Here is a 72,089-nt window from a genome sequence, read left to right on the forward strand (position 1 = left end):
AGCATAATAAAAACATAAACTTTCTTTTCATGAGCCTGTAAGACGGCTAATTTTTGAGAAAAAGTTGCAAATGCAAGTAACAGGCCCAGTCACTCCACATTTTACTCAGGTTATGCCAGTGGCACCATGGCTGCCCAGCTCAGCACCACACAAAGACAGGCTTCCCACACACCCTGGAGAAATCCTGCCCAGGCCTAAGCCTCATGCCCTCCCTGAGCACAGCTGCTCTCATAGGGGCACCCGGGCTCACATCCTCCTCCTCCCCACAGCAGCTCCCAAGGAAATGAGGCAGAGTCATTGACCTCAACCCAGCACGGCACCCTGCCTCCCCATCACCAGCCCCACAGCAGCACTGCCATATGCTGGGGCAGGAGGAGACCCCAGCACGCCCCTGCCCAGGCACCCACCACCAGCTGTGCCACTCCAACAGGGCTTATCTCATCTTACTTGACAGCCCTACCTCCCTCACAAAGCCTTCATGCTTTAGCGTAGATTCACTTCATATCGTAAACACCTATTAGATAAATAACATTCTCATTTTACAGGGATTTCTAGTAAATCCCTATAAATTGCTCTGATTTAGCATGATTTCCAGTGTGAAATGCCCATCTTGAAATGTTTCCCTCAGGTGTCAGGCACAGTAGGCCATCAGGAGGGGCAGGAACGCAAACAAGTGTCACCTCACATAGGGATTTTTGTCCCTTTTTACTTTTTTTCCAGAGTTAAGACAAAAATCATCTTGCAGGCAGACTAAAAGCCTAGGTAAGGACCAGGGCAATGAAGGAGATCTTGTGGAGAAGGCCATAGCACCACGTGTTCCCACTGCATGTCCCGGCTGCTCTCTGGCACTGCAGAGGCACATTGCAAAACAGCTGTTGAGAGAACAAGCAACATCTGCTTCATGCACCTTGAATGTGGCAAAGATTGAACAATCACCCACCTAGCATGCCACACCAAGACCCCAGTGCTAAACTTGCAGTTCCTCCTTAGTGAGAGAGGGCAGGTGTGTTCCTGGAAATACACCAGGGAAGGGGGAAAGCAAGCAGCACTGTCCCCACTCAAGTTTCCTAAGAGGTCTCTGTCCAGGGAATGGAGTCTATCTCCCTCTACTAAGAGGTTTGTGGATTTTTCCCCCAGGTACACAGAAGCAGCATTTTCATTTTCTGGTACTTCCAGTATCTCTGCAAATACTCCTCTGTACTGCCTGTACTCCTCAGCACTGGGAAATGGATATCCTGCAGGACGGAGAAAATGTGAAACTCACTGCAAGCAGAAGATGGACTTTATTCACCCTTTGATACAATACAGATCTCTGTTGTTGACTTAGACTTCCTTATCCTGATATGGTGCATGCTTCAGGCATCACTGCGCCGGTACTGAAATCAGAGAAGTTAACACAAAATCCAAAAGGGATAAAACCGTAACAAAAACAGAGAAGGGGTAGTTAAAAACCTGAAAGTGGCACTACAGGGACTTAACGCCTGCAGTACAGATGCTAAAGGACTGATTTGGGCAATCAAGGCACCTCTGGCTGCACAATCTTGAGGGCCCCACTGAACTTTTTGATATAAATTGCACTGCGAAAGCGGCATACTAGATGTTAACACAGAGGTGAGTTCACAAGATCTGGGCCTAAACATTCAGGCAGCGTTCCCCAGCCTCTGTCAGGAAGCTGCCCTTTCTCCTACGGCCCTGCTGCTTCTTATATGGTGAAATCAGAAATTATTTTAATTATTTTCCTTCCTGTTGTTGCCCACACATTTGTAAAGCATTACTGAGGTAATGAGAAAAGATCCGTCACCGACAAAGGAGGCAAAAGAGGGAGGTGTTGTCACCCTTCAGCTGTAGTGATCGCACCAGTCAGTGTTTACTTGCGCTCCGTATTAAACAACACGGTATAAAATAACCCCTATTTCCTGCGAGTTCTCACTCCCCAGCAGCTCTTACCAGGAACACGTTTTTTACTGCGCCCTGACAGGCTGCTCTGAACACGCCAAACCCACAAGCCTCAGTGGGGCCGTGTCCCTGAAGCCAAACACACCCGTGCCCAAGCTGCCACTGCGCGCCCCCCGCCGTCGCTCGCGGTGGGACCAGCCCGAGCCACTTTCCAGGGCGCTGAGTGCCCCTTCTCCAGCGGGCCCACGCTGCCGCCACGGCTGCATAATTTTTCCCTTCGCTTTTGTCTTCCTCCCTCAGGAGCGCCGCCAAGTCCCAAAAAAGCCCGCTTTCCCTCCCAAAAAGCTGTGTGCTCCAGGTGAGGCTCGAACTCACAACCTCGGCATTGCTCGGCTTTGTACTGCTGTATAAGTACCGCGCGCTAACCGATTGCGCCACTGGAGCCCTGACACCATCGCCTCCCGAACGCTTTATCAAGGGCTCGCTCGGCCCCGGCGGGGGAAGGGCGCACATGGGCTTGTACCCTGTTCTGGGGGGCGGCCTTGGGCCACCCCTCTGCCCTGCCCGGGCTGCGCTCCTGTCCTTAGGGGCCGTACAGCGGCGGGGAAAGCTGAGCAGGGACCGACGGGCGCTGCGCCGCTCGAGCGCCCCCGAGCACGACAGGAAGGAGACAAGCTGCAACTCCGGAACAGCCCCGCCGCCCCCGGGCTCCCCACTGGGCGGACAGGGCGGCCCCAGGGCCGGCGGGCATAGCCCGGCCCCCTGCGCCGCGCGGGCGGGGCCGCCGGGCGGGGCGGGGAGCGCGGTCGTGGCGGGGAGCGCGGTCGCCTCCGGCGGGGGCGGTGCGGCCCGGGCGGCAGCAGGTGTCGTGTGGGCAGCGGCAGTGATCTGGCCGACCCCTGCCAGCCCCGGGCTGCTGCAGGCTGGAGCGGCCCACGCAGTGCCGCGCTCCGGAGGCGATGCAGACAGGCCGCTGCCCCGGGTCGTGCGAGTCCGAGCCGCCGGACGCCCTTGGGCAAAAGGCATTGGCCGCTGGGTCAGCCCAGTTCAGCCTCGCGTTCATCTGCAGCCGTGGGGAGAACGTGCACCGTCTGTCGTGCTGAGGCCCAGGCAGCTGAGAAAAACATCCGGCTACTGCCAGGGAACTAAATGGCGATGTGTGTAGCATCGCTGCTTGCGCGCCCCGGGGCTCTGCAGCCTGCGTGTTGTGTGCGGCACCAGGGATGCCTGGCACTTCCAAAACAAGTGTTTATTCAGTCCTACACGTTTATTGTTAAAGTATACATCTAATATGAATTTATTTTGCTGTCAGATCTGTTTTATCTTTATGTGACAAGAAGAAGGTAAACATAATTGGCACCAGAAGATACTTATATCCAAGCAATGCTCCAACACAGTTGAGACAGACACATTTTTCTTTTTCCACTTGTGGAAACATTTACAATGCTGCCATATTTACTTCCCTAGACTGCTCTGTTGTGTTACTGACTTAAGCACTACATTGTGTTTTCCTTTCTGCAGTGACTTTACAGAGGGCAAAGGAACAAGCTCTGGGAATTTCATTACAGGATGGATGGTTGTAGAAAGTGCTACACAGGGCTTGGATTTCTGTGGCCTCTAAAAATGAACTATTGGTGGCCCAGCAGCAGGTGACAGGCACTCAGCCAGTTTAAGTAAATCTCATGGATCTCCCAGCTACTTTTGGCAGACTGGCAGTTTTGTGTGACTCCATTAACTCCTCCCCTCCACAATCCATAAATGAGCTGACACTTTTTTAAGACTGCTTTGAATGGAGAGGAGTTGTATCTCACTTGTCAGGAAAGTTGTTCTGCTGTTGGTATTACTGTGGGCATTTAAAATATATTTGTAATATTTCAGTGGGATATACCACTGACAGATGAAGTAGCATGCAATTGCTATATCTGGCCCTTGATGAAGGTGGCTGGCATGGAGAAAAGAGAAAACTGACAGTTCATTTCTTAAAGACATTTTCCATCATCGCATTTAGTTGGCATACCAGAAAACTGCAGCCTTCATTGCCCTTAACAGTGCATTATTATACTAACAAAATGTTCTATACCACACAAAGATTGCTGTGAACATAATTTCATCCAAACAAGGGCTTTTTTGGCAAATACAAGAATGCCAGAAAGACTCAAAGCTGAAGCTGTGAACATACAGAGAAGCTCTTTATTGCAGATTTAACCTTAGGCAAGAAAGACTCTAATTTTAGTATTTATAGAGATGATAATCATTGCTTGTTGTATACTAATCAGCTTTCCCATAAAAGTAACAGTGATAATGGTGAAGATTCTAGTAGTTTTAGTGGGATCTTTAATTATTCTGTTGTGCTATGTGAATCACTTGTTTTTTTATATTTGTCCCCACAGACTGAGGCCCTTGGTAGTATGTTTACGAACACAGCAGTGAAATTTGGCCGTATCTCTTTGTGGGAACATAACTGTACAGGGGTTCAAGTAATAAACTTGTTATTGAACTGGAATTTTTTTTCAGCAACTATATAGGAATTTTTAATATAAATAATTTTATTTTTTAAGTACTTAATTAGTGTTTGTTCTCAAAGATCAAACAAAAAAAGCACAGAATTGACCAAAAATAGGAAGTGTATTCAACTGGTTGAAATTAATTATTTAGTCATATAAATGTCTTCCTTTTTCATTTCTTTGCAATACTAACAGAAGGAAAAAAAAAAAGAAAAGATAAAAAACAGAAGTTAAAGCTGTCCTGATGGTGAAGAAAGTTACTTGCTCCCTACTGCTTGCAGGACCTCCAGATTATCACTTCACTGTAGTTCCATTTTTTTAACACCAGCATAGATAAATCAGTCTTGGTATTGCACAGGCACAGAACAGCCAAGTTGAAATGATACTGAAAGGATTTTTATCTTCAAATTGCTGGCAAATGCAAACCTCCCCTGGTGAAAATTTTTCTGAATACTTCTTAGCACTAAGTGTGAAAAAAAACAAGGTTTAAGAGCCAATTTTCACAATGCTGTTTGCTCAAGAGTAGAACGGGCTGAGTGGAGGAGGCAGTATCCACACTTACTGGCTTTATGGTCTATTTCCCTCTCCTGTTCCCAGGGGCTCTAAACAATTCTAGGTCTTTAGCACCTTCTTTAGGTGAACAACAAAAAAATTAGGGAGTATAGTTAAAAAAAGTATATGACCAGATATCACTTTAATACAGATAAAAATCCTGGCCAATGAACCTTGGCCTTAATGCTCCTTCTAACTAGAAACACAATATTTAGCTTTTGCTTTTTGTTAATGTATCCTGCTTGCTGGACACCAACTTGTAAATTTAAGTCTCTAGTAGGTCTGGTGGTTGAGGAAAGTAGAAAAATAAAGTAGGTGTTGTCCTAAACTCAGGGTTTTTTCACTTAACATTTCTTTCCTGCACCCTCAATGCAAAAGATGGATTATTTTGATGTAGCAGTTTTGTGCTTCAGTACTGTTGCAATTCTCTGGCAGTGAAAGCTGACAAATAGAGTCTTTACCTCTACTGAAAGGGAAGGATCTGAGCCAAACGGTAGAACAGAAACCCCAGCGGCTGAAACAGGCTTTGATGGATGTGAAGAATCATCGTGAAGCAGACTAGCAAGAAAAATCCAAGCTCCAGTCAGTTCATGAGATGTATGAGGTGTATGTATTTACCTGGGTCTCACAGAGACTGCAACACTGGTTCTTTTCTTTGCCTCTCCCATACACTTCACAGAAGTAGCATTTCATGTCCCAGTACTTTCCTGCCATGCAGGTAATTTCTTAGCCCCACTGTTACATGCATGAAGAGGCCATTAACTGTATTTTTCAAAACCTATTGATTTCAGAAGGTTGCAGAAAATGCTACCCTGTAATAATAGCCTCAGCATCATACTAATGGTGAATTTTGTAAGTGAATGTTGTTTCCTTCCTGAGTAGGTCTAGGTTTTCCTACCTCACTCCAGCCACAAAATGGATTTATCAGCCTGCGACTGAGAAAGTTTTCTCTGCATGTAATAGTAGCTTGTATTCTGCCTGGTGGAAAAAAGTGGAGACTAGGGATTAGAGTAGGGGTTGTGGACAATAGCCCGCCATTAAAACTGGCACATTAATAGTGTGGTGATAAAGGATTAGCTCAATCAATTCCAGGATCTGTAGTTTTTCGTATTGTGACTTTGTACAGTACCTTGGCTTTCATGCCCAACAAATGGAGTCCTGCTCTGCGATACCTGTTACTAATGATGAGGTAAAACCTTACAAAACCGTGATCGTTAAAATAGAGTGTCTTCAGTTCTCCAGTCCCGTGAGGCTGGGTCATAATCCCTTAAGTGAAAGTGCATTTGAAATATAAACTCTCCTTCAGTCACAGCTAAATAATTTGCCAGCAGCCTACAGAACAAAAAATATCAAAATGTACCTGTCTGTAAGTCCAGAAACAGGCCTAATGAGTTTATTGTGTGCTGGTGTCTCACCGCAGCCATTCTGTTGGTAGACATTTCTTGTGTTAAATAATGTGGTGGTGGTGTTTTATAATTGAATGAAATAATAATTACTTTGGGCTTATTTCAGAGGAAATTATTGCCAGTTCCGTTGTGATTGTACTAATACAGCTGAACTGTAATCTACATGTGGATCTTTTTATCCTAAAATTAATATATTTTTTTTTTACCAATTACAAGATGAGTTTAAACTAACCTGCAAAGAAGTGGTAGAGATGAAGGTAAAAGAGAATCACATACTTGAATAAGTGCCTAGTATTAATTCAAATTCATACTTCATTGCTTTTTTCCATTGTAAAATTACAATGGTGTAAGGTAAAGAACTCCCAAATTTGTGCTGTTCAGCATGCTGACTCTTCAGTCCCATAGCTGCACTGCCCATATGTGCAAACCACGGAGGATACACCAGTCACTTTTAACCAAGTCGTATTACAACCATATACCCAGACACATTCACCCACTAAGCACAGTGTAGATATAAGCAGAAGACTAAGCTATGTCAAGACCAAAGTGCTAAAATATTGTAATGTCTTGGGGTTTTTGTTTAGCACCCATTTCACATATTTGGAGTTTGAAAAAAATGTTTATACATTTGCTTATTAAAAAATTGGGGGTGGTGGGGAACACAGTCAGCAGTCCTGCAGCAACTGTGTAGGTGTTGAACAGAAACTAGTGAGGGAATAAAGACTAATACAGATATGGGATGCCCACTACTTCTCAGTTTCTTGTTTGTCTGACAATTTGATGGCAATATGCTGCACTTTCCCAAAGGGCATCACAGAACCAGGTTCAGCTCTCCAACAAGCCCTGCTACAACATTGGCAAAGAGTGATCAAATTAAAATGAGCATTTATGGACAGCTGCCTTTGGTCTTAAAAATGCAGGAGACATCTGTACTTTGGTTATTTGGCAGAAGATCCCAGGGAGGTCCAAGCTTTGCACAGTTTTCTCACTCTGTATAACAAGGCAATTTTTGTAGACAGGTAACATACACACCCCGGTTGATGCAGTAAAGAGAATCAAGAAACCTCCTGTGGGCAAAAAACAGTCTCCAATGAAAATATGTATTTTAGAAACACTAGTCAATTATTAGCTAAGCTGCTGGAGCATTAGTACTCTACAAAATAACCTTTGGCTGATGGACCTGTCCCCTTTGACACTGAAGCCTGAAGACACCTCTACTGCCAGCCAACCCCTAAGCACTAGGGGTGGAATCACGTGCTGTTTGCTCACAGGAAGAGCATTCTGCAAACTCTCTCAGTCAAAAGTTTCATAGCTGGTGGACCATGGAGCTTCTTGTGAACATGAACAAATGGATAGAAGAAAACAAAACTGCCTTTTTGCCACCTGTTTGCAATAAGCTTATGTAAGTAAATGAAGATTTCTTTTACTAAGTTATTAGATATATAAATATTTCTAGCTATAAGAGGAAGCGGCAAAAATACATAACATGGTAAAGATTATTAAGGAACTGTAGTTCCTCATCAGACTGCAGTCAGAATGCTGTTTTGAAGAACTGATAGTGGCTGAAATCTGTTTTGTAGCGACTCAGCAGAAGCTGCAAAGATCAACTTGAATATGAGATACTTGCCTCAACTCGAAGTGTCTCGTAGGCAGTGAGACTGAGTTAAGAGAATTTGTGTCAGGCTCTGCGACAGTAAACTAGAAATCAGAGGAGATGGCATCACATCCACAAACAATAAGATATAGCTAACAGATTAGTGCTACTAAATTATAACCTGATTGAGCTGCTGAGAATCATTCCAACATCACAGAGGAGCCAAAGCTGCAGGAGCAATCAAAACCATTGATATATATCGCTGAAAACAAGGAGAAAGGAACAGTAAGGGCCCTGGAGGAGCAAGTTTCCAAGGCATTTCCAGCGCTGTCAGGAGGGGAGGAGAGGCTGAAGAGGCAGTTTAAAAGCTGTGGACCATATTCTGAATGAGACAGCTAATATAGGAGAAAAAGTTTGGGTATTACGCAGTTGTACACTATGCATATTCTCAGTGTCAAAGCTTGTGCATAAATTCCAGTGTAAATTGTCCAATGTATTGCACCTTCTAGTCAAAACATTAGCTTCTGCCAGTGAAGCTGAGGACATCTTTTGTCTAAAACTCTGTATACAGGAGGCTTTGTTAGAAAGTATCCTCTTTAAAGAGTAATATAGACTCAGGTTTTATAAAGAAATTAAAAAGCATTTTTCTTAATTCTAATTAAAATAATAATCTTGCTTTATAATTTTAATCATCAAAGAATATACCTCTTGCCCTACCCTGAAGTGCTATCTTTAATGAAAAGCTGAATGGGCAATTCTGTAGCCATGATATTAAAATTTCCATTCACAGGTGCAAGGGTTACTTTTCAAAGCAATGGTTGCAAGGCAAAGAAAAGGTACAGGGCACATCCCTACTGCCATGTCTGTGTTGAGACTACAGATGTATGTTGAACTGAAAAATTGTGAAACTTGAATCACTGCAATAGTTTCACAATTGGAGAGAATGAGGAAATTATCTTCTTATTATGAGTGTTTTCATTCCTTTCATTTTCAAAATGGATTAGAAGGATTTTGTGAAGCATATCCATTTCTAAAGCTTACCAATGACAATGGTAAAATTTTAGTACTTTTAATTTCTTTCTTTATCAGTAGGTTGAACCTTTTTTGTTATTACTGCACTGTACCACCTACCAGAAGTTCTGTGTAAGCCTTAAGTAGCTTTGGAATGTGACATCTATCAATGGTCTTCCCCAGAAACACTGCAAGAAGCCACAGTGAAACAAGAAACATTTTTTGTGATAAAAAATCCATTTTTCTAATATAACGTTAGCCTATGTAGGTGGAGAGAAAATCCATCTACTGCATGGATTCCGAGTCTCTCATCACCTGCCTCTGGTGCTACCTAATTGTTTTCAGGATTTTCCAAAAAGTTTTGGGCAATTTTCCAATAAGCAATTAATAGATTTCCAATGTTTTTTTAAAAGCTTCATCCTTTATGTGCTGAGTAAAGATTTGCAAGGCAACCTTCTCACTGCCACCTACTGCCTCGCTGGAAGGCAACTACCTCAAAACATTTAAGTAACTTAAAATCCTATGTTTTAAGAAAGAATTAAAAGTTAAAAACTAGGTCTCACAGCAAATCAGTAGTGTGTCTAAAGTTGAGTGTCTAAAGTTATTATGGTTTTCAAGCTTTTATTATGTTCCATACACTTGAGAAAATCAAAAGTTTTGAATACTTATTTGGGTTTTCAGAAAAAAAACTCAATTCCTGAAGCACCGCCTGTTTAGAGTTTTACCAAAATCAAGAAAAGGATATATGAAATTAAATTGCAGCTCTTATGTTGTATTTTAATTATTTGTACTAATCTTACAAGTTTAAATGCTTTTTAACCTCAACAAAGAGCAGTTAGTGCAAAATCAAAACCCTTGACATAGTTGATTTTTACAGGTATTTCTAAAGCTCTTCTTCTGAATTCAGAATATTATACTTACCATAATGAAACATAAGAACAAATTTTGAATCCCAGCTAACAGTCCTGATTTAGAGGTTTTTTTAGCAAAGGAAAACCTGTTACCTTACCTCTTTATTAGTGTAAATGGTCTGATAGGTAATTGGGGTGATAGCTATTCTTTGTGACAGCTGAGAGAAGGGCCCACTGGGGCTCTTAAAGAGGTAGAGTTAAGAAAGGGTCTGGAATCTCCTTTTCTGAATTAGCCAATGAAACTATTGTAACATTGTTCCAGGTTAGCAAAATCAGTATAAATAGAAGAGAAATTAGCTGATAATTGTGACCATCAGTATCTCTGGTAATTCTACCAATATGGGGGAAAAATGTGTTTTTACTTTATTAACTTTTAAAAGAGTTTTATCTTTACATAATCAGCTCAAGGTAAAGATCCATTTTCTTCTTTCCTGTCTCTTAGGTAGTATTCTTTTCCTTTACATTTCAAAGTCCTTTCTACAGTTGGTAGCTGTTGTTGTCCTCTTTTCATATCTGGTGGCACTGAAACACCAGCAGGGAGGTAGTTGACCTCAGATCACCCAACAGGACAGTGACAGAGCAGAGAGATGCATCCAAGCTCTTTTGAATTCTCATCTGGATGTTGCTTTTCACTCAACATTGTTTCCTTGACTCACTGTCATAGTAGAATTTTTAAAAATAAGTTAAATAAATGACATCATGAATAGAGGTAGCTTTAAAATGTCACTTTCTTTTCTAGGCATCGCTATCAATTAAATGTGATGTTTGTTGGAGGGCCAAATGAAAGGAAGGATTATCATATTGAAGAAGGAGAAGAGGTAACATAGAGGTTGTTTATATTCTTCTGATTTAATTGATCTGTAATGACTAAAATGCAGCTACTTTTGAAGGTACAGCTACAAGTTAGCAATGCCAGACTCAGTGATGTTGTATTTATTAGATCTATTCATAGGCTTCAACAGAATCATTCACCAGAACCATACACCATCTGTGCATTTCCTTTGAAACAAGCACATGAGATCAGATCTGTTTTGCTATAATTCATTTCCAACAGGAAATTAGAGAAAGTATTCTGACACATCAAAATGTTTCACGTCAACATTTTGGAACAAAACTTTGGAAAGATATTGATATTTTTAAAGTGATATTTTGTTGCAGAAGATCGATCTATATTTCAAAAGTAAGTTTGACATTCAAAAATCAAAATTAAATATTTTAATTCACTAGAAATTACATTTTTCATGGACTTCATGAAAATTATCAGCATTTTAGCATTCATTCAGGCTTGGAAAGTTAGAGCCTTTAAATATTTTTCAAATCAGTCTCCTTTGCTGCACATCTTCTGTATCAAGACTAAGCCATCCCTCTGCTTTGAATTGGGAGTAGCCATTGTGCCAAGTGCAGAATACAGGAAAAAAAGAGTAGAATCCTATCAAAGTTGTAACAATTTACACCTACCCTGTTTACTGCCTTTTTTTTGGAATTGTCTGTTTGGCCTGAGGACTTCTCTGAATCCACAATTGGCTCTGAAAGAACCTAAGGGAAAACAGTCACTAGAGGCCAAGCAGTAAGGATGTCATGATGGAGAACAACTTCCCTTGCTTCCTGGCAGAAAAAATTATTTTCATGTAATTCCAGTAAAATTTGGCCACCTAACTTTAAGTACCTTTGGAAACCCAAACCTACATCCTACCTATGCATCTACATAGTTTAAGGTAAAAGTAGGTCAAATTAAAAAAATCCTTAAAAACAGAAAGAAAAATTAGTTTTCTTATCATTGAATCATTTCTCCAAAAAACAGCCCCCAAGCATTTCACAACAGCTTTCATTAATTTTCTGTTATAATTGTGCTGTGCAGGTGTTTGTAGTCATTATAACCATAAGGCTCTAAAAGATCAGGTGCCAAGTTCCCACTGTCTGACTACTGGCTGCTTTGGATTGCCACCACGGTCCCACAGCCCACATGTGGCTGTGGGCACAGGCATGTCTGTCACATACCAGGTCACCCAACACGCTCCATTATGTCCCTTCTCATGGGCTGGGGAGGGGGAGCTCTGGCAACACCCAGGATCATGCTGTCAGGTTGCTTGGGCTGGTGAGGAAGCAAGCCAGGTCTCAGGGCAGTCCATGTATCCATCCTATATTTACAAGGAAATTACAGAGATACTTAGCTGGGGAAAAAAAATCTGGCTTCGTCAACAGAATTGCATCCCTGGGAAAGGAGCATCACAGCTGTAGCATGACTGCTAAGAAAGCACCAAGGAGAATATCTAATCTGTATCCTGCTGTTACTGTATATTGTTAAGTGTTATATGTTGGATTAAAAAAGAATCAGTGAAATTTGTTACCAAGGTTTGGAAAAGTATAAAATGAACGTATGTGAAGGTACCATGTGAAGGTTAATGATATCAAATTTTTTTTTTCTTGTAACTTAACCGTTTTGGTTTCATACAATTAATTTATTTTCTTGCTCGGAATAATAAATTAGAGCTATACACTAAGAGAGGAATACGCAAAAATGAGCTGAAGTTTAGCTGGTGCAACAGTTTGTACTACAATATTAAACTTTATTTTTTTGTCCTTTTATTTACAGTTTTGTCTCTCCCTGCACCTTCCAGTTCATATTAAATTATCCTTGGTTCCCCACCCGTTCCTGTGCTGTTTTATTTTTTTTTCTACTTTATCTCCTCCTCCCCTTCCCTTAAAAAGGAAGTTAGATTAATTTAACTTACCTCATTTTTTTTATGTTGCAAGATGTTCCTCTGTTTGAAAATAACTTGGCCTACCTTTAATAAACTCTTTATATGACTTTACAACAATATGAAAATTTAGCCATATCTATAAAGGCATAATTTTTATTATACTGTTGCATACTGATATATTATTGCTAATCCAACTGGAAACAATATTTTTTTAAGTATCAATACATCCTCATTTACATAGAAAACTTTTCACAATTACTCAGCAAGCAAAAATGGAAACATAAAATTCTTATTACATAGGAAAATTGGCAATACACGCATCAGAAACATTATCAGTTACATAGCAGTTTAACATATGAGCCAATTTTGTTCACTTTTATGGAGGTACATTATATTCATTCTTTGCATTTTACCATAGGTTTTTATCAGACACATTTGCACCTTCCTGTGATCTAATTTAGAACCGTGTTTCTCATTAGAGAAGAATTGTGAGGTAGAGAGTATCCTAGTAAAAGGACATACTCCTAAATTAGACTTTGGATTTTTAAAAAAACACCATTCAGAACCACGTTCAGCTCATTATTTTGACAGAAAAAGGTCATTTATAGTTCTGTGTGATAATTTGAAGACGGATTATACAGGCATATTGTCAATAGGCCTATCACGAATGTGAAACCCCACAAATCTTTTAGGCCAATTTAGCTGATGCTATTTTGTAGTAGTATTCTGATAGCAAAGAAGGGTTGCTTTGGAGAGAAAGTTGAATTTAGGATTGTTTTTATCTGTCCACTTGATATCTTATGCCTGTTATCCCAGAGTTTATGGTGCATCCTGTGGCACAACTTGTGCTTGTTAGCCTGCAGTTCATAGCAGCAAGGGGCTCACATGCAGAGATAAGGGCTGAGGAGCATCCTCCTGTTCCTGAGCTGTTCTCTGCTGGTGCTGTTAACATGCAGGTGTAGCAGGAAGATTAGTTCTGACTGGCTAATTAGGAGAAAAAATGGAGGCTTGATTTGGACTTTCTTCAAAGCCTTTTGGAATTGTCTTCTGAACAGTCATTTAGGCTAAAATGACAGCTAGTCTAGCACAAATTTTTCCTCCTCTCAACAAGCAGGCATTTCCTAAATGAGTAACTGTTCTCTTTTCTTCCTTCTTAGTTTTCTCTGTACTGCTTCACTTCCTTCTTAAATTTCTGTGTGCTACTTCTTTGCCAGCTTTCTGGGCAAAAGTACTGTCTCATACCTGAGATTGTTTTCCATTGGACAGGTTTTATAAAGAGCCAAATCAAGCTGCACCTTACAAGAGGTAAACCATTCAGAGTCTTTGGCTGGACTTTACCACTAGGTCATATTCATTCTTTTTCTTATTTGTACGTGTTAAGTTCCCTTTTGCTCCCTTCTCCATCAGAACAGAGACAGAGTCAGCAAACATCTAGTTGGACATTCTCTGCCTCTAAATCGGACTCGTTCAAAATGAAGCTGAATGGCTTTGGGAAATGCCTTTTATGTTGACACAGGGAAAAAACTGCTGTGAGAATGCACCTATATAGCTCATACAGACAAAATTTTCTTTTTTTTTGCTATATCGCTAGTGGTGTGAGGTTTTCAAATGAATTATTATTCCTCACTTGTTAATAGAATTTTGGATTACATGGACTAGTAACTACAACTCTTGTGTAGTCAACTTGATGAGGCCACCAAAAGCTTCTGTGGTAGCCTGACATGATCACAGAATAACAGAATCATTATGTTGGAAAAGACCTCCAAGATCATCGAGTCCAGCCTTTGACCAATTACCACCTTGTCAACTAGACCATGGCACTAAGTGCCATGTCTATCTTTTCTGAACACCTCCAGGGATGGTGACTCCACCACCTCCCTGGGCAGCCCATTTCAATTCTTGACAACCCTTTCCATGAAGAAATTCTGACAGATGTCCAACTTGAGCCTCCCCTGGCACAACTTGAGGCTGTGTCCTCTTGTGCTCAACCCCTCACAGCTATGGGGTAGCAGGTGCAGTTCTCAGAGAACAGTTCTCAACATACCTTTCTTTGTCTCTTGAATTTTTCATCATACAGTAACATTTATGACAAGAAGAGTTTCGGTGTTAACACAGCTTACAGAGTTCATGGTGTATTTACTGCATTTTTCCTTACTTGTAAAACCTGAGGGTGGAACAAAACCCTTTCTGAACTTTTAAGTTCATCATATAGCTTCCAAAGAAATAAAGTAAGTGAAAACAGAAGGGGACCATATATTTTGCAGGAATTTAATGACAGACAAACCCCACAATCATAACAAAGCCTAGCTATAGTAAAAGAATTTCAGATTTTATTTACTGCATCATGTGGGCTGCTCTGGGGGAAAGTGAGATATGCTAACAGCTAAACGTAGGATCACAAAAGTAGTTAGGCTTCTGTCTCTTTACCTACTTCAGTCCACCACTTAAACATAATCTCAAGTAGCTGACTTGATTTCTTAACAATTTATGTTCTGATGTTGAGTCTATATAAAACAGTGCAGTTCCATGCAGAGAAATTAAAATCAACCTTTCATCTACTGCCTGCAACACATTTGCATTGGCACATATTCCACTTGGTTTTAAAAGTCCCGCTTCTCATTGTGCTGTATTTTACCCTGAGTTTCTGCTCTCAGCATCTAGGTTGTTTCCTATTGATAGAACCACCTAAGTATTGACATAACCCCACAGATCAGAGCCCTTACACTGCAGTCCTGAAGAGGACTGTCAGAACAGAAATACCTCTTCAGCTTCTCTTAGCATATTTACATGGTCTGACTGAGACACAGTATAGCATCCTGCTCTGAAACATGATATAGATATGAGGTCACATCTGCCACAGCTCATCTGAGTTTTCTAACCTGAGTTTTGATTTCTCTTTTTCTCCCTCTCACACCACAAGTAAGATTTGGCTCCAGTTTCTGACAAATTATCTGCTTAAATGAAGCCTGACCCCTTCTAGTGTATGCTGCTTTCTAGTCAGAATGCTTTTGAGAAACTCTTCCCTATCAGTTCAATCCACCCTTTGAATTTTATGAGGATAGTGGATGTCTGAAAATGAGGGGAAAGAGGGTCTAGGTGAGCATTCCAGTAGGCAGTTTTGTGGTGATTATATCCCAAATAAATCTGAAACATGAGTCACAACAAAATAAGAAACATATTTTTGCTTCTTTACCTTTAGAAAACCCCACATTTATCTGGTGAAGACTCTTGGACTATTTTAATGAGAAACAAACCGATTACAAGGTAGTAAGAGTGATGATCCTTTTGCATCAGAAGGAGATTGTGTCTTCAAAAATAAGTCTGCTGCATAAGATTGTTGGGATGGGGTTTGGCTAGTATTCAGGTTTCACAGATGACATGTAAATTAGCAGAGGGGAAAAAAACCCACACCAAAATAGTTTCCTCTACCTTCCTCATCTGTTTGCCTTCCAGACTTCTGATGGCTGAAAAACCCTTGTGATGAGAGAGGGAGAAAATTGTTTTTCTTTGCTTAAATAGATCAGTCACCACTGAAGTCTGGAGAACACCCAGGCTCTACTCCCACATCAGAATTTGATTTGCTCTGCAAATTAATTTAGTACTTAGCAATATGACAAGCAATACAAGCCAGGATATGCCAAGTCAGAGCCTAATCCCAGAAGTGGCTGAGCAATCCCAAAGTCCACTTTCAGAAGTCAGTACTCAAAGTACACTGCAAATTGCGGGTCTCTTTAGAGGTCTGTAAATAAGCTGTCAGCTACAAAAGCCCTCACATAGCTCTGGGCTCCTGTACTTAGACAGTTTGATATCAAAGGTGGAGCTAAATTAAGTTACATACATTACTGTACATAAAAAAAGACTTGGGTTTGTGTTGTTTTTTTTTTTTAATTAGCAAACACAGATCAATCATAAATACAGTATTCTTTCCCTACTAGATGCTTCCTTCTTTACCTACTAGGACACACATATCTGGATGAAGGAGCAATTCTCGCTACGTTACTATGGTGGGGATGATAGCACTCTTTTTAAGGTAGTATACACATTTTACCATGCTGTTGAAATTAATTCCTACCAAGACAAGCAGCTTCAGTGATGCTTCCACTGAAGCCAACAGTGAAATCCCACCTCTGTGCATCTCCCCCTGATGTCTCCAGAAATGCCAGCATAATTTATTTTGTGAGTATTCATAATTGAATGAAATATCCCTGTGCAGACTTGCGAGTGATTCAGCCCTGGTCATGCTGCCTTCACCTGCAAACTTAACACAATATTATCAGATTTGAAGCATGATCAAGAAGGGTGAAGCAGACTAAGGAAGAGAATTTAAGGAAAATTAAATAAGTCTAAAAACAAACTCTCAGTCTTAAGGTGTTTTCAGTTTAGTTTTCATAGGTATATCTGCAGCTTTAATGATCATATTGAGGAATATTATGAAATAATGTTACATTTACAGTTAAGAAGCACTTGGAGGTAGCTCATGACTTCTGGAGGTAAGGTGAGAATTAATAAGAGGAGATGTTTTTAGTGTAATCTTAATGAGAAGGTGTCACATAATAAGCAGGAAAACTAAACAAAAGGCAAAAGACTTGAAAAATAAAAGGAAGAAAGGAAGAAGATGTAATAATAAGTAAGCACATTTAGTAATAAAAAGGATGAAAAGACTGGTGAACAATCTTTGTTTCTCTCTTAAAATACATTTTTCACTCAGAAAGACAAATTCATACCCGATTATGACCCATTGTGCAGTAGCAATATACAAATCTGGGTTTTTCTACAAGGATATTAATATATTTCACGTTACAAGACATCTTGTCATTAATAAGGTGCTTATGGAGTGGAAATATTGCACTCTTTCTCACTTTTTGGTACTACTGCAGAGAGTGGATACTACGTGATTCCCATAAGAACAGAACAATTGGAAAAGCTTATATTTTCAGGTGGCATAAACCTATTGATTTACTATTCTATCTATATAGACATATATATTTGTGTATATACATACATATACACCAGAAATTTTTTACTCAGGCTTTGACTTTTTTCCAGGAGAGACTTAGGAAAACATTAGATTTGCCCAAAAGACAAAGCTCAGTCAGTATTTAGAAAACATAACTTTCCAGCAAAAAGACAGTACTGTATTGCCAAACTGTCCTGTGAAATGGGCATGGACTGTAACTCACTGAGATATTACATAGTTGACAGTTTTCTTGATAAAAGGTTCAGGTTATATTATAAGCAACATAGTAGATTCAGTAATTATTGCCACTTGTATTAATCACAGTTACATCACATGATTTATGGATGGCTGAAGCACTCAGGCAATTTAAAAAAAATGTTTTGAAGAATAGACCATAATTTACAGTGAAAGGTACTATTTAAATTCAGTCACAAAAACACTTTCATTGAAAATGTGTAGCTCTCATCATTCCCCTTCTCCCACTGCAAAAAAATTATTTTAATTCATAATTTAGTGTTCATAATCTTTCCTTGTAACTGTGAACTGGATAGCCCCTATCCCCTCTCAAGTCTTTCATTTCCAGAAAAGTTGCTCAGCTGCATGATTCATGTCACAAGCAGGATAAACTCTGCTTCTGTTGTCCTTTCCCTCATCTACGCGTCCTACACGTGTTCAGCAATAGCGCAGTTGTTATAGGGAAGGTGACACTCTAAAGCTCTGTAACAAGGGCTGCTATGGCATATTGTACTGTCGTTTGGTAACACCAAAGAAAATAACAGGAAAAGAACACAGAGAAATGGAGTGCAAGGAGGATAAGTAACCTTGGCACTGTGGCCATCTAGACAAGAGTTATAATTTATCTGTGGTGACATCCCTGGCAAAAAGTGAACTTTTCACTCGTGTAGAAGCTCTCAGCATGAGCTCTTTTCCAGTAGCTTCTCAATTCTCCCTATGGTTTCTTTCCCTTGGCATCATATTTATTCTTTCTCATGTTCACAGAGATGTTTCTTCGATTCCAGGGGGCATGTATTGATATTTCAAAACTCTTTTAGAAATAAACACAATTGAAAAATTGATTAAGCTTTTCTAGTGTTGGAAAAAGTTCAGTTCTGGGGATTTGCATATTTCAGCTGTTTCTTCTTTCCCTCATCTATTTTATATTTTGCTAAAATTATAGTGAATTACTATAAATAAGGTTTTTCTCATTACAGTTCTAACTTTGAATCAAGTTTCAGACTTTTTCAGCTGTACTAGCAATTATATGACTGAATCTGTTTAGGTTCTAGATGCGAACATGGAACATGGAAAGAAACATGGCAGAAAAGTTGACTTTTGGAAGCATTATTGCTCTGTACTGTATAAAAATGAGGGAAAATGTGCCCATTATTTCAGGTCAAAGATACCTGCTTACAGATCATAGCACAGTTCTGTCATGAAATGTGAGGCTAGATCTGAGCACCTCAGAGTCCCCACAAAACAGAGCTGGTTTTAATCTTAAAACAGCTGTGGAAAGGTCACTGAAGACAGAATTATGGGTTCAGTGGTTTGTCCTTATACTTACTTTGAACGTAACCCTTTTACATACACATTGGGAAGAGCAGCAGCTGTTGCTGGGCTTCGAAGCTATCCACAAAAATAAAGTAGAACAGCTTCCAAATGGGCAATTCTTCCCAAATGAGAAAGCTCCATTAAAAAAATTGAAAAAGCATCCCAAAAAATCTGTGCATTCTTATCTGGGGCTTATTTGGAAAAGTGACATTTAATTTGACTAAATGAAGACCCTGCTACATCTGAAATGAAGTTTTATGTATCATGTAATTAACAAATGCCTGAACCATAATATCAGTCTCTACAAGAAGTAATTCCAAGGGTAAAATCAGTGCAATGGAATTCCACTAGGTTCACAGAACCTAGTATATATGTAGCTTCATGCAGCTACAGACCTCTTGGATAGATTGTCAGTTGTTAGTAAGATAACAGACATAATACATATTTAGTAAGATTTGCAAAAGTAACAAATAGTAGTTCATAGTCTGTTATTTCTTGTTGGATAAAATCTGCAAATATTTGCAATTACAGATTGAATTTATTTATATATGTATCCCTTATTCACAGAATATGAATTACAGAATGTTTTGGAGTAGCTACCTTAATATTACTTTTCTATTCCTTTAGCTTTTTTACCAGGTTCAAGGAGATATGTGTTTGAAGATAATTGAAAATGGGAAACAAAAAGATGTTGTCATCCGAGAAGGGGAGGTAAAATAGGATTGTCTTTCTGTTATAGTTATGCATAAGTATGTTAAATTAATGTTTTATGTAGTATTTAGAAATCAGCTTATCCCTGCAGTGCAAGAGATGGCATCAGGATTTAAAAAAAAACAAACAAACCAAACCAAATTTGAATGGCGTATAGAAAATTCCATGTCATTAACAGCAAACTACAACACACTGCGTTCAACATTTCAATATTTCAATAACAGATAAAAATATCTCTGAGTATCTGGAATACCTATTCAGATAGGAATATACTGAGAGAAGTTCTTATTCCCCTGCATGCCATGTAATCTTCCATGTGAATTCAAGTCGATCAGTCTTTTATTTACACAATGCTAGGTACATACTGCACACACACCCACATGCCAGTAAGCAAACTGCCTAAACTTAGAAATTTAAACGGTTCAGCTGTTTTCAGCCTTCTTTAGTCCTCACAGCTAGCCTTTACAACCATCACAATACGAAAATAGTTTTAAAAGAGGCATTTATGGATAAAATGTATCCAATTTTTCCTTGTAGTAAACTTGCTAAAGCATAGATTGTAGTGCTTTGACTGAGAGCATGAGTAGATGCTTTTCTTGGTGTTACTACAAGTAAGACATACTACAACTGCCACTCATTGCTATTGACACAAGCTCGAACTGCACTCGAGTCTTTGAAAGGATTATTAGTTCTAGTGGGGACAGCCACTAAAATGGAAGATGTGTATTAAACCCAACAGCTTGAGGTCACAAAAGTATTACAGCTTTTTCAATGAAGAAACAGAACTACATTTTCAAACTGTGAGATTCTGGTAATATACTTCAGACTGAAGAAGCACACCCAGCTGAGATCTTGGCACGTAGCATAAGAATTAATGAAAAGGAGCACACAATATCTTTACTGGAATGACACAAATACTGGTGAGGGACTGTCATTAGCTCTGTTTTGTAGACAGAGAAACTGTAATGACTTGCCCACCCTTGGCAAAGACAGCTGTAGCGCTGAAGAATACAGGCTTACCACCTTCCTACACAGTCAGATAGCTGCTAAAAAAGGGCTTCTTCTTAAGCTTCAGTAATAGACTTCTAACCACATGTTGCCTATTCCCTTTGTCACTTGCATGAATAAATAGTCCTCATCATGCAATCACAGGTGCTCACTGTGTTGGAAGGGTACACACGGATTATTAGTTTAGACAAAAACTTCCTTTTTATTTCCATTTCAGTTACTCAGAAATTGCACTAATTTATAAATTCCAGAGGAGTGATTGGTTAGATTTTCATTTCAGTTGTGTCTAAGAATGATGATCAAACCAGGAGGAGAGAACTTGACTGCCATAAAGGCAGTGCTGATTGCAGAGTCACTGTGTCATCATTCACACAGAAAGCAAGAAACAGTGTCTGCAGGGCTTGGGTACCAAAGTGTGTAAAGCTGCAAAGGAGCAACACAAGATCAACAAAGAGTAGGGGAGAAGGAGAAGCGGGGCAAGGAGCAGAAGATTTTGCAGGTTTGGGGGTAGGGGAAGGACAATGCAAAAAACAAAGACTTCCTGTACTGATTCTTTCCCATTTCTTTGAACAGATGTTCCTCCTACCTGCCAGGATACCTCATTCTCCTCAGAGATACGCAAACACTGTGGGTCTTGTGATTGAAAGGGAAAGACTAAAAACAGAAATTGATGGGCTAAGGTGAAGTATAAACTGTTGACTAATATGTTAGGACTGATAATATAAACTAATTTCTCCTGTCAATAAAATACTGTCTTTTACTTTCCTGATGATATATCAGATTCCCTCTGACAATTTTATACTAATTCTATCCACACATCTATTTATCTATATACACATAAACAGAGATCTCATTTAGCATTTGATTTAGTTAAACAAGGAACATGTTGAAATGTCTTAATTGCACGTTCTGGTTATAGCTATCTACTTGTGTACTACCTACTGCTATCACCTTAACTTTTTAAAAAATCTCAGAGCTCACTAATAACCCAAATGAAAAAAGGTTTTTTTATTAACTCTGGCAAGCAGAATATTAGTTACTTTGTAAGCACTGAAAGCAATAAGATGAAGAGCAGCTTTCTTGGCACGTGTGTGGGAAGCTGGAAACAAAAGTCAGTTTTCTTAACGCTAAACCCTCTACATTATACACACATCTACCTAGCTTTTATTGCCTTACAAGAACATCATCTCCATGTAAGCAAGTGTGTTACTTTGTATTCTAGTTGGGAGCAGGATTAAGCCTTCTGGTCATAGAGAATTCAGAAATCTAAGAAGGGAAGTCGCAGCAGTAACATTAGCAGTAACATTAGCCGACTTAGAAAAGCTGTTTCAGTATTAACCATATATGACTGACCGAGTAGAGTTTACCACTGTTCATGTAACTTGTAAAGATTTAAAACTGCAGTGATACCTGTAATGAACTGTTTCCGTCATTTCACCTACAGCTTTGATTGTTGCATGGGTAGTGTCACAGCAGGAAGATTGCAAATATGCAGAGCTAGAAAGACATACTTTTTCACTCAAACAAAAAAGGTTACAGAAAGAAATAAGAAACTAAGAAAGAGACCATTTAAAAAAACCCCACCCTATTAAATTCCAAGCTAAATACAAGTCCAGTTCATTTAAAATATTGTTTATCTATACAGTTGTCCCTTTTTTCTTTTCATTGCAGCCTGCGGATTGTGAGGACTTAGATTATTAAAAAGCTATTTTGAACCAGAAACAATTGGCCAGTGATTCAGATAACAATGTTTATTATTAATGTGATAAAGGAATGTAGGTAGCTTTAGGTAACTTTAAGTAAAACAATCTACTGTGTACATGAGGTCTGTGAATTGTATGAGTTAGAGAAATGCTGAATAGCTTTTCAGGGATTCCAGGCAGATCTAGAGATTTGCACTCCCATATAGGCATGCTCCTGTGGAGACATTAAGCTAAAAGCTACCATATGGTTTGCAGGTGGAAATTAACAAAGAACATTCTCAATTGAAAACATCAATCACATGCCTGCAAAAAGACTGACTTAGAGGGTTTCAGTGCCTGTGTTTTTACACTGATATGAAAAAAAGACACCTGAAGTTTTGAAAGTGATCTTGTCATGCCTTTAAACCTACATTGACTCTGTGTGCTCCTTGGAGAGATGGGAGTTTACAACCAGAACCTAATTTTCTCAAACTTTTTTCACTCCCAGCCACCTGCAGCTAAGACTGCACAAGAGGAAGTCATAATGAACTTTGAAGTATGCTGACTCAAGGTCTAATGTTACGTTACTGTTCCACTATTTATCATGCCTACAAGACTAAGTCATAAATCAGAGCCCCCAGCATGCTGATAACTATACAAGTAAAGAATAAGTAGCCTGCCCCAGTGTTTCAGCCTAAGTAATGATTCCATGCCTTGTGCTATAAGAAAAATGATTTAGCTAATCTTAATCCCATGGCAAACAAGTACAAAAAACCCTAAGTTTGATGTTACTCATGTTGTTGGATCCTTTGCACCTTCCCAGCTGTAAAGCTTTTTACCAAAAAAAGACATTTGTAGCATCTCCCTTCTCTGTAGATTCTGTGTGTTCAAATTTGTGCTTGTAGCACAGTTTTTCCCCATATTGGAGGCATAGATAATGTTACTCTCTTTAGCATACCCTGTTCGTGCAAAACTTGAGGAGCCAGAGAGCTCTTTGAGAATTTCTGGACAATATGTATATAGATACATAAGACAGACAGATATGAGCATGCAAATATGCACAGCATAATTCTGTAAGCCTTGGTTCCCGCTTCTGAAACTCATTGCAGTAACTTTAACCCAAAAGACACAGAGGACCTTTTTAAAACCAGTCATGATGTGAGTGACAGTACTGGAGCCCATCACTCCTTGCCAGCCCATGCAGTCTTTTTAAAATCTGAATATAAATTATATATTTGTCACGCCATAGATTACATATGATGACCTATTGATCTCACCACAATTTCTTTATTTGTTAAGACATAAAATAATACAAGTGAAGCACTAAGTTCCTCTTCAGAGGGCTGAGTTAAACACTTCCCCAATCTATGCAGCTGAAAACCATCTATTTATCACAAACAAGTCCATAAGCCACCTTGTTTTCTTATCAGCCTATGCTCTTACACAACATCAAGTAGCTATTTTCTTCAAAAGACTGAAACTGCCTGATGAGTTAGTTAATAAAATGATTGACTAATGTGTTTGCTTTGACAGATACTATGTTGGAGAATCAACTAATGTCCTCTTTGAAAAATGGTTTCACTGTGAAGATCTCGGCATTCAACTTATACCAATAATTAAAGAGTAAGGTTTGTTATTTGTAAAATAACAAAAAAAGTGAAAAATAAATCCTGATTAATACTAGGTTAATCAGGTAAAACACTAAAGTGCCTTAGGACTTCTTTTACTCTGGCTTTAATCTAAGTATTTTAATCAATATTATTTATGAATAATCAGGACTGTGGCAAATTTGGTAGAGAGGTCCTTTTTGGGAAATATGTGAATGTCATCAGTTAACTAATCAGTTTGTTAAATGTTTGCTAAAGATGAACAAGGGAATTGTTTAGTGACATGAATTTTGTTGGACTGTCAGACAAACCCTCTGTCAATAAAATAGGTATAGTCCTGTTGCATACATGTGATAGTAGCCGAGGATCTGGCACATCCATTTTCAGCACAAAAACTGATGGCCAGTATTACTGCCTAGTCTTTGTTAACCTAGAGAGCATGACTTTTTTAATGTGTGTTTAAATGTTCATTTTTCCAGGTTTTTCAATTCAAGGCAATATCAAACTGGAAAACCAAATCCAGGTAATGCAAATTAATTTCAGAATTAGAACAATTGCCAATTGAACAGTAATGTTTCTCACAACATAAAATGATTAAGTTTCTATTTTTCCTTCTGAATATGTAAATTAAAGTTACATTGGGAAGTAATTCCTTTCATTATCACAATCACAAATAAAATCCATCTACATGATTACCTACAGCATCTTGGTTGTTCATGTGATGCCCTCACAACGACCTATCGGGTAACTATACAGTGTGAAGTCTTATCTCTATCCTTGCACACCTTTCAAGTCTTATACTAAAAGAATTTCATTTCTGATGACGCATAATGAGATTTTTGCAAATTGAATCTATACACTCTATACCTACTTGTATTCCTTTACCTATAACTATACACTGTGACCTACTCTTGGGAAACCTAGAGAAAGACAAATGCTTGTAGTTCCTGTAGGATTTTATCCATTTAACATTTTATTTCTTAAAAACAGTTAACTAAAACATTGTTGCCCAAATGAAAAGCTCACAGAAGAGTGCTCTGTATGGGATAGCAACCTTAAAGCCCTTGCAATTCGGAAATGGTAAACCAGTCAGAAACCCTGTCTGAAAAACTTTGCAGTTGAACCAGCTTTTGGCATTGGTTCTTTGACTCAGTAGTGAATATACTTCTCAGAAAAAGGCTCTATATTTCTTATAAATCAAATGTTATCTCCAAATCTTACTTTTATTTTTATGCACCACCAAAATGTGTTGATTTTAATTTTAGCATGTTTCCTGTATTCAGGTGTTGGTGGTTTGTTGGGTTTTTTGGGTTTTTTTGCACGGGGGGTGGGCGGACTAGGTAGGGTAAGGTACTGTACATCACTGTGTGTTCATACAGTGTTTAGCAGAGGAAATAAAATTTCAGATGAATCCTCTAGATGCTGCTGTAATAAAAAAGATATATCTCACATACTATCCTTTCTCAACGCAGTGATTTCCAATAAGCATCCCTCACCAGGCTAAGTTTATGTCAGTAAAAAATTAGTTATATCAGTGCATAAACAAAATAACATTAAAGATTTATATTGTTAATATTTTTGCAAAAGATTAGAGCTGAAAAAAACCCTGACAATCAATCAGAAGCTGTGATACATCGTGACACTTTTTTTTAAACACAGAATTCTGAGAAACTGTTATTGATAAATCTAGTACAGAAGCTCTTTCCTTGTAATTTATTCAAAAGCTATAAAAAGGCAAAAAAGCATGAGAGACTTCCATGAAACTGGAAAGAAATCTTTTCAAGAAAAAAAAAGGGCAAGTAAACATAGTTATTTTGTTCATAGCTCAGTATATCATTCTCTGAGGAAAATTGATTTGCCGCTTGGATTAGCTGCAATGTCAAGACAACAAGTATTTTAAATTCTCTTAATTCTTGCTGTAAGCAAAAGGCAGTCAACAAAGTTACCTGGCAGGCTTTTGACCGGGGGAACAGCTCCCTTTTTCCAATTTTCAATAAGCAGCTCAACATCTCAGTGATATCTTATACATGAGGAAAATACCCCACATTTTTAGTTACAGAAGTTTTTGCTTGTAGCTCCTGTAACTGTCAAACTTGTGTTAAAAAAAAAAAAAAAATCAAAAAAGAGTTTGACTGAGATACAAGTAAGCTGGTAATATGTTCACTCTGGAGACATATACTCAACTGACATGGAAATAATTGGAATTATTCCCTCAGCAGCTCTTTTTTTTTCCCCCTAAGAAGTAAAATTCAGCAATCAGCATGACACTTGTAGCATATACTAAGCTACCACCAGTTTCTCATGGTGTTTCACTCAAGACAAATTTTAACATTATTTGAGCTAGCCTATGCAGAGGACAGACACTCAGCCTTTCTTTCAGTTTCTCTTCTGAAAATCCAGTATCCCCTCAGTTTAAAAGCACCAGCTGAAGTGCTCTCAGGTTCCTCTCTACATAAGCCTGAACTAGTGCCTCACCTTCTTAGAGAGAAATGGAATAAAGTCGAAGAAAAACATCTTGAAAGAAATCCTTGATTGCAGCTCACTCATAGAAGAAAGCTATAAATAGAACCAATCAAGCTCCAATTGCCTTTAAAAAAACACCACATAAAAAACCCCAAACCTAAGACCAGACTTTTTCTTGATTTACTTATGATTTCTCACTTGGCCAATATCAGGGAAAGTCCTGAAAGCAGGGTAATCGGAATATATGAAAAGACAGCAGAAGATGGACTCAAGTACCACCAGGTAAAATACAATCAGAAATGTATATTGCATCCAATCCTTATTTAAGGCATCTTCCCTGGAACTATTTTGTGCTCTATTCCTAGCCTCTTTTGTTTCCATGTGTAGAAATAACATTTGAGAGCACTCTCACTGCCTTCTGTCAATAAGAGTGACTATATTTAGGATATGAGACCCCTGGTGGCCTAGTGGTTAGCGTGCAGGACTTTCACTGCTGCGACCACGGGTTCAAATCCCGGTCTCCTGGCCTGATGGAGGTCGTTAGCCCTGTGTGGCCATCCATCTATGAGAAGGACACTCTAAACAAACCTACGTCCTGAGGACCTCACTGCCATTGTCCAAGCTTGCTTGGCCCCGGCAGATGAACCTTAGGATTAAAGGGTGGGCTCAGTTCAGCGCAGGCTGTGTCTCACCTAAAAAATCCATTGCGCAGGCTGGAAAGGTAAAAGACCTTTCCCAAATCTTCGTTCGCGAAGATGGGCCATTATTATTATTATTATTATTATTTAGGATATAGTCTATACATGGAACACTCAAGATGGGTTGGTTTGATTTACTTTACATATTTTTTGACATGAGGAGTCACAGTTCTCAACTCTTGCTACTTTCAGTTGAATCAAACTGAAAGCAAGATTCTCTCAATGTTTCTATTTCATCCCAATTTTCTAGTCAAGAGGACAAGAGACAGTTCAGATAGAGAAACCTTGGTTCTAATACACACCAATGGCTCAATATTCTTTGCAAGACTAACCAGAAGCTCAAAAGCTTATCCTGCCATGCTCACTAAAATAATCCTGGTTCTTTTAAGTGAAATTTGATGGGAAAAAAAAATGCAAGAAAAAACTTTCCCCAAGTTAGCCTTGTTTAGAAATGAACTTCATGAACATTAATGGTATGGGTAGAATGTCAGGTTTATATTTATCCAAATTAATCTACTTCTAATTATCAATGAAATTTTATTTCACATAAAAGCTTTATTGTCAGTGAACATATGTATATATAATACAAAAAGTGCTGTAGTGACTTCACTAGCAACACTCTCATTGATTCTCAGTCTACTCAGGGTAATTTACAATCTGGACTTAGAATCTAGTCAGTATGGTTAGAATACATCATAGTTTTATGCTTATGATTCAGAGCAGACAAGCACTAAGCAACTGAATGAATATGAAAAATTGGGTGCTTTCTTCAGTCAGTGGAGCAGGGATGCCATACAACCTAGGGCATGGTCTGTAAATGTCTTGTGGTTTCAGTACTGCTATTAAGCCACTTAGAAGGGTGAGCTCAGCGCTATAAAAATCAGTTTCTGTACTGTCATCCTCTGTAGCTAATCCAATGCAACCTCTGTAGAAAGTATTTGCTGTTCAGTCTTGTTTCACTGGTATATAAAAACATATTTATTCTTCAACTTTTTCTTATTTTCAGTTTACTGGCTGGTGGGAAATATTAATTCAATTAAAACAACCTCAGAAAACTAAAAATATGGAAAAAGATATTCTGTCTTTATTTACATTAGAGCAAATACAGGGGCATGCTTTTGAACTTAAAATAACTGTAAATATTTGTGCCTTTCTGTTTTAAGAACATTGAAATAATTCCAAAGATACTGTCACTGTGGGGTTTTTTTTGTTAAATAAGAATGATAATTTCAGAAATAAGTTTTATTTGCTATATATCTGTTTAGAAAATTAACTATTTGATTCTCTTGTCTTTCATCTTTTAAGGACCTCCAACATACCTAGATAGATCACTCCTTTTCTATACATTCTTTTAATACAAGTACTCAAAGAAGAAGCAAACAGCATATGAGCTTTCAGATATTAAGAACTGTTCCTCTAGGAAATTTATTTTGCAAACAGCCACCAGGAGGTCTCCAGGACAGAACAATATTCAAACCAATAGCGAGTCAATAATTTTAAACAGTCTAGACCCATCATAATTGTACAATTCTCCAAATCACCCTCTCTGTAACTTTTATCAACAATTTGAATCTTCCATTTTTTCGTATATTTCTCCCATTCTATTATCCTCATTGCTCTCTTCTGGCAAAGATGCCCACCTAAATACACAATTCATCTTTATCTTGTCATACCTATATCCTTTACGTAACTTCCGAGTCATGTTTATATTGCTTCTGAAGCCCACCTAAACTGCAAAGGGTATGTAGGTGGAAGAAGGGAATAGAATCATCTAATATAACCCTCCAATCCTTATAAACATGCATCCTCTCACTGGCTTCATCCATTTTCTCTCCCCTCATATTTAACAACTTTCCACTCCACACCGGTCCCTAAGGAGTATAGAGCTTATACTGAAGATGAACCGCTCTGACAGACCAACCTAAGTCAGCAATATTTAATACACAAATAAAGTAGGATTACAATGTCTGGAGCATGGCTGCTATAATCTTCCATATAAAAGTTTCTACTAAATTTTTTAATCCCAAACTACAATGTATCATCCAAAACCCAAGAGTACAGGCTGCACATTCTCTGGAGCCAGGAATGCTCCAAGACATTCATTAGGCTTCCAGAGTCCAGAACTGCTAAAGACAACAGTCACCAAACAAAAACTCAAGAAAGTCTCCTGTAAGAAGTCTACTTCTCCCACAATATTCTCAGCCAAGCCTCCTCAAAGAGAAGCAGAACATAAACTGTTGTCTCTGAGAGATCTCCTAATGCTTCACCAAGCCACGATGCACTTTACTTTTAGTGCATAATGTATATAATAAACCTATCAGGGAAATAGGAAGAAATGCCTTAGAAAGTTGTTTTCCTCTCTGTTCGGACTTCTGTGAAATAAAAGAAAAAATATTTAAGAGCTCTAAAGCTCAGCAGGTGTGCCTTCTCTAATAGGGTAACTTCTTTCTTTCTTACCCAGACGGCAACATCTGAAACAGAAAACTCACAAATGGAGTCAGTCCAACATTTTCACTGCATTTCTAAGGCTATTTAGTAGTAATAGCTCACACATATACAAATCCTCGTCTCACAAATGTAGTGAGGTCTCAACACTTGTTATAATGAAATATCCTATTCCTTCTCTATGGAAACTGAAGTTACACACAAAGAGGATTAATGAAATGTCCACATTTAAAAAGGCAGATGGAGAAACAACATTAAGATTCCTGATTTTAGGATTGGAAAAGCAGTCAGTATTTCTCAATACAATTTATCATTCTTAATTACAATAACCTAGCTAGATTATGAAGAACCTTTGAGCAGAATTATGGCCTAAATATTGCATTTTTTTTGTTCTAATTTCTTTCCTTCCTTCTGGCTGATGATATCTCCTTTTGAAAAGGCTTCATTTCTTTATTACAGAAATATTTTCAAGGCTTTCCTCATCAAACTTCTTTGTTTCAATTAGGAAAAAAAAGAATTGTTGCTCAGTTTCCAGCATAGATTTAATGACACAAAGAAAAATGTGCCTAGAAATAATTACAGAGACAAGTCATAAATTAGCAGTCACGCCAATTCTCAGGACGTGCTACAAAAACAAATACAGTTACACAAGGAAATGTATGATTATTCCAAATGAGTGCTGTATTTTCAGCTAAATGTTTTTGCATCTATACTCAACAACACTGAAATGAACAAACGACCCCCAAAGTAATCAGTCACTGTCAGTGCTTTCACTCTGGCTTTTTATAAGGAATGAGCTAACTACTTGTTTTTTCAAACCCCGATGTCTGAAATTACATCCCTCATTTCACAGGTTTTATTTGCAGAGGTATTAAAGTCCTTGCTAGTCTCATTGACATTTCTGTTAACATGGAGAATAAAGCAGATTTTTCCATAGAAATTAGGTGGGCATATAAGGGAAAAACATCCCAGAGTATGTATTATTGCTGACATTGGCAATTAAATGTGAAATGCTGCAAAACCCTCACATTAGAATGATTCATTATGATATATAGTGTTTAAGAGATGCAAATCATAATTAGAAAGTGTACAGAAATAAATGAATACATAATTTAAAAATAACTCATGAGCTCTTTATCCCTAGTCTGGACCATTGAAAAAACAAAGATGGTTCAATGGCTCCACTTTGGATAAGGATGTCTTCTCCTTTTACAGAGGGAGACACCATTTGTAATGGACTGTCTCACATCCTTGCGTAGAGATGGGGCCACAACATGCAGGGGCAGATTGTTTCTGAGGCAGCACAGTGCCTTGGGATGGAGGGGCTTTCATAATTAATAAGAATATATAAGGAGATTTAAAGATCTGAAGATTCTTCCATCTAGAGTGTGCTGTCTAGAAGTAAAGGATGGCACATCACTGAAAAACACAGTCTTTCAGAAAGCCAACGTAATCACTTTGACAGTTGACCTTATTTCAATATATTTCATGTGCTTTTTTGCTCTTTTCCTTTGCACAAATCCTGAAGAAACAAGGTTTGCAAGAGAGCTATGGAAGAGCTTGGGAATAATAGGGCTCAAGAAACACTCAGAGAATGAGATGTTCTGATTTTTTACAAGAAAGCTTAGGCACATCACAGGGGTAGGGGAGGGAGACCTTCCATGTAACGTGAGTTTGGGGTAAGCAAATACAGCCCCATATACCTGGTAAGTCAGTGTCGGTCCTCTTTTACCTGTCCTCTCTATTGCTATCAGAAGTACAGTATTCGCAACAAGCTCAACCTCTTCCTTAGATGGTCTCTGTGGAGGCTGTAAATACCTGTACATTCACTTGCTGTTGTCTTGCAAGCATTTCTCGACTTTTTTGCCTGGTTTAATATTCTCAGTCTCAGTACAGTCTCTATTGTTTAACTGAAATCAACTTCCTCTAAAACCTGTGATTTCCTTTTTTAAATGTTTACAAACTCGTTCAGTAAACATGATGTATTTTTCAGTTTAACATGATATCATCACATTCTAATTTAAACCTGAAAAGAGCTATAATCCCCATAAAGAACACATCACTGTGATATGAATTTTTAATAGTAATTATCTACAAAAATGGACTTTACTATTGAACTATTTAAATGGTTGGAACATCAAACATTACGTGTTCAGGACACTTAGTGTTATATTACTTGGAAAAACATACACAAGACTTTTAGCTGATTAGCTTAGAAGTGCCATCTTCTTGCATTTTGCTGGCATATTTTTACATTTACCATCATTAAACATGTTGTCTCCTTGTCCCACAGTATTGCTAGAACAGAGCTCCAGAAACACAGACTTACACTTCCTGAGATACTGTTGAAAGCTAATGTACAGGCTAAGCAGAAATATATGCAACAATATCTAAATATAAGCCATTAGCCTGATAGGAAACACTCAGTTCCTTTGGAAGCACCAGGCTTCAACTCAGATATGTGTGGGACTGCAAAAGATTGGATTGTCTTCATTGTAGCTTGTTAGCTCAAGTTCACAAGCACTAGGATGCAGCTTTTAGCATCATGCAAGGAATCAGTATCAGGGTTAAATAAGGACTCAGTCAAGTAGTCAAGCTAATGTCACATATATGTCACATACCTCATCACCATAGCACTGTCTTATTTGTTCTGCAGTAACAGATAATCGAATCATTGTGCTGGACTGCACTATAGATTAATTTCATGCAGATGCAGTTTTCAAAGGCCATTGTGCTGTCACTGGGAAAGTGTCATTAATATCAAAAGTAGCATTAAGCCAAAACCCCATCACAGGCCAGGGTCTGCTGACAAGACAAATGTCAAAAAAACAGCTCTTGAATTGAGGAACTTAAAGTCTAAATAAACCCAAGTCCACCTTTACATGAAAGTAAATGAAACTGGTAGAAATTGCCTGTATATCACAAGCAAGCAAGGACTGCACCATAGTAAGTGCAGGATGTATTACACTTTACAATGACCCCAACTATGCTTAGGCCACCATATGGTGTTGTCCCATGTGTGTTGTCCCTGTTCGTCAGGGCAGCTGGACTCAGAGATCACTAGAAAGAGGAAAACTAGCAAAATTATGTTTGTGGAGAACAATTGACAGAAGTTAAGCTACAAACTTAGGAGTTTATAGTTACTTCTCATTGTTAGATTTGTGTTGCTTCGTGGTCAGAACACAAACAAGTACTTTGGCTTTTTTGTACCTCAGATTCCTTGCAACTCATGAGGAGCATTCATAGTTCTGCTTGCCTAAAACACCATGGTGCCATTCCTCAAGGCTTGGCTTTTTGCTATCCATTCTCCAGCATGTGAAGTCTGAACGTACTTGTTAGCTTGATGCTAGAATTCTTGACCTATGGAGAAAACATAGCCCCCCTGAGTTGAGCAAGATACTCATGACATCTCAGTATTTGTTAGCATCTCAGTATTTGTCAAATAAAAAAAAAAAAGAACCCACCAAAACCCTCCACACCTATCTCAACTAGGACATGCATGACAGAAAGCCCTGTCAGAAAGTTACCAATAAGTACTTGTACTCCAAAACTACAAGAAACTTTTCTAAGTTCAAGAGTGATGAGTTTTATTTTGATAAGAAAACCAACCAATAAAGAAATAAAGAAATACAAAAAAATAAAGAAAACCAGACCCAACTGATAAAGATTTCTACTATTAATAGAACAAAATATTTTAAAGACTTTTGGAATACTAATTGCACTGAGCACCTTCTGATAAAATTTCTGATAAATATTCTTTTCCTCCTCGGCTATATCATAACATTTTAGAGCTTTATTTTGTATCTCTCCCTTAAAAAAACCCCAATTTTCCAATGCAGGTTCCATTGAGCATATGCATTATTTAAGGACAAGGTGTTTAAGTGTTCTTAATTACCTCCAAAGCATGTTTGATAAACCTGTGAAAATTAAGCAAAAAAAACCCCAAGAGAACCAGACATATTGCAGTGTGGAAAATAAATCACCAATTACCTTAACACTGCATTTTAGTGTTATCAAACAATAGAATATAGAATGTTTGAGACTAGACCTTTTCATGTTTAAAAGTCTAGAAAAAAAAACCTTTAAATAAAAATTTCTTTTTTTGCTGCAGATTTCTTCAGATGGCTTTCAGTATTTCCTGAAAGAGACATTGCCAAGAGAAAATATTTCAAGAAACATATTGATTCTCCCAATTATTTTAATATCACAGAATGACTGAGGCTGGATGGGACCGCAGTGGGTCATCTGGTCCAAGTTCCCAATGTAATGAAGAAGAAATTTGAGTGGCAAAAACTATTTCTACAACAAAAGGGTTAGCATTCCACACAGATTATCTGGAGATGAGTGTACACTATGATGCCATAAACAGCAATAGCATCTTCAGTACACTGCTGTGCTTTGGATGCACTGACCTTCCCACATCGTTCAAAAACTTCATAGAAAATGGTCTTTAATGAAAAACTGACATGATACATTCAAAACACACAAACACTACATTTGGGAGAAAACCATCTAGTGGTATCTAGTTGGCATTACTATTTGAGGTGTTCCCCCGTGGCATCTCAGAACAAACCACTTAGAATCACTCAGGTAATTGCACTGTCTCTGCACTTCACTGTGAGCTGGTAAATAACTAAAGCTGATTTCGTATACCAGCAACATGCAGCACAGATCTTGAATTTTGCCAGCTACACTGAAATAACATTTAGTCCTCCAGCTATTTTAAATCAAATTATTTACAAAGGAGAATTACTGGAAATCAAATCCAGCTACAACTCCAGGAACAGCGCAAAAAAAATTATATTTTAGGTTGTGATAACCTGTTGCTTCACTGTGGTCAATGTATTTAAAAACATATAGGGGAGAAGCCAGTACTAACTATGCGAGAGATCTAGAGCAAGTTGGTTCTATAGGCCGAACTCCACTTATGGAGATATGATATGAGCAAAGGCTCAGAAATGATACACCACATTTTACCAGTGCAAATGCTGAGCTGAAAGAGAATGACAAATATGCAGCCAAAACTAGTCTATTGCATACTGTTTGAATACACAGTTCCGACAATATCTTTGAAGAAACCACTCTGTAAAGATACACAGGTAACACACGCATCTTAGAATCTCAAGTAAGAAGTCCTGATAATGACCTGGTTACTGTTAGAACTGACTTTTGACTAGACAGTAGCTGTAAATTGAACCCTTGAAGTAAAACGTTTGCAAAGATCAAGGGAAGTAAGTATCACTGATATCTCTCTGCCTTGCTTACAGATGAACTCCTGAAAGAAACACCTTTCCCACTAAATTCCACTTCTGTTATGGAGCCATTTTCCTTCCCAGGCTGGTTAAATGATCATCGTGGTGAAATAAAACAGAAGAAATCCTTGAGTATGTTTGGAGATAATTTTGAAACAGAGGTAGGGGGATCTAATTTCTCTAAAAAGAAAGTAATATTTTTAAAGGTACAAATAATAGGTACCTGCTGTTCAGACTAAGTGAATCCAGGCCTGAGAACAATATATAGTCAGCAGAGAAAGTTATGCACCCTGACAGAACTCAGTTTTAGTCTGCCCTGCCCTTCAGAAATACCTTTGTCCATTGATTTGATTAGCTTAGGGCAAGGGCTTCCTAGCTCATTACTTCCATTCACAGAATCAACCTCAATCTTGTTTCCATTCATTTCTTTTGGGATTAAAACAGCTCCTTTACTCCATTCCTCTGCCCCCTCTCTCTCTCCTCCCCGCCCCCTCCCATATTTCCCAAATCAGAAGCACCAGCATGAGACAAGTATTACTCAAGTGTGTTCAGCTTCCCTATGTTTTTGAAGAGCATTCATGGTGCCAAAGTCTAATACAGGTGTGTAAACACACTTTTTTTCTCCCCCTCAATCTACATTAAAGTGGAAACAAGGAAAACCGGACAGCACCAGAGAGCCTGGGCTGCACTAAAACATTGCACTTCTCAGATTAGTCAAACACAGTCTAGTGTGGGTCTAAATGAAGCTGTCACCATTTGATATCTGTGCTGTATGCATATTGTTTACAAAACATATTCTTCCCCTGAATTACTTGGAGTCACACTGAAGAATCCAATACATATGACAGCAAAGCGACAGTGTGGGACTGTCATGAAAGGGCAGATAATGAGAAAGATAAAGTCTGGTCTTCGGCTTTTTTTATTTAACAGAGGAAACTTTCCTACTTCAACAGGCTCTTGACAGGGCCCAGAGTTCATGAGGAGGAAGTGCTTGTTCCAAGAACAGAAGCAGGAACCATGTAGATGCAAAACTGAGAGTAGGAGGAAGCAGAAGGAATAGATAAGCGAGGATGCAGAGGAGCATAAGGAGTGGCAGGTGTGATCAGTTCCCTTTTTATCAGTAGGAATCAATATGAGAATACCAAACATAGTGTGAATTTTAATGTCTGTAAAAATAACGTCATCTTCTATGAATATTGTCCTGTAAAAATAGAATGTATTAAATGCTCTTGGAAGATGAATATGGACGCTTTGGTCACTGGGATGAATCCATTACTTTTCTTCCCTTTTTTTAAAGGTTATAGCTTATGGACCAGGAACAACTGAGAAAAGTAAAAAGAATTCGGATATCTGGATATGGCAGCTGGTATGTGGCAATTCACGCTTGTTAACTGACGAGTTCATGTTTCAGTTCAGACTGAACAGTAGTAAAACCTTCTAGCAACAGAAACTGGAATAATTACCTTCCTTCTCATAGATAAGATCACCCACAGGCACTGCCTTTCAGCTTTTAACTGTAAGGAAAAATAACTGTAAAGTACTGCCACCATAAAAACAGCCTCTTTTCCTCATCTTGTACATTGAGGACTGGCATCTATCCTTGCTGAGGATTTTAATACACCATACCTAGGATATGTCTTGTAAATATATCAGGATGCCTCTAGGTGATAAGACCTCTTAGTTCTGCCTTGAAGCCTTTGTCCTTGTACTGAAGTCAAACTGGAATCAAGTAGAATAAACTAATAAAGTCTGAGAACTTGTTTATACTAAATCACAGTGGTAGGCGATCCACATGTCCTTCATTCAACTGGCTTCTAGAAAACTTTTGCAACCCAAGGGAAAAACAAAGAAAAGATAGTTTTTGCTTATGCAAGTCAGGCTAGCTTGAGAGACAGGTATTTCTATCAGTTCCTGTTCTGTTGAAATTCACAGGGACTATCAAATACTAATTAAAGACATAATAATCTTGAAAAACATTTGTTTACACTGCAGCTTACAGTAGCCTATGCAGTCAAGACCTTGTGGCTGGCAAATACCTGGCTCCTCTGTTTGACAAGATAATAACTAGTTCATTCCAGTCTGGAAGGACTCCTATTAGCAATTTCAGTCAGGTCTCTACTTTTTAAGACTTAAAAAGATATCAGAAATCAGAAAAGTAGAAGAGGAGCTTCAAGTACTCCAGAAGATTCTCTCTGTGATATATGGGGCTGTACCAGTTTGCAGGCTGCTAGGTTAGATAGGTAACAGTGTACCCCAAGAGTCAGGCAACAGGTTGTTGCTTTACGATGGGGAATAGTGAACCATGAAGCATGTTTTTATTGATGCTAATAGTGTTGGACAGGGAAGGTCAACTGAATATGTAGCTAGGCCTTATGAAACAGAGGTTTGAGGTGCTCTTTCAGTGGGAAAGATTTCCATACTTGCAGCATTTACTTTCTGCTAGTGACAGGACACGGAAAATTAAAAGCTGGTTACCTGTTCTTTCTCTTCAGGAGGGCACCTCAACTGTTACCATGGATGGTAAGACCCTGACTCTATCTGCTGGTGACAGCCTGCTTGTTCATGCCCAGTCTACGTGAGTAGAGATGAACAGTGGTTCAATGCATGATTTCCCAGCTTCCAGCAACATAAATTCTATGTATTCAACCCTCACCAGGCTGGGCATCACTGGTGCAGAAATATTCACAGAAATCTGTGAATGCAGGATTTGCAATAGCCTCCATTAATCCTCAGGCAAAAGTGTTTTCAGGAGGAAAAGCCAGACATTCATTCTAGTTCACCTCTTATGATTAAAGCTAGGGAAAATAAAAAAAGCTAAGCACTACCAAGAAAATCGGCATGCAAAAGACCATGCATAAACATAGATGGCATGAATAGACAAATTGGCACTCACAGCAGATCCTTTCAGTATCAAACCAGGCTTAATCAACATCAATGCAGGAAAATTTGGGGTTCAGGCTAAGAACACAGCTCTCTTCCTGGAGTAGGATACACACAGCTGTTTTATAATCATGATACACATAAAGGGAAAAGGCAGTGAAAATAGCTTCCTGAAAGAACAGAAAGGAAGATGTGGAAAGTGGCAGAAGCTGATAAAGTGCCCAGCATGAAGATGAAGGATGATTTATACTCACTGCAGCAGGTCATAGGCAAACGATAAAAATGGCCTTGTTTCCTACAGGAAAAATCTAATAAATAGTAGTGCTGACTTCTGCACCTTTTGTAAAGCCCTGAAAACATTTGCTGAAAGAGCTGAGACCATTCAACAGTACACAGAACTGTTCTCTGCATCTGTGATTCCAACTTGCAACCATCTCTTCCCTCCACCATTACTTCCATCACTTCAGTAAAATCACTTAAATAAATTCCCAGTCCTACAGTCCAATCAGTGAGCATGTGTTTTCAAAGTCATGGCACAATGCACATGCACAGTTCATATTGCATTAAGACATTTATCAGACCTTTACAGCAGACACCTTTTACTGCATACACACTGACTGATCTCTGTCCCACTCTGTAACTTGCACAGATTCAGCTAATAAAAGTGATGACCACAGTAAAAAAAAAACCTACTAAATTTGTAGACACTAATCTCATTAAAATAACAATGGTACTGAGGTGATTCTCTTCCAATCATGTCATTGAGATTAGAGTAGATGTCTTCCTCATTGGTTCATCCATAAGTAGATAAATATTCTTCCTCACCATTTCATGATGTTCAGCTTATATTAGTGATGGGGAAGAGTTATTCCCTGAAATCTCACAAGATATACCAATATGGAATGAGAACAAATGCAATCAGAACAGAACCTGCTTGTTTTCCCCTCCTTTTCAGTAGCATCAACATTTTAGTTGATGGTTGACTGTGTAGTTCCCTTCCATACACATGGGATCATCTCTCTTCATTCTTGCAGGTATAGCTGGAAAAGAACAGAAGAATGCATTGCTCTCTGCATCGCTCAGGATCCAAAACGCAAGCAGCCTTATACCTAGCTCCTGTGTCAGTTGACTTTGATGATAACTAAGTTTTAGCCTACTTGTCTTAAAGATCTTTTAGGCAGAATTCCTGGAAATTTGAAGTCTAACACAATGATTAAACTGAATTAAGTGGAGTAAAGTGCTGTGCCCAGTTAAAACCTTTTCCCCCAAATAAAGTTTTAGCAAAATTTACAATCACTAATTTTTTTAAGAACTACTCTTCTGTTGAGTTTTATCTGAAAGGAAATTAAAACAGGTCCAAGCAGTATCATATATGTTATTAGATAAGTAATCCTGCTATCTAGAAGAAGTTTGAGGCTTTTCAAATGCAAGTCTCTGCCACAAGATGTAGAAAAGGAGATGGGATCGATACTGTTATACCTACTTAGGTAGAAGTCTTCAATTTGTCATTTTTTATAGATTAGCTACAAGATTTGTTACCCAGCCTACAGGAGGGGAACTTTAATTGACAGTAGTTCACAGATCTTCTGAGATCTTTTGCTAAAAGTTTGGCTCGTTTTTTTTAAAGGTCCTATCTGCTGCACTGCTTGAGTATCTCAGTGCTTTGTGAAAGAGAGGAAGGTGCATTAGTGAAGGGGGTAGCAGTTCCTGCAACCTCAAGCATTACTTAGACCATCACTGTACTTGCTTCAGATGGAACTTATTAGCAGTTTACCAAATCCAGCAATGCAGTGTCCAAGCACAGCAGCATTCCACACACATCATGCTGGATGCTGTGGATACACTACACTATCGAGAACATAGCACTGCAATAGCACCAACACTGGAGCATCTAGGTCATGGGTGTGTTCCTGTGCAGCAGAAATCTCAAGCCAAAGGAGCCTTAAGAAGTGTGTTAGGGGAATAAAAGAGCAGAAAAATTATTGTAATCAATTTCCATCAACCGCTGCTGCTTTTTGAACAATGAGGCTTCTTGCAGAAATAATAAATATCAAATTATTTTTTCCTGCTTTTATTCCAGGAACTCTCCAGAGGGGTTTTTGTTTGGTTTGAGGTTTGGATTTTTTTAATTGTCCTTCACATTATTAAGATCAGAAAACAAGTTGCTTATCAATTACACATTTGAGAAAGTAAAAAAGTTATTTCTTGATTTTTTTTTAATTCTAATTAAGTTCAGAAAAATAGTTCTTTATCATCTACAAAGCTCATTAAACTGAAATGTTATATGTGTCTTATTCAAGCATTCATTCTTCTGATGAGAAAGACTCAGATGGCTTGGCTTATACTTAACATCAGTAGCTTTTCTAGCAAAGCATACAGCAAAACTTTGCTAAATCCTCCTAATAACAGGAGACCTACTTCGAGAAATTGAACCTTGTCTTAAGGCTATTATAGGTGTGAGCTATCACACACAAAAAGGAGCTATTACATTCCCTCTGAACAAGGGAGTAATTTTTCTGATTACCATTGGTATTGGTGTGTCTAAGTGTAGGCAGAATTGATTACTCCTCAAGTGATCATCTATGATTAAGGAACATAGGATAACAAAGTGTTATACTTTTAGTCCACCAATTAGAGGGTAACCACAGAATTATTTCCATATTTCACACTGAATAAGTGAATAAAACACAGCCACATGTAGAACAACATCCAGAATAATCAACAGCTCTTCATCCACCCAGAAGCACTGAGCACCATGGAACTTTCAGAATAAAAATTAAAGCACCTCTAGATTAGATACCTCCCATGATATAAAATTAAGGCTCCATTCAAAGTGTATTTTGATGAAGTCCTTTTATAACAACTTGTGCTTGAACACCTAAATTCTATCCAAGTCCTGTACCAGGTGCCCCAAATCATAGCAAGAACCAGAGCAGGAGCATTAAGCTAGACCTCCATAACCCACAGTTTTGTCACAGCCTGCCATCAGAAACCAGGACTGAGCATGTCATGAACTAACTTCTATTGAGGGCCTGCTATCATTTAAAAACTAGGTAAGAGGTGTTAAGCCCCATAAGTATGCCAAAGAATCAGGATCAAACCATCATGAAGTACCAGGAGAAGAGAATTTTGTCTTCTAGCATATCTTGATGATTACTTCAGTTGTTTTCGTGTCCCATTCCCTCACCACCTACCCTCACTTCTCCAATTCAATAGTTATTTGTAGCCAGAGCACAAATGAGAGCATAGATAAAATTTGTCATTTACTCCTTTAAAGGTGCTTAACCACTGCGATTCAGAAACCTGCAACTTCCCTTTTCCAAGTCTTCAAATAGGTCCAGAGGGCTCCTCGTCAGTCACTGCATCTTTTTCAGGTGCTTTACTCTTCCTCCATATTATGTCTGTTGTAAACTGCCCCAACAATGGTACATTTATAAATAGATGCACCCATGCTCCTCTGCTTACCTGGAAGTTGGCCACATGCAAGTTTTGTTCCTGGAATCCTTTTAGCTGTTAGATGCTCTTTCTGTGTATGTGCAGTCACCTCAGCAGATGACTTCAGCACCAAACTTGTTTGGGATCAAGGTCTGGAGTCTCCACTGCTAATCTTGTCTCAAAGAAGCATTTCACTCTAAGGTCAGTGGCAAAGGCTTAGTTAGGCATGGTGTTTGCAGAGTACCCTAATGCACTGCTATTGACATTGTGCTTATGCTCGCGTGTCCATGAAACACACCTGCGCAAAACCACGCCCTACAGAATCATTTATGGTTGAAAAGACCTCCAAGATCATAAAGTCCAGCCTTTCACCAATCACCACCTTGTCAACTCAACCATGGCACTTAGTGTCACATCCAATCATTTCTTGAACACCTCCAGGAATGGTGACTCCACCACCTCCCCAGGCAGCCCATTCCAATGCTTAAGCCTTTCTGTGAAGAAATTTTTCCTGATGTCCAACTTGAATCTCCCCTGGCCCAGCTTGTCCTCTTGTCCAGGGAGGACTAGTTGCCTGGGAGAAGAGGATGACCTCTCCTTTCAGGCAGCTTTGGAAGGTCTCCCCAAGCCTCCTTTTCTCCAGGCTAAACAACCCCAGCCACTCCTCATATGATTTACACATAACACACGTCATATGACTTATGCATCTACTTGACTGTTTTTCTTTACAGCTCTTCCCACATAAGGTACATCTGCACCCTTTTTGGATACTCATTTTCTATCTGAATCATACAGATATTGGGACACCTCATGCTTAAACTTAGTACATTTTGTAAGGATTGTGCTAATCTTACTAGCACAGTATTGCATAGACAGTCCATCTGCTGCTGTTTCTCCAAGACTCAAAAGCTAAACCTTTATAAAAACATATATTCTAAGTAGTATCACAAAAAACCCTACACAGATATTAAGCCATACCTGCACCATACTTTGTAAATTAATTATTACCTTTAAACACATGCAGGGTTGTCCAGAATCACAAGCTTGAGTTGACTTGGAAGCTTAAAAATGCATACAAAGGTGTTTGAATCTATCTACAAGCATCCACAGAGCTATTCCAAGGCTGAATCTCACTGATTCTAGAAATTGCAGCAATTTCCCCCTTCACTTTAAATGGAAAAATGTGATGCAGCCCAATCCTGCCAGTTGTTGATTAAAGTAGCAAGAGATGCTGTGGTTTTTCAATGCCTTTAAAATATTTAATCCTTATGAAATCACTGGTAAGCTCTGTAAAGAGAAAGCTAAACCACTCCTTTTCAGCTATGGATAGATTTTTGTTTCTATTATTATAGCATTTAAATTATATAAAAGGGTGATATAAGCATTATTATAAGTATTTCAAATTAAGCAAGTAACTTACATCTTGCAATCAGTCTTTCAGTTCATGTAAATCAGCAATATAGATCAAAGATATTTGAAGTCTCCTATTGCCACTAGGCTAGGCAGGCTTGACCCAATGGAGTACTTATGTTCTTATTTTGTGCTATGCTGACTTACATAAATTATGGAAATAAATTGGTATGTTTCACTGTATTCCTCCTTATTATGGTCTCACATTTTAACACTTAACAAAAAAAAGTTGATTAGCTAGGTTACATTATACATCAGCACCCATTCAAAACAAACAGTACTGCTTGAAGTGACTTAAAAATTAAATAATCCTGGTACAGTAAATAAAGCTTCAGTCTTCACCAGTTCTTTCTATTACCCTGAAATAAGACCTACAAAAAGCAAGTTCACGTGAAACATGTATGGTTATGAGAGAACTACAAAAGAAAACACTGACCTTCACAGATCACGTAGTAAACATATCTGAGATCAACAGTAGAGCTCAAGATTGTCCAATTAAAAAACAAGAAACCAAACTAAAAAACACAGAACAGTTAGGACAACAATGATCTAAAGGTAACTACATTTCAGTTCACGATACATAAATGGACAGCTTATAAAAGTCAACAGAGGAACCCTTCTTCTGTCATAGCAAACTTCCTCAGACCCACACAGCATTTATTCACATCTGTAAACCAATCTTATCTTATTGCATGAAGGTAAATGCTTCCACTGTGACCCTGAGATTAGCTTAGCTGGTTAAAACTTGGTGCTAATAACACCAAGGTCACGTGTTCGATCGCCTATATGGGCTATTCACTTGAGCTGGACTCAATGGTCCACGTGGGTCTTTTCCAACTCAGAATATTCTGTGTTGTTAAAACATTCATTGTACTGATTTCAGCTCTCCAGCCACATCTAATAGAACAGATGCAGAAAAAGCAACCTTCCCGCCATCATTGCATATAAGGAAAGGAAGAAAAATTACTTAAGCTGTTTAACAAATTCCTATATAACCTGCTTGTGTTCATAATGGAGACATTTCAGGGCTTTGGATTTTTTTTATTTATTTTATTTGCAGTTAATAATCCAGAGTGCACTTGAATGAACACTTCAAACTCATGAAGGTCATCACCTTCTGGTCTGTTTCCGGTTGAATACACACATACTTGTAGAGCTGCTCTTCAATATCAAGGTATGCAGAATAACACCTGATTGGACCCAAAGTAAAACTGTTGATTTTAATGTAATAATGAAGAAGACAAAGTTAATATCAGCCCTTCAGCTCAAAGTAAATACCTGACTTACAGGTCTTAGCACTGTGTGGTACAGAAAGATCTTATGCTAGATCCAGTCAGTAATATTTTCAGTAATTGTCCAGAAAATGTGGAAGTGCATAAAACCTCTTCCTTTTTATGTCATTAGAATTTTGATTGAAGCTTGACAGCTAGGGTGATGTTTACATGCACATGAAGTCAGATAGTCTGTATTTCAGAAATAAACCCTGAAATTGTGAAGTCATTAGGGCAATCAATCCCAACACGTACATGAGATTCCCTTCTGCAGGCAGCTCCCCTGTTGGAGGTCTACAAATCATAGGACAATTTTTTCTGGACTTCTGTTGCTCTAACTCAAATACATCTCCAAGACCTTTGGCCTGTTAATTCAGTATAAGTTGCATCAGAACCACATACTGAAAGATTTGAAGGCTACTTTGTATTTTTAGATTTGCTAAATAGGCACAAATACATGGCCATTACAGTGCTAAATAAAAAATTAAGTCCCTTCTTTTTTTTTTGGACATAAATTACACTGATACTGGAGTAAAAATATTTGGGTTCTAAAAAAACTTAATTATATAATCTTTTAAGCCCTAGAGAAAGATGCCATGACTATGACAAAGTAGACTAAGCATAAGCGCATTTGGAGCTTCAGTGAGGAATTTGGGTACATCTTTACCATGTCAGAGGAAAATAGGACTTTTGCAGTGCTGTATAACTAAAGCAAAAATATTATTTAAACATGTTTTAATGTTTTTCCTCCTGAGGAAAACTGGCTTGTTTAGAAGGCATGTAGGTGATGAAGTTTGTATTTCACTCATAGCAGACAAACTTTTCTATATGATATGGCCCATAAGTTCAAACCATAGACTTTATGATTTGAAAACAAACTTGACAATTCAAATGTGTAAATCAAGTAAACACATGCCGATGTGTAGAACTGAAGCTTGAAATCTTCTGCATGCAATTTCCAAATATTACTGGAGTGTGATATTGAAATACAGTCATCTCACCTTACCTAGTTTTTTGGTAACTCTCTCTTCTTCCAAAAAGACCCCAGGGCAGCATCTAGATTCCATGCAGAGGGGAAATTTGGGCACCTCCAAATAGGCTCCACAATAACTGCTGGGCTGAGCAGAGAACTGCACACACAGTGCAGCTGTCCATAGCTGAACCACAAGGAAGTGCCTGGAGGGTTATTTATATGCCAACCTGATACACTCAAGGTGCTCAAAGAGCCACAGGGCCCTGTACTTTTTCCAAAACCCAAGCAAAGCTCATTCTGTTCATGTAAATCACAGCCACAGATCTACAGCCTCATTTTACTCAGTAGTCCCAGCAAAAGCACAGTTTTGCAAGCAGCAGAAACACCAAGAACAGCTCCACCTGCGCACAGGGGAAGGAAGTCAAACTCAAATCTTTTGCTGTCCTGCAGGAACATCCCGGTCACAGGGTCTGCTGTTAGGGGAATTTCCACCCCCACTTAGTACAGCTCGACTGAGCCATGCAAGAAGCACCACAGTGTTTCTAGTGAGCCAGAGGATAATTCCTACTCCCTAAATAGTATTACAGCTACAGAGAGTATTACTCTATAAAATAGAAGCAAGTACTGACAGAAAGCACATATAATTACAAAGCCGCTGTTCCAGAGACAATTATTTGCCTGAACACACTTGTGACCTGAGCTGTCTAAAGCATCTTGGTGTACATTACAGAAAGAAGGTGAACAATGCATTTTGGCTAGGGAAAAAAACAGCACCAGATTGTTGAACCACAAATAGATCAGCTTTGTTTATGACAACCTGAGAAGACTGTTAACAGTTACTGATTGTTTCCTGATATTGGTGACTAATAACCCACATGGTTCAAACCTTGTATGCTTTATTATTGAGTGGCAAATAAACATTCAATGAGCAGGTCTGCTCATCAGACAATAGCTTGTTATTCTCTCCAAGAGGAAAAAGGCAAATATTGAATGAAACCAAGTAAAAGCATCACAAAAAAGACAAGAATACATTTAATTATTTATCTACCAAAACCTACCAGATTAGCTTACTATTAAATCAAGATAGAAAATTGTATTCAAACAGTGGAATTGGGAATCAGATTGCCATATGCCATCGGGCCTCATCAACCAACTCTGCCTTCTATTTCCAATATGGATGACAATATTCAGCTGCCTAAAGCTATTTCTTCCATTTTTTGGATGTAAGCAAGGCAATTTGCACCCAATTCTTTACTGAAGTAATTTGTCACTACCTCAATCCTTGTCATTTTAGATGCAGCTGCCCTGATTTATGCCAGTTTGTTAACAGAATCAGACTGCTACACTAAAATAATGCAAATGTGGCTGTACTGCATACTGCATCACCCCAAATACCATTGCATAGTTGCATAACTTATATTGCATGTATACACACACATTATACACAAACATACATATATGTATGGCTTCTGAGTATTTTTCTGCAGTAATTGGTTGTATCTTGCCCATATTGGTGAAATTTGTGCCAAGCATACCGTGTGTGCTTGGAGGTTTGTAACACAACTAGCCCAGTATTGGCAGTCAGAGAGATAGATACGAAAGGTCATTTTTGTTTATGTCAGACAGAGGATGTTTCAGAAGCTTTTATGGAACAGCTACATCTGTGCTCTCTGCCAGTTGGATCCACTCCATACCTACTGCTGGAGGACAGAAGAAGCAGATCATACAAGAGGAAAGCGCTATCCCGGGCTCCATTGGAAGCCAACTACACTAAATGCTCCACCTAACCCAGCCTTTTCACAGCATCCCAGGCAGTGGGGCTGTGCAGCTCACAGACATTCCTCATGGAGAGCCAAAGGCTGTTCTTTATTATCCATTTTAATCTAATAGAAAGGTTTCATGGCATTTATTTCCTCTACAGCAGAATTAACTCTGCTTGCAAAGCTTCCTCCCCCTCAGAGGGAAATAAGATGTAGGCTCAGAAGCCCAAATCCGCAATGATATTTAAGTGCTTGAGGAACTGTGCCAGAGTGTCTGGCACTGGAAGCTAAACAGACTCAATTTTAAAAGGGAACATAGTGAATGGAGAGACAGCCTGAAAGCTCAGGAGAATGAAGTACTCCTTTTATTCACTATGGGGGGAGCTGTTAAGTGGCAAAGCAAACTTCTTTTCTTTTCTTGCTCACGTGTGCTTTAACCCACCATAAGTGCCATCTCTACCCATATTTGAGACTGGCCTTCGCTGTGGCTGACACCAAACTAGTCACAGATGCTACTTCCAGGACGTTAACATGAGGGCAGTGGGAAATGGACAGAGATAAACACAGTTTGTATGAACAGTTGTCTTCAAGTACCTTGCCGTGCAGGACTAATAAAAATACTCTTTGTGCAAAGTAGTAATATTCATCTTGCTTAGAAACAAGGCACATAGAAATAGAAGAAAATATTTTTTAAAGCCCCTGTTACTGATTATTTTATACAGCCTCTGTTTTTTTGTCATTAAATGCTATTTTCCATTTTTATTTCATAACATTTTGCAGTGAACCCATTTTATTAATTTCTTTATATGTCTATATTGGGAGAAATGCTATTCTCAGCAGTACTTGTGTAAATACACAGCTAATGGAATAGCCCTGATCTCACAGCACTACAACAGAGGACAATTTGGCTCGATGTCTACACAGGCATTATACCTAAAGCCTGACACAATGGTAGAACTTTATCGGCATATGAAGGTTGCTTAGCACACAGTATACTCCAATATTACACTTTTAATCTGCAGGTTATAGCTTGACTCTAATAACATATCTTATTCAAGATAATAGAACAAAACTTTTGATGTTTTAAACACCCTTATTACAGATGAGTTAGTCTTTACAGAAATGCTAAACCCCCAGAAATTATTAGCTGCATTCTAAAGAAAAGGAACAGCTTCCCAATGTTGATGTTAACATATATCTGGAGAAAACAGCAATGGAAAGCAATGAAAACATCAAAAGAAAAAAAAAGTTTCATCTGAAAATATTTTAGGACATTAGGAGCTAAAAAGAGATTTCTTCAATTCATTGTATTGGCTTCTCAAATAAATGCACACTATCCCAATCTGACATTGATTTATCTGACTTGAAGTGAGGTTGGAAAACATATGCTAGAACAAACAAGTATCAGTTCTTGTGCCTGTGCTGTAAAGACACACAAAACCCCTTTCACTCTAGTTTCTGATGTGTTTAGGGAAATAACAGGCATAATTTATCTGCCATAAGGTGTTCACTGAAGAGGTTCATGCTGTGAGGATTTCCATGGCAACTACTTAAAGTGACATAAGTGTTCATTTTTGAAATTGAAAGCCCAGGGACACAATTAGCTACAGCAATAATACCACATAAACCACCTAAACAGAGATCTTTTGTTCAGGGTCAAGTAAAGTAAGTTCCCTTTTCCTCTATGGGAACAAGCTTTCCTAAATTAAAAAAAAAAAAAATTGGAAAAAAACCCAAACAAACACACATATTTTCTATCCAATTTTTTGCAAGAAAAAAATAATGCATTTATGTATGCACATATCACTGAAATAATTGCTTCCTTAAATTACCTAGTATGCAATACATCAGGTAGTCCATAAAAAGTGCACACAAAGAAGATTATACCAGGGTGAACCCAAAGAGGCCCAAAACTAGATTTTGTAGAATGTTTCCAAATCTATAGAAACCCACTTGGAAAGAAATTCCAAAGAGATGACAAGCACTCAGTGATCATTAAAAGATCTTGAAAGTAAGTACTCACCAATATATTGAAGCTGCTACAACAAACTGAAGTTTTGGCATGACATAGCAGCAAAAAGGAGAACCTAAATGAATAAACATTGCTCCAGAGTAAAAGAGAAAAAAACAAACCTGATACCTGCCTCAGCAAACAGAGAACTAGAGCAGCCAGATCCTTTATACCTGTTTCCCTTCCCTACAGGTGTGGTCTTGATTTTACCAGACACAGATCTGGGGCACGAATTAAGCACCTGCATCCAATCCCAACCTACAGACCCATTAGAGATCACAACCAGCCTGCATAAATTCAATCCAAGGTTAATTTATAATGGGATGGGGCAAACAAGGAACAAGTCCTAAACCCAATTGGCCCCAACTCTTTTCAGCCCTGGTCTTTTTGGTGATCGTTTGGTCCAGCTGAACATAACATCCTCACAGAATGGCTAATCATTTTACTCATCAGTTAAGCTCATAATTTAAAAGCTCTCCTACTGCAGTACAGTGCAGTTGACATAGAACATTAAAGACAGCTTGAAAAATACAGTTGACTTTATGCAATCATCTGAATAAGAAAATTTTATATCAACTCAAGTAAAACTCCACAGAACAGCTAGTTTTTGTATTCTCTTTAATTCTCGTATCTATTTCAGACCTCCATTAAAACTGCATAACATTAATTTATTAAAGAAAGCTTAATAATCTCCTACTTGAAATTTTGTCCATTAAGTTGATATTACTGTCACTTTGTGGAAGACCTGAACAGATGTCCCTTTTTTCCTATAAGGGTTATTATTCAGAGCTATGCTTGCAGAGTCAGTTTCTTACAGTAAAAATGTCTGGAAATAAATGTTCCCTGTGATACAACATCTCACCTTCTTATCTTCTGACTGGTCAAACAATGACAAAACTGTATTGTTCATTTAAAAGGACATTTAAGGACTCATTTGTGAAAGACATAATAGTGGTGGAGAAACTATCAAGGAAGAGCAATAAGTCAGACTGTCAGCAGCTAAATCAGCTGGAAGAAGCCACATAAAACCAGAGTCCCCATGAACTCCCTTTACAATTCTACTCTGCCTATTTTTAGCACTGAAAAATACTTTAACTTTTAGTCTCTCAGGAAAAAGACAGATGAAAAGGTTTAAAGGGACTTAAAACCTTAAACTAAACTGTCCCAGGATTACAGCAATAGGCAGGAAAACCTTTGCTATGGGTGCCCTTCCAATGGGACAAAGAAAAGGATGAGATGAGCTAGAGACGAATAAAAGCAGAGTTAAAGCACAAATTCCTATACCTGCTGATCAGCTAGTGTCCTGCAAGCACGGACTGGGCATAAAAAGAACTCCATTGCCAGAGCTGAGTGGGGAGGGGATACTTATTCTCGCTGTCCCCTACAGCCAATGTCACTGCCTCTCAACCTGGGCACCAGAGAATGGTATAATCTCCCTGTCTTTGTTTCTTCCAACTCAGTTCAATAAGTAACTTTCCTGACCAGGGATGAAAATATTGAGTTCTTGAACATGCTATAGGTAAGTTTTCTACTGCATTCACTACCACATACAGTTACAAAGCATGTGGATAAGACATGGTGTCGTCCCTTGTGACTTGGATAGACAGTCCTACTGCTGCATGCTCAGAGTTTTCCTTTAGGATTCCCTACTCCCTGGGAAAAAGCTAACCCTCTCTCTGCTTAGGCTTATGCTATTGCTGGAGACCAGGAAGGAAAAGAAAAGCTGCAAAGAAGGCATATCCCACTATATTTGAGCCATCAGTAAAACAAATACTCTGTGATGTTAGGCTCCTGTGATCAGCAAGGCACTGTAAAAACTTATATTGTGACAATCTGTTTCCCTGAGGCTTGGAGGCTAAACACCAAGCTAGGGAAAGGGATCTATACAACAAGAAGAGAAAAACATCTGACAGAAGCCTCATTAGCCCTCCATTTCCCTCACCCACAGCATGTTTGTTTCTTCTCAGAGCTAGCATTTCCAAAAGTCTGTGTGCTCAGTACTTATTCTAAGTATCCAGCAGTGAGAAACAAAGGCTGCATGGTCCTCTGAGTTAAAGAGATATTTTGTTAAAACTTGGCTTTTCTAATCACTCTATGATGTGAAAATTCAGGAGCCTGACTGAGAAAAGACGTCTAGAGTAGAACAGAGATGACTAAGAGAAAGATTCCTGCCACTTTAATTGCTTTTGTACCAAAATATTACCTCTTGATGTGTAAACATCAAATTAGCAATATTCTCAGGGTAAGCAGTAATGTAGCAATCAAGCAATTCCTTCCAGCAACAACTATGTGTTCTCCATCCTATTACATTTTCCCCAATATTTGTCACACTGCACACTGAGTATACTTAAAACTATCCCTATATGGTAAACTCTATTAAATTCCAATTATTCTATGCCATTGTACTAACTTCATAACTTTCAAGCTTATCAACTCTTGTGTTTCCATTTTGTAGAGAGAGCTGTATGCCATGGCTGGCAGCAGCAACATGGGAAGTCAGTGAGCCAAACTTACTTCAAGACCTGTGTTCATACACTGACTGCTCTCTCACACATTCCACTTGAATCTGCAATGGAAATCCAGCATTATCCAAACCAGTTTCAAAATAATCCTAATATTTCTTAGCATTAAAAAATGACTTTTAGATGAAGTAATTTTCTTTTTTTACACGTATTTCTACTTTAATCAGTTCAGTTTCTGCAATATTACTGTCCTATCACTACCTCCCACCTTAATATCCTTCATAATCTGAGTATATACTTTATCAGCAGTTCAGACTTTGTCTGGGGATCTTAATTCCCACTGCAAAGAGGAAACGACACACACTTTGGAACTGTGTGCATGACACAAGTTCATTCAGTAAATTGTCTTGGATTACTCTGCGATTCAGGATGCATCTCTCTTGCTGAACAGGCAAGTGCTGCGAGACTGAGAGAAGTTCCAAGTCTCACCGCGCAGCTCTGTTCTGAGGTGTTCCAGCTAGTGCCCTTCAAAACTGGGGAGTATTTTGAGGGAAGATCACTCCTAAGGATCAATTCCTGCAGGATGAATGAGGTTACAGCTTGTCTCCTTCCAGCCTTTGCAATCCTCTGGCATTGTCACACCATGGTTTGCATTCTCCATTACTCCGGGTGTACCATCATACCACATCCCAGACCATAAAACATGTGGTACAAGCTCCTCAAGTGCACTGTGTCCTCTCAGTAAACACACTGTCGTTTTGGAACTTCACATTTAGATCTTGTTTTCACTTCAAAACAAGCTTGCCATATTATCCACAGCTCATTTCCTACTTTCCCTAGAACCATAGATCTATACATTTATCCACTTTCTACCTGACTATGCAAATGCGCATAGCAATGTTTGAATGGATATGAAAATGTTGTTTCAGGGAATACTGGCAATATGTTATTTTCTGTTCTCTGAGTTCAGTCAGCAAAACCTCCTCGATGGATGTCAAGAGTCAGTCACAATTTTTATTTGTAAAAATGGGAGCAGGATCTGACAGCCATACAAATTACATCGGTTCCATTGCAACCATCTGTAATTCAATCTCCAAAATATTAATCAAGTTTATCTGTCATGAATTTTCCTCCATTATCAGCTCATAATGCTTATTGCTTCTTGGTCTGTTACCATTATACACTAGATTTTTATTCTCCTTAATATTTATGCCTTTACTTTAAGAGAGATTGAGTTAGATTTATTGGACAAGGTTTTTAGTGATCAATACCACATTACCTTCTCTTTAATCAGTCTATACATATCATCTGTTTGCTATATGGCACTCTATGGTCTGGTCTTTTTTCTGCTGCTACCCTTATACTATATGTTTAGGTTTAGCAGTACATTTTAGTATTATAACTCCCTATACCCTCAGAGATTAGTAGGTCAAGCACTATCTTGGTTTCTATGCCACTTTCTTAGTCTTTCATTTTATTATCCTCAATTCTCAGGCCTTACTTTGAAGTAAGGTTATATTTCATTTTTCCCAACAACGACAAGGGCTAGAGTGCTTCTCTTCCCCTTACCTCCCTCCTTTAAGAAAAGCTTTGATATCTTTAAGCAGTTAATTTCTGCTGGAATTCAGAAAAACACTATCTGTTTTGAGATCTAACAGAAATTATTATACTAAAAAGTCTTTTTGAACACCTGTCGATACTTCAGTTTTTCTCTGCTAAAGTACTACACTTGTACTATCACATCATTTTACCTTACTGTCTTCTCCAGGGACGACTTCTTGTCCCATTTTTGTCTGTGGTTTTGTTCTGCTGTACTTTATATTATTTCTCCTAAAACTAATGAACAATATAAACATAAGAATCAGAATACATGCATCTAAAGCGCTACCCCTCTCAAAACACTTCTACAATCTAGTCTCAGCTACTGAATCCACTTAAAGAAATATGGGATTGTTTCACCGCAATTTAAATTTGTAACTTCCAGATATTCTGTGATTTTTGAAAACCTCCACTGAGCTTCCCAAAAGTCTCTTCTTTCCAGTTCTTATTAGATCTCATTATCAATTCTAAAGAATATTTCAATAAAAATAAAGAAAATTATCTAGATGTTTTGTATGTTTAATAAATATCTTTGACATGGCTATAGTTTGACCAGAACAGTCCACCTTCTTTGATCTTTGTGTCTTACTGATGCTATGTATAGTATATGGAAGTCATTGTTTTTCTTAAAGAATCTTTTTAGTCTTCTAATTACCCAACACAAAACAGTGTAACAAACCAGTAATTTTTCTACAAAAATACATGTAGTGTATATGTCTACAATTACTTGAGTGGGTTAACAACTACCAAGACAATCTAATTTCCTTCTAGAAACAAGGCAAATAAAGGAGATATAATAACTGTCATATTTTGACCCCACTAGGGCCCTAGACAATGGTTCACACAGGGAAGAAGCAAATAAAGTAAGTATTGTCTAGCTAAAAATACTCTCAGTTGAACTTCAAGCAATGGGTAAAATTGTTGAATACTGCAGAGAATTGTTAGCCATGGACTGGCAAAATGGTCTTGCATTCAGTGCGGTATAAATCACAGTAACCCGGAAGATGCAAAACACATACAATCCCAATCCAGGTAGAATTCCAGTATCCTAGAGGTCAGGCTTAGAATTCAATACTTTCTTGATACATTTGTAGAAATTTCTAAAAACAATAGAGTGAAATTCGGTGGGGACAACGAAAAACAACGAATGCACTTAAGCACAAACAAATCAACTGCATTACAGCATGAGCAACAGCTAGCTATCCAAATGTTCCACTGGAAAACATTTGGAGGTTATTGTAGATCACAAGATGAAAATGGATCGTCAGCGGGATGTTAGAGAGGAAACCACAGACTGTACCAAGATGCACAAACAAAATCCTGAAGGAATTCCTTTCAGTCTATGGGAGATGCACAAGGCTGCAGGTAAATACTTGCTTCCACCTGTAACTACCACATCTCAGCAGGGAGATAGGCAATACCTAGTTCCATCTCCCAGCCCCTGCCAAACAGCCACCCAATCAGTCTAGGTTTTCTCATTAATATGCAACATCTGAATACTTTTCTACTAAGATGGAAGACATTCTGGTTCACGAGTCTTCATATAAACCAGAGCACTGTCCAAAGATTCCTGCTATATCTCTTATGCTTATTTTGTTAAACTTAAAAATTTATTTTTAGATTTTAAAAACTTGTCAATGTCAGTTTTGGGACAAAAAAAATTAATTAAACACAGGCTAATTCTCCACATGACTGTTGATTTCAAGTATGGCTGTCAGAATCTGAAAGGCTGTGATTAGTAAAACAGCCTCTCTGTTTCAGGTGCTTATCCTTTTTGTCATTCTTCAAACAAGACCTCAAAATAGAAAGACTTGACCTACTCATCTCTTGGTAAAGATACAAAGGAAGTCATAACAGACAAAAAGAGAGCTGCTTCTACCCAAGATTTCCAAGGAAAACTCAAGAATCATAAATTAAAATTGCCTCTGAGTGGCCAAAGGGCCACCAGAGTTAATGCTGAATTATAATAGAGTTTATGTAAAAGTTTTCTAGTTCTGTACTGCAGCTCAAGAGGACTTAAATTACTGTTTCTTTCCCAGAAGGACATTTAGCCTTCTTTTTAAATGAATTCTAAAACCTTTTAGACTCTAGACAAGACTCTTCACATTTGGCCACTGCTCTGCAAATATTAAGGGTGCCTAGATTTTAAAATATTTTTAGCCACGTTAATTTCACATACAGCAAGATGTAAATTGTCTAATTTTGGTCTCACTATTTGGCCCAGCTTTTTGTTTAAGTAAATCTAAAGTAATGCCAGGTAAAGCTAGGGGAATTGGTACTGATTTCAGTAGCAGGAAGTCATATCAGAATATATTTCCTAAACAAAGGATACATTGACAAGGTTTTCTTGTATCCGGTATGATGGTTTTGATCTCAAATGGAACCAGTTTCCTTCTGCAAAAATTTGTTATACCCCTTAACTGTCAGTATTGCTACTTTGAGATACTAAAAATCTTATAACAAAATTGATTTTAAAATCCTATATTGAAAAAATTAATAAGTATTTGAGTTCCACTTTTACTCATCTACTTTACATTTAACCCATCTCATTTACAAACTATACAGCATTATCTCAAGAGCCAGAGACATCTAGAAAGGAGGAAATATACTGGAATTTATTCCTCCCTTCCTTCCTGTCTCTGTGCCAAGTATTATATGACTGAAGAAGAGCTGGAAATCCTAGTTATCATAGAATTTAAATGACAAACTGGATGTCTAGGATTCAAGACTGTAATCTAGCCAAGCTGTTGCTCCTTCCCTTTCTGCATGTTTATAACAGTCTCTATACCCTCAATCTTCATAGTGTGTAGCAAAGGTGGAGAAATGAAGCAATTTTCCCCTCTTCTACTCATCTGTGTGGCCTCTTGCCTAACAGCCCTCCTGCTGCTCAGTACACATAGCATGTGAAGCCAATTTTGACAAGACATGAGTCCCTATCTTGGCTTTTTGATGGAAATAAGAGAAGAAATTTTAAAATTGTGCTGAGGGGGGAATGATTACAGAAGGCATTCTTTCTAGCTGCTGCCAGCTTTGCAGGAATTGGCTTGGTAAAAGAAAGACAAGTGCATGAAATGTTTCATCATTTAGCCCGCCTGCCTTTTCCTTATCAGTAATTAGCATGAGTAGCAGAATGTATGCACTTCCTCAATGGAAGTAATTAATGTGTAGAGCGCCAGAAGTTTTCAAACCAAAGCTTAAAAGACATCAAAATGACATACACCTTCTGCAGGATTTCTAGAGGGACATTTTTTTCCTCTCTCCTTCAAAAAAAATGTTGTAAACATATAATATTTTTCTTACCACAGAGATAAAAGACAGCATAATACTACTAGGCAGCCTCCAAGACTGGATCAAAATTCCTGTACTATCATGTTGAAGTATCATTGAAACAATAGGTGTCCAGCACTGCTTTCCAGATCTTAAAGGAATTTTTCTATCATTGATAAGATAGGCTTTCCAAGCCTACCTTACTCCTATCTTTCATAAATTATCTTTTCAGGGAGGAAAAGACTGAAAGGAAGAAAATAAGAAAGTTGTAATGAGGCAAGAAATTGAAAACAGCTCTAAATTTAGGTTAAAGGCAAAACTTTCCCATCCCCACCCTGCTTCCTCCCAGTTAAATACAGTAACTTTGCCTTCTCTCAACAGACCTGCGTCTTGAAGTCATACAAACTCTCTTCAATCTCAGGCAGAAGAGGTCACTGAGGTCATTGTGAGGCAAGTCTTGCCTTTCACAGGACTTCTGAAAGACACTGAAGTACACCCAACAGTCCTGTTTTCATGCTTGTCACTTATTTGTGAAAGCAGAAACATTTTCAGTGGAAATAATTCATGATATTGAAGTTTGGAAGAAGAAAAAGAACAAACACAGACTGAAGATAATGTGTGAAGAAGGGAATTAAAAAAGGTAACAGTGATGAAGAAAGAGGGACAAAAAAACCCACATTGCAAATACTTACATCTGAATAACAGAGGCTTTTCTACTGGTTCCTACAGGGCCAAAAGGCATAACATTGAAGAGAGCAATTATTACTGGTAAATATGGAAGAATATCATTCTGCCAAAACTATGAATAGATGTTCCCTTTCCAGTAACTTGAAAAGTGCAGCTTAGATATTTAAGAGAGATCGAAGTTTCCAAGCCCTAGACACCAGCGTGGGATGCCCTAGTGGCATCCTGGCAGGTAAATGACTGTGCTATTTTGGAAGCCATGTTCAGCATGTACCCAAATTAACAGTATCATAGAGAACACATTTCCTCTACAGTCTTCTAGGGTAGTTTGAGGAACAGATGACAACATGATACCAAAATGTAGCCAAATATATCTTATTTTAAATAAGATAGAATATTGTAAAATACTCTAAGACCAAAGAGGCTCCTTAAAGCCACAGAAACAGTTGTTCAACACCACGTGTCAGAGAAACACGCTAATAAATCCAGCATTTCACCTGTGACTCAGGATCGTGGATTTGAGTGATGAAGAACTTTGGTTTTGATAACATGTTTTGTGTTTAGCAAGGAATGGTAAAGCAAGAGAATTTGTAATTCAGCCTTGAGGACGCTGGGATGGGTGTGCTTTGCCCCCAGAATGTTCGGGCTACACGCTGAAAGAAAGCTTCAGATATGAGGTCTATCAATATTATCATTGGACACAACTAATTTCAGCTTGCTGCTGGTGTCTATCACCACAAACAAAATAAAACAGCTTTTGAAAAGAGCCAAAAGAGCTAGGTACTTCATTCCTATTGAGATGTTTGAGGAATGTATCTCAGTATCATTGAACAAAGATCAGATTAAAATGAATCAAGAATTTTCCCGTATTTTTAAGTGGGAATAGTTTTTAGGGTAAGCTATGATTGAACAGTCATGCGAGATGATCAGGTTTGTGGGCCTGGGTCTTCTGGCTTCAGAGTACAACTAATTTGTAAATATAATTCGAGACATGAGCCCTTTGTAAAATTACTCATCTGCCTCCTCATGGATGACCACACAAATTATGGTTTTATTTTACTCTGTAATTAAATTGGTTAACTGAAAACTAAGTGACTCATACTTTCTACAGAAAATTTTATCACACAGTTGGCTACTAATATTTTTCCCTCCAATTCCTCTTCAAAAACTTTGGCATGGCTGGACTTAGTGGATTCTTTGGCTTTTGGTTCTGTTCATGGAAAAAGGTACATGGATCAAATCTCCTCTTCAATTACCCAGCACTTTCTATTGATATTTCCCAGGTAACATCAACAGCTACATGAATTCTTCGTCTTTCTGCACATCTGTGTAATGCTAAACTGGGCACATTACACAAACTCTGGAAAGGTCTCCTTAACTGTATTCATTTTCTGGAAGGGGCTCATTCAATTAATCACACAGACAGATGGGCTCACATTTTGTTCTGTTGTCCTACCTGACACTGCTTTCTTTGGCTTTCATAGCAAGACATTCATTATTGCTAATGTTCAGGGAATAGTGAGTATGCCAGACTAGTGTAGCATCCAAGTGTCTCCTTGAAAAATAGCATGGTTCTGAAAGAACCTCTATATGCTCTATGAGTGCCTTCCCTGAGATCCTTCCAGCCTTTTTCTTCCTGCTGATGTCTGAAAAGGAATTAAATTAAGGTTCTGGCCACATAATTTCTGAAAATGCTTCTTCCTGAAAGCACTGTATGTTTGCAGCACTCCTTAGCATGTGCCTACATAAATGTGTATGTATAGCCTCAACCTTATATCTTACTTAGCCTATCTGACTCAAAAGGTGACAGCTAACTTCTGTTGGAGAATCTGGGGACTCCAAAGGTGTAATAAGCTGGTACAATTTAGGACAGGTCAGACAGAAGCTTTATTAACTATAGACAGTGGGACAGCATATTTCTCTGCTCCTCAGTTCTCTGCCAAGTGTTTGTAGAGACCAATCCATTCACTATTTTTCACAAATGAGTGTTTTGAGGTCACTTCAAGCATTCTCAGATCATCGTGTGGCCTGGGGGTCGGTGCAGGGGAAAAACTCACTGTTTGAGAAAAAAAAAAGACATGAGGAAAACAATCATTTTGGTGTTAGTAAAGCCAAGTATCCATCCCTGAGAGGGATAAACTCTGTAAGTCTCTTGCTAACTGTCATGTTTCTGAGGAACCAAACAGTATATAACATGACCATATGGAGAGATATCTCTTGGTGGAGCCTGTAGGAGTGGCACACCCAGTATTAGCTTAGCTCAGAAGCGAGGGGCTGCAAACAATCACAGACTGTTAGCTTTTAGTTGAAAGGAATGTTTTTTAAGTCAAAATTGCTTCTTAGCCAGCCCTCTCAATCTTAAATATTAATAATTTTACCACCACACTCCTTCCACCCCCAGCATCGTAGACTATAAATTATCTCAATGTGTGTGACATATTTTGTAGGTGTTTGAAGTTACTGTTCTGGATTCCAAGCACACAGTGGCTGTTCCTTCAGCAAGAACTACTACCAAGGGACTTTATCCTGCCATACAACATGCTGCAGGGAATTTCCTACACTGTCCTATAAAGACACACTGTATTTCCTGAATGGGCAAAGAGTTCCCTCCTAAGTGAGCAAAACCAGCTGAGACGAGATAAGATTACTCCACAGAGAAGATAGCCAAACTTGCAAAAGACTGACTGTTAGAGGGCTATCAGAAAAACCCAGGAAAGTTGAGAATAGGATTTTAAAAATAAATCTTCAGACTTACCTTGAATGCATGACAATTTTACACTATCCCATAAAAGATGTCCTTCCTTGTAATGAGAAGTAAAGTTTATAGGAAGAGAGCATATCTTTTATTAGATCAACACAGATGAACTCCGTGTACTATTCAAAGTCACACACTCAAGGTAGTGATTTCCTGTCCTCAGAATAAATATAGGGTCCTTCTCTCAGTTCCTTCTATCCACATTCTATTTGACTAGTCACAGCTCTTACCTGGTGTCCGTGTTATATTCTATGTCCCTAAAACATCATTTTATTGGGAGCAACAGTGGAGGCCATGCTGGCATGCCATTGTTTCTAATGGCACATCAGAGGCAGAGCACACCATAACATAAGCCCATGCAAGATGAGAGACAGTCAAGCTTTCTTGTCAGAGGAAATCCCAGCTAGGTCATCACAGGAGGGCAGCATCCCATGACATCCTTCACAACACTGGTATCCTACAAATATGAGAGAGATGAGGATCCTCAGCACCATCTGTTTTAATCTACTGTTCCACTCTTGTGTGCTGAATTACAAATGTAGACAGAGCCCAAGGGAACTAATTAGTTCCCTCAGAAGAGAGCTGGGTTGTGAATTAGCATATCCACAAGCGTGTGTAATCAGAGAACCAGCGACCAGGTCAGGAAGCTGCGTTATATGACAGTATAGATATACCTTTTGTCATCTCTTTTTGCAATGACATCGGTCCTGTAAGGAAACATCAACTCACAGCTGTGAATAACACCAAAGTTTAAAAGAACAGAGGATATACTACAGTCTCTTTTTCTTTTTACCTACCCCTCCTACATCAATAAAGAGATATAAAAATTTAGTCAGATCTCTGACTGCTATGAATGAGATACAAAGACACAAGTAACAAGCAGTAGGACAAAAGGATATAGCCTCAAGTCGTGCCAGGCAAGATTTAGGTTGGATATTATGGGAAATTTCTTCACCAGAAGCATTGTCAAGCACTGGAATAGGCTACCCAGGGAAGTGGTGGAGTCATCACCTGTGGAGGTATTTAAAAGCTGTGTAGATGTGGCACTTAGGGACATTGTTTAGTGGTAGACTTGGCATTGTTGAATTAATGGTTGGACTTGATGATCTTTTCAAACCTAAATGATTCTATGATTCTAAGTGATAAGCAGAGAAGGACAAGCAAAGCATTAAAGATGTGGGATTTCTTAGGAAAAAAATGTTAAAAGTAGAAAACCCACAGTTTTATTAGCTCCTTCTATTAGAAGAACATTCAAACTCTGTCTCTTGAATGTTATTGATTTTGTAAATAAGAAGCAAAATCCCAGTAAAAATTGTGACTGGACCCAAGCTGCTGGAGCTAGAGGGAGCTGCAGAATGAGGAACCATCAAGCAAGTTACGAGTCCCCATTGTGTTGCAACTGTAGGTGTGGTGAACAAGGCTGTGAAGAAGAAATATGCAATTCACATTGTTTTATTTAATCTGGCAAAATACCAGTGTATAACCAAAATAGTCTGTGTCCTTGTGAATTTTTGTTACCTGTCTACTTGGTGTACTGGTCCAAGAAGAGAGGTCCAAGAGAACTTTCCCTACAAGCTTTGTATCTCCTGGATCTTCAGATAATCATGTTTACAACAGCAATGCAAATGTCTCTATCTTACCACTACTATTATAAGCAACATAAAAATGTTATATACTAATATTTTTACTGCATAAGAACACTGTATTGAGCTAGCTTAACTCCTTTTACATTTTTACTAATGTTTAAAGGGTTTGAAAACTTTATACTATGTAGTAGTTGTTTTCTCCACTACACCAAAATTTCCTTTACAACATAGAGAAAACGAATTTCTAGAGAGCTAACAGCACTAATTTGTTTCTTGTATTTCTACTGTTTAGAGTCCATAAAAGCACTCCTAATCTAGGAAACCACTGTAGCTGTTTTCCCCAAGTGTCATTTTATTTCACTTACTGTCTGATAAACATGCTTATTACATTATTCTTCAAGTTGAGACATTTACCACACATTTACATTTCTTAAATATTTAGCTTTTTTTAAAAAAAAGCATATAATCCACAAGGCGTAAAAGCTTGATGTGTAATGAATATAAAGACCCTTGGGAGATAAATTGCAATAATGAATACCCTTCAATATAACCATACACCCATTAAAAAGAACCATAAATTATATTGAAGTATGAACTGAAGTAGTCTTGTATAATTATCGCATATATGAGAGGCAGAGACACTCTTGTCATGCATTCTTAGAAAAGAGTGACAATTTCTACTTGTTCTTAGGCCAAAGAGGGAACTGGCTTCTGAATTTGAAGTTTTTCCAAGGCTAAGTGATTTATTTTTTCCTATCAGGCACTGAAAGTCTTTTTTAGATTTAGCCCCACTTCTTCACAAAATCCCATCTCACAAATTGAAAGGCACAGAAATAAGCTTACTGTGAGGGAAGTTAACTAAACAATTAGATACCTGGAAGACTCTGTTTGATAGATATCTTTATGTATTTCATAATCTTGAAGTGTTTCATAAAACCTGAGGAAAGGTGAAGGACTCCACAAAATGGCAGTCACTCTTGTGAACTATTTACACCAAATTATGAGCAAAACTAGTGGGAGTTAAAGACTCCCACCAGTCCCAAGAAAAGCTCAGCATCTTGCAGTAAACTGTAAATGAGCAAGAAGATAAAATATCTTCCTTACACTGTATCTCAGTGCTTTTAGATCAGTTAAATATAGGCATACTGGCTAGATAGAATAAGAAATGCATGTTACCTCTGCCAGTGGTATGAAGACTGTCAGTTTGGCAGCATCCAAGGGTAATATTTTTGTACATGAACTTTTATCAAGAAAGTTTCCTATTCTAGATGAACAGTAAAAACATGACACAGAAATACATGTAGTCACCAGCATGTCTGTACTTTCTTATCTGTGTGACTCATCTCTCAAAATAGAAGATATTTTATGCCTGTGAGATCCTTGGACTTTCTACTCTGATTTTTCATCTAGGATGCCAAATACAATTAGAGTTAAACATATGATGGCTGTTTCTGAGACCATGAAGGTCCAGTCAACTGATCACTAACTTTTAGCCAGTTCTTTTCACTGGAGTTCCTTTTATGTCTTTCCTGAGCAGATACAGTTATTATCAGTTTGTGTAACACAGACGTGGTCAGGATCCTCAGTGACACAGCACAATTTATAGGGTACCTGTGTAGAAAACGATGTGAAGGCATGATCGTAGCCAAACAATTTCCAACTCTAGGGTGCTAATCTTCCTCTCTATGTTTGCATGAGTTATAGCTCAGCTCACTCTGGAGTTGACAATTTATTTTCTTCTGTTAGGTACTACACATAATACACATAAGTATACAAAATGACAAATCATGTAGGAAAAGAAGGGTAACAAGAAAATGCACAGATTTTACATCCATTTCCTTATTGTCATGGTTTAGTCCCAGCCAGCAATTAAGCACCACCCAGCCACTTACTCACTTCCTCGCAGTGGAATGGGAGAGAATCAGATATGTGAGAAAACTCATGGGTTGAGTTAAAGACATTTTAATAAGTAAAGGACATAAAAACAGTTTAATAGGCAAAGCAAAGGCCCCATGTACAAGCAAAGAAAAACAAGGAATTAATTCACCAATTCCCATTCAAATGCAGATGGTCAATCATCTCCAGAAAAGCACGGACTCTTACTTGGGAAGACAAAATGCCATCACCCTAAACATCCCACTTTCCTTCTTCTTCCTCCAGCTTTATATGCTGAGCATGATGCCATATGGTATGGGATATCCCTTTGGTCAGTTGGGGTCAGCTGTCCTGGCTGTGTCCCCTCCTAACTACTTGTGTCCCCCACCAGTCCCCTTGTTGGTGGGGTGGTGTGAGGAGCAGAAAAGGCCTTGACTTTGTGAGTCCCTGTGTTATCAACACTGTCGTCAGTACAAATACAAAACACAGCTCCATACTAGCTACAGTGAAGAAAATTAACTCTATCCCTGTCAAAATCAGCACACATCAATCTATATTATCATAAAGAAGATGAATTGTCAGCCTTCCCCATGTGCCTTTCCACCCTTTATTAAATGTCTTCAGCTTCTGGGACGAATCAGAGTTGGGGGGAGTTTGGTTTTCAAATGGTCAAATTCTTGGAGGTTTTTTGCACAGGCAATTACCCTCAAAATAAAATTGCATTCAAAGAACCCTACAAATATTGAACTGTTTATTTTCCATTTCTGTTGATTAAAGTATGAGCTCATTTTTTACTCTGCCTCTTTCATACTCTTAATAAACTCATGCCCTGTGGTACTCGTAACTTTTATAAATCAACTTCTCAACTACCCATCAATCTTTACACAGAGCATTAATGTTTTATTGTTCTTGTTCTGTTAGTAATGATTTTTCACTTTCTCTGTTGATGTTTTTAATCAAAAGTAATTTACAGCACACTTCAAGATGAGCCTTTGCCAATTCTAAATACATCATATGTGTGTTCTCTGCCACTTGGTCAAATCAGAAATTTGACTTACATGCTTTGCTGGCTTTAAATCAAGCCATATAAGGTAATAAATAAAAAAACCCTGTAGGAATTTTCTCAACCATTTATATATAAAGAAAAATACTATTTAAGTTCCTTGAAATTCTGGTTTTTTTCTGTAAAATGCTTTTGTAGGTAATTCTATTATGTATAACTGCATGAAATAGCCTTTTAAAATTTCTTATAATGCTTTGATCTGAAGTGTTATTAAAAATCCCCAGGTTTCTTAATGCATCCATATGATTTGTCACTATAAAACAATCACTTTGGAAATTATTAAGTTGATAATTAATAACCTAAAAGCTGTTCAGAATCAATATGGTTCAACACAAACACCTACCTGGCTTTTCATCTATTATCTATTCTACAAGAAGCAGTTCTGAAGTTCTCCCAGACTTCACTTAAGAGGCAATCAGCTTTGCCAAACATTTACTAAATAAATGGCATAAACCTCACTTCTAATTCTCTGCTGTGCAATAGAGATAAGACTATTTCCTTTCTAACACACTGTTTGTGTCTCATAAGATCCTTGGATAGTGGTAGCCTTCTACTATAGGCATTGTATAGTATTTTTTTATTGCTTCCAGTAGGAATGATAGTAAAATTATAAAAATAATATCTATCTAGCTATAATTTATAACCATTTGCTAAATACTCAGAGAATAATTTCTAAGTGTTTTTTTACATTACTGCAACCAAAAAGTCAGCTGGTTATACCCATCTGTGAAACTGAATGTGCTTTATAATATTTTTAATGCTTAAACATCCAACCAGTATTTGTTAACTTTTCTAAACTTAATATTTAAATTTGTATATTGTTGAATTTTTTTGTATCTTTGAATTTTTTTAGATCTGAAAGCAAGAAATTATCTCGTCCCTTGGCAGAGCCATTGTAAAAATGCCTTTTTCTGTCCATCTCCCTGCTGTTTGAGAAATAGGCTGATGAGATCACAGACAGTAAGTGCTTCTCCCTTCAGACCCTGTTGCCAAAAAGCTTCAGTCTACAGAAGAGAGAGTTTCTTCTGGCAGTGTGTAATCCTTGAATTTTGAACAAGCTTGACATTTATACTATATAATTAGGAGTAGCAGTTATGTTGCTATGCTGCTTTTCCCATATGGCACAAAAATCCAGCATCAGAGACTGAAAGTTCACGACACCATTATACATTTAACAACCCACCTTCACTAAAATATAATTTTCCCATCTCATTTGTGTTAGACAGTTATCAATTTTTATTACAGAGAGCACTGCCAAATGGAGCACTGGAGGAACTGGAGTGCAAAGGTGTGTAGGAGAGCAATTGATGCAGGGGTGAGTTATCAGCTCACAAGGTGCAGCATGAGGACACAGATTAGGTACATGACAGAAAACTGCATTTGAAAAAGAAAAAACAAAGTAATTAATAATTTAAAAAAGCCAACCTACTCTATAGTTCTTTTTTTTTGGCTGTACTCATTTTCTGAATCATAGGCCCCTTAGGGGGTTTGATTCAACAGAAATGGAAAGCAAAGCTGCAGCTGAGGTTGTAAGACCTACAAATCTATACACTGCCTCAAGCAGCAGCTGAAACCATATAAGTAGGAATCATACATTAGAAGCAAAGAAAATACAGGCCCCATATCATTAAAAATCATCATAAGGAAACATATGAAAGAATCTGCATGAAACTATGGGGACCTTCCACCCAACTTATCTAGTTGGCTACACTGCGGTATATTAGAATATATTTCTTTTATTTCAAAACTCTGCACAGATTTGCTCTGAGGATGGTTATACATAATACTAATATTCAAATGTCTCGTATTGCATCCAAACATGCTAAACCATATGACAGATGCCAATGTCCCTTGGAAAGAAAGATCTTATGAGAAAGAATATGGTGTTCATAGAGATCATAAGAGCCAAACTCCTTTCCTGTCTTTGGTATAGACATCCTGTGACCAGCTAAACATTACCCAGTCTTGTCAGCTGCTAAAGAGTACCTCTTACACTGTGGAGACAATATTGGATATCAAATAAAAGCTTTGTGAGGCATAAATCCTGGGAGAAGAAATAGGAATGCAAATTAGGTAGTTCATAAAGAGTCTCAATTATTCTTTAAAAAAGAATAAATGAAGTCCGCGGTCCATTCTGTTGAAAAACTGCTCTTGTCAAATATTACACTGAGGTCACAATTCAGATAATCTCTGCTTTCAAATTCTCTCTGATTGCAAAAAAGGTAGTTCAGGTGTAACCTTGATGTGCAGAAAATGTGTTTCTCATGAGCCCTTCTATCTGCATACAGCCCACTAAGTAAAGACATTACTAAAAAAATATTTTATCAAAAAATTAGGAGTTTGGAGTCTACTTGTAAAATTCAGATTATTTCGCTCACTTTTACCCCTACAATAGTATTTTTTATTTTATAGTACTGAAAAAACTCAGTTCCTTTAGAGTGGAATTAATTGGAATTTTGGAGGACCTAAAAGTTTCCCACATATTCGGGACTTAAAGTGAAAAAGAAACAAAAGTAATTTAATAGAAGAATTTTGTTAACATCAGCTGGTCAGTAGGACTATGTTAAAGATAAAATAATAAATCTAGTTTCCTTTAACATTCTCAAAGCTCTAACAGGATCTTCAATGATATTAAATGTTGGGGTATATATATATTTCAGGGCTTGTCTGTGCGTAAAAAAAATTGTTTTATTCACATCTGTTAGTACTGATGCAATCACAGCACTGTTGTAGACTAATTACAAGATGAGAAGCAAATTAAATTACACCAGTGCAATTTCATTCAAATAATACTTCACCAGAAATAACTGAGTTGGAGGAGAAGATTAAAAAATCACAGCCAGGAAAACCTTTTGTGCCAGGAGAAAAACAGTGTGTAGAGCAAACCTTCGGTGTATGGTACTTATAAAGTCTAAGTGGTTATTTAGCTTCTTTTTTTTTTCCTTTTTTAATAAATGGAAGTAAACGCATTTGAATTAAGATCTTGGTCCTAAAAGTCACCCTCATCTTTGAGAAAACCATCTGATATGAAGATACTGTTAAAGGAGGAAAATGATTTTTAGTAAGCACAAATACTGTCAGTATCAGAAGGACTGTTACAAGACTGTGCTTTAATATTGCCTACCTACCATCTATCAGTATTTGGCAGCTTCAATGCTGAAGCACATGCTTTGGGGTCTGCTGGTATCTCCAGAGGCAATGTAGCACAGCTAAATATATAAATAATTAGGGAAGCTGAAGTAGTAACACTGAACTTTCTGAAACTGATGTAGGGGTAACTAAAAAGTGACTATCTGATAAATATTGTGAAAGCAAACTTAGGGACACCATGTAGTTTGCTGCAATATACAGGGCCAGGAAGCTCACACTCAGATCCAGATCAGTTGAAGGCCTTAGAGGAATCAAGCTGAACTTTCAGAGATCCCCAGGGAGCCTTTGTGCAGCGAAATAAACATTGGAGTGCACATGCCACATCCCAGAGATATGCCCAGGGCTCAATAGGGTGCAAACCCATAGAACCAGATGCTGGCAAAGGTCTTGTGCCCTAGGGACCACTTTGTGTTCTGAGAATTCCAGAGATTTGCCCATGCCTCGCTCTTGTTTCTCCCTCTCCCAAAAAGGAGGAAAAGGGAATATGGCATTTTGTCTAATGGCTATTGTGTGATGCTCTGGTAGGAAGAAGCATTTTAAAGAAAAAAAAACAACCTGTCAAGTCTCTTACACTGATTAGTGCTCAGAGTCTCACAGGGCAGAAGAAAAGATGTTTGAGAAGTCTGCATTATTCAACATCTAATTTAGAAATGGGAGCTAGAGAAATCAATGGAATTATGGGTGGAATTAATAGCAGAAAACAGAAAATAGACTACAACAAGCAATCAGTGAGCCAGCAGTTAGAAAAGCACATTATACTGCTTTCACCACAATGATCTGAGGAGGGGCTCAGCACAGAAGTACTGGAATGATCAGAAGGGTGAACAGTCCCTCCACAAACAAAGCAAAATAGAAAGAAAACACACAATTATTTCTCTCTTGGGCACCTGTAGAAAACGAAGTAAAACAGAACAGCAGGGAACAAATAAAAAAGATGCAAAATTGCCTGTGAAAGCCATGATGACCTCAGACTATGACTAGCCTCAGAGAGCACCTGCTGTGTGAATTGCTTGGGCTTTTATTAAAAATTCAATTAATGTAAACAGTAGTAATCATGGAACAAAAACTCGACAGTGGTTACATAGAGCCAAGACACAGTCCAATAATCCTGTTTCCTTTCTCAAGCAAAAGCCTAATAAAAACAACAAAGTCTACTTGGACAGGAAGGGCTCAGGGTATAGCAAAGCAAGACAGGACATGCAAGTGGTTGGTTGCTGCATTTGGAGAACACAGGCTCCAAACCCATGTCCGGTCCAAAAAGACATGTGAACAAAAAGTCACCTGTCACTCTGAGGCAATTTGCTATTGAAATGCAGTTGAACACAGCATCTCCTATGCTCTCATGATATCTAGCTGCCACAAGTATTCAGAGCAGTTTGGCAGCAAGTAGATAAGGTGTCCTAGATTGCAGCAGATAAAGCTTTGAAATAGGATGTCAGAGTAGGCATAAACATCACAGAGGAAACTATGTCACAAGCTAAACTGACATAGTTTACTTTATAAAGTAAACTTTGGGTAAAAAAGGATTAGAAAAAAAAAAGCTTACTCCCTAGAGCTCCGAGAAAAACATAAGCTCCTCTTTGCCCTCTCTACAAAATACATGCAAACAATAATTTGAAACCGAACCCAGCTTTACTCTGGGCATGAGCACAAGAGGAGGAATGTACCAGACATGACTCAGCTGACCAACTAACATGTCAGACATCTGCCACATTGTGTTGTCCACCAGGAGAAGGTGATCAGGAAAGCGTAAGAAGATTCCAGCAGAAAAATCTGTGAAGATTTCATGCTATCCATAACGTTTTGGGTTTAGGGTTTTTTTGTTTTCTTTTTTCCAGAAATATAAATATTAGTTTTTGGTTGCGAAGCATAATTGTCTAAAAAAAAAGATGCCTTTATCTTTCCACTTCATCATCTAAACAAACTAATTTAAGGCAGAGAAGTAATTAAAATGCAAAAATAAACCAAAACAGAGATAGAGGTTTTTGTGTTCCCAGCTCTCAATGGGATTTAGACTTATGCTGGTATGGTTGAAGTGAAAAAAAGCAATATTATAATTAGAAGGGTGCACCAAATAATAACGTTTACAAAAGTGGGAATATCATTGCTCATTTATGTGTTGCCCCAAATATAGTATTCAATAGAAAACATGATCAAAACTCACCCATGCCATAAAAGTGCAAGACATAAGTATTATTTTTATTTCTCACTACTCCAATTCACAAGCTCCTTTAACAAAAAAAAAAAAAAGTTTCAGTATCTCTGATAGAAGCTGCATCTCATTTTGTTGCTTTAAAGGCCAAACAGGCTCATGAGGCAAAGCCTCTCCAGTACCTCCACTGCCAGTCCTGCAGGCAGAGTTTCCAGAAAATCAGGATAAATTTCATACTGCTTGGCACTGGCACCCTTTCCAGAGCCCATGAAGACAGGACAGCTATTTTAGGGCCTGTGGGAGGTAGCCTTATCGCAGCCCAAAATCGGTGCTTACTGCTTCAGAGGGTTCCCAGAGTAGGAAGGAGAAGATTGTCTCCTTGTCTTCCCCCACATCCAGGCACATATTAAGACAAAGAAGAAGAAAAAAAGCCTAAGAAAGAGTCCAAACCCACTGCATTATCATGCGCTTTCTGTCATATTTATATTTTTATAATTTAATTTTCTTATTCATTGCAATTTTGCAATGCATGTGATGAAACCTTAACAGAAGCCACTTGGGTCTCTGTCACCCCATCTCTCACAACCAAACGTATTTTAATTAAGAGGACAGCTTGACATTCAAAAACATTCATTGGGATTTATGTGCACAAAATTAATCTTATCGATTTGTGTCTTGGGAGCCCTTTTGTAACTTCCTGTGTTAATTAGGGTCACTCTTTTATTGTCAATACTGAAATAAAGGGAATAATGTGACAAAATTAGCTGGTTTTTACACATCTTAACACTTTCTATTCCTAATACTCCAAAGTAATATGTTTCTTCACTACTACTTCTAAGTCAGAGATACTGGAAGAAGAAAGAAGAATATTAAGAATATTTTAGGGCAACAATGTTACAAAATATTCTGAGTGCCATCCCATAGATATTTTTATATAAGCACATGCTTCTGCAATGACTGACCAAAACCATTAAGAATGTAATTTTGCATCTAAATTTTTCCCAAGATTAATTTTAAACGGTTAAGCAGTAAATATAAATACAAGTTGAGCCTAATTCTGAAGTTACTTTTGCATTTTTACATCCAGGATCTGGGTTGCCAATCACACATTTCAGTTGGATTGTAAAAGTGCTTCATCTAGCCTGATGTTATCCAAAGAGAACTGTGAGTAAATTGAAAAAGGTTTTCTTTACATGTTTAAGAAATCTTGTGTAAGCTGTAACTTTCTTGCATAAATGGAAATTGCATCAAGAATTACCATAGCACTTTGTATCTAAAATATACTGAGACAACAACAGTTCAAAAAAAGTCAGAACTGGTGCAGCTGTAACTGTCCTCTTAAACTTGATAAACCTTTGCAGGATGGTCCAAAGTCATCTATTAGCAAACTACTTCTGCAACAGTTCCAAAATATGATGTTAAGGCAAATGTTGCTATATATTTTAGGTGCAGATTATGCTAAGAAACCATTCAGTCTAATCTTTCTTTAACGTTACGTCAAATATATCATTGTTAGCTCAAATTTACTGCAATTTCCTTTTGCTGAATCTCAAAAATGTCTCAAGAATTAAAACCATGCAGAAGCTCCAGTTTGCTTAAGGGCACAGTGCTGTTTACATCTGGTCAATAGTCTGAATGTTGTGGCTCATGTCATGCAGTTTCATGAGTCTTTCATTAGCTGAATACATACCTTTTGTGCTTTTAAAGGAATAGTTAGAGATCAAGCATCATATACCTATTCAGCATAATTGTCACTGATTTCTTATTGATGATTAGTCTGTCGATTCATGTGCAGTACAACCTGAAAAGAGAACATTGGATTTCCAAACAACTTCTCAGCAGTTTTAATCTGTTCATATTGCCTCTGAACAGGACAGGGAACATTGTATTTTTTGTTGTCATCACATTAGATTGGTATTTAAAGTGGTTCATCTCCACAACCAGTTGAATAGAGTATCAATACACTGAAGCTCACATCATTGCCACAAAGCTTTTCATTACGATAAAGCTTGTCAAAATTATATATCTAACCAATAAGATACAACAGCTGTTGTATGGCATAAACTTCAATTTGTTCTTGATTTCTTTCCTGCTTTTAGGCATTTTCTTAGTATTTTCTGAATTGTCTTCAAAGTGAAGCAGCTGGCTGAAAGGAACACAGTCCAAAGAGGTAAAGTGCTAACAGGCATTGTTCTTTGTTCATTGTTACATACACTGCCTGCTTCTTTCCTCTTCTTATGTTCATTCTGATTGGCACTGGGGAAAGTATTACAAAAACTTGGTATTGTAGTAAATTCCATGTTTCAATTGCCTTTACATACCTAAACAATTTACCTGAATAAGTATGCATTGCTTTTAAAGTCTAGGGTTTGTAAACAGATGCAAAAAAAAAAAAAAAGGAAAATAAAGCTACACCTATGTAGAGAGACCCTTGTAGCAGATGAAAATGAGAGGTCAGCAATAAAGACTGTCAAAGTATAACTACTTCAGAATTGTGCTTGCATCTCTCTGATACTCCTGATTTTTATTTACTAAAATAAAAAGGTGCTTTTGGGTTTCGGATACAACATGATATCATGAATACATGTGTAATTTGTGTAAAATAAGGCATCATGGCCCAGCTTTTCCAGAAAAAGCAGGATGCTTAGCGTTTAGAGTCCTTTTCCAGCAGATAAAACTTTGGGCAAGTCAAGTGGCCTCGGAATTTGGAATTGGCTTAACTTATTTTAGTATGTATTCAGCTAATGCTTGCTTTAATTTTCTGTGACTTGAGGGTTTCAGATGAGTTGCCCAAACATGGAGTCTAGTC

At 38.1% G+C, this 72,089-nt stretch overlaps 1 protein-coding gene and 1 non-coding gene across 2 annotated transcripts; one reads left to right on the forward strand and one right to left on the reverse strand.

Annotated features, from left to right (window-relative positions):
• Positions 1-2,246: 2,246 nt before the first annotated feature.
• Positions 2,247-2,340, reverse strand: TRNAI-UAU. Its single transcript has 2 exons — positions 2,303-2,340; positions 2,247-2,282 (listed from the first exon to the last, which is right to left on the reverse strand). It is a non-coding gene; the product is annotated as a tRNA-Ile (tRNA).
• Positions 2,341-7,537: 5,197 nt separating this feature from the next.
• HAAO (3-hydroxyanthranilate 3,4-dioxygenase) lies at positions 7,538-40,112 on the forward strand. Its single transcript, XM_027681873.1, has 10 exons — positions 7,538-7,760; positions 10,614-10,692; positions 19,709-19,792; positions 21,374-21,480; positions 24,016-24,105; positions 24,569-24,612; positions 34,963-35,108; positions 36,245-36,313; positions 37,440-37,522; positions 38,862-40,112. The coding sequence occupies exons 1-10, from the start codon at positions 7,681-7,683 to the stop codon at positions 38,938-38,940; spliced, it is 861 nt and encodes a 286-aa protein (XP_027537674.1). The 5' UTR covers positions 7,538-7,680; the 3' UTR covers positions 38,941-40,112.
• The last annotated feature ends 31,977 nt before the right edge of the window (positions 40,113-72,089 follow it).

This window comes from Neopelma chrysocephalum, unplaced genomic scaffold, assembly GCF_003984885.1.
Source record: "Neopelma chrysocephalum unplaced genomic scaffold, ASM398488v2 Primary Assembly neopelma1_61b, whole genome shotgun sequence".
NCBI classification, from domain to species: domain Eukaryota; kingdom Metazoa; phylum Chordata; class Aves; order Passeriformes; family Pipridae; genus Neopelma; species Neopelma chrysocephalum.

Excerpts from the sequence above, each read along its gene's own strand:
- HAAO (XM_027681873.1), top strand. The coding sequence starts at position 7,681 with ATGGAGCTTCTTGTGAACATGAACAAATGGATAGAAGAAAACAAAACT. Across the intron at positions 24,613-34,962 it reads AACTGGAAAACCAAATCCAG|ATGAACTCCTGAAAGAAACA; the intron begins GTAATGCAAATT and ends CCTTGCTTACAG. Across the intron at positions 35,109-36,244 it reads GAGATAATTTTGAAACAGAG|GTTATAGCTTATGGACCAGG; the intron begins GTAGGGGGATCT and ends CTTTTTTTAAAG.